Raw genomic sequence first — 70,735 nt, forward strand, 5'->3', positions numbered from 1 at the left:
AGAGTGATTCCTCTTACGTTTCTCTTGTATTCAAGATTGTTTTATAGGGACTGTGCCTTTCCATATAGATTTTAGAACAAGTTTAGTTATGTCTCCAAAATACCTTGCTGAGATTTTGATAGAAATTGCATTAAAACTACAGATACGTTTCTGGAGTATTGACATCTGTACTATGTTGTGTCTTCAAAAATATAAACATATCATGTACCTAGATCTTAACTGATTTCATGCATTAGTATTTTTTCTTTTTAACCATACATCCTATACATATTTTGATAAGTTTATATGGAAATATTTCATTTTATCTTTATGATTTTAAATGGTACTGTGTTCTTAATTTTGGTTTGTATATGTTAGTTGTTGGTATACATAAATATAACCAGATTCTGAGAATCCTACAACCTTGTTGAATTCAATTATCAGTTCTAGGAATTTCTTCTCGTAGATTCCTTAGGACTTTCTACATACACAATCATTTCATCTGCAAATAGGAACACATTTATTTACTTATTTCCAATTTTTAGGCCTTTTATTTATCTTTCCTTATTAAACTGGGTAGAAATTCTAATACTGTACTGGATTAAAGCGGTGAAACCAGAAACCCTTGCCTTGTTTCTTTTCTTAGAGGTAAAGCATCTAGCTTCTCACCTTTCAATAGGATGCTTGTTGTAGGTTTTTATAAATATTCTTTACTAAGTTGAAGAAGTTCTTTTCTATTCTGAGTTTGCTGAGAGTTTTTATCATGAATGGTGGTTGGATTTGGTCAACTGTTTTTCTGTCAGTTGATAAGATTATGTGGTTTTTTTTTTTCATTGTACTTTTGATACGTTAGTTTGCACAGGATTTCTGATGTCAAACCAGACTTGCATACCTGGAGTAAATCCAACTTGATCATGGAGTCGCTCTTGTTTGGCACTTACAAATTTAGGATTGTAATGCCTTCTTTGTGGATTGATCCTTCTAGCATTATATAATGACTCTCTTTGTCTTTAGTAATTTTCTCAACACTGAACTTCACTTTTTCTGATGTTAATATAGCTTGTATTTTTCATGACTAATGCTTGTATTATTTTTCTATCCTTTTATTTTCAATCTATTGATGTCATGTTTGAAGGGAGTTACTTATAGAAAACATATTTTTGAATCATGTTTTCTTTTTAATTCATTCTGCCAATCTTTGTCTTGTGATTAATGTATTTAGCATTACTATAAAGGCAGCTAGTGGAGGGGATGGAATTCCAGCTGAGCTGTGTAAAATCCTAACAGACAATGCTGTTTAAGTGTGGCACTTAATATGTCAGCAACTTTGGAAAACTCAGCAGTGGCCACAGGACTGGAAAAGGTCAGTTTTCATTTCAATCCCAAAGAAGCACAACGTCAAAGAATGTTCAAACTTCCACACAGTTGTGCTCACTTCGCATGCTAGCAAGGTAATGCTCAAAACTCTTCAAGCTAGGCTTCAGCAGTACACGAACCGAGAACTTCCAGATGTACAAGCTGGGTTTTGAAGATGCAGAGGAACCAGAGATCAAATTGCCAACATGTGTTGGATCATGGAGAAAGCAAAGGAGCTCCTACTACTGCTTTAGTGACTACACTAAAGCCTTTACTGCGTGGATCACAACAAATTGTAGAAAATTCTTAAAGAGATGGGAGTACCAGACCACTTTACCTGTCTCCTGAGAAACCTGTATGTAGGTCAAGAAGCAACAGTTAGAACTGGACATGGAACAATGGACTGGCACCAAATTGGAAAAGGAGTTATGACAAGGCTGTATATTGTCACCCTGTTTGTTTAACTTATATGCAGAGTAGATCATGCAAAATGCTGGGCTGGATAAATCACAAGCTGGAATCAAGGGAGGGAGGGAAGTGGGGAGATGGAGGGGGGAGGGAGGGAAGAAATACCAACAACCTCAGACATGCACATGATACCACTCTAATGGCAGACAGTGAAGAGGACTAAAGAGCCTCTTGATGAGAGTGAAAAGGCTGGTTTGAAACCCAGCATTCAAAAAACTAAGATCATGGCATCTGGTCCCATCACTTTATGGCAAACAGAAGGAGAAAAAGTAGAAACAGTAACAGATTTTATTTTCTTGGGCTCCAAATTCACTGCAGACGGTGACTGCAGCCATGAAATTAAAAGATGCTTGCTCCTTGGAAGGAAAGCTATGAGGAACCTAGATAGCATATTAAAAAGCAGAGACATTACTTTGCCAACAAAGGTCCTTCTAGTCAAAGCTATGTTTTTTCCAGTAGTCACATATGGATGTGAGAGTTGGCCCATAAAGAGAGCACTGAAGAATTGATGTTTTTGAACTGTGGTGCTAGAAAATACTCTTGAGAGTCTCTTGGACAGCAAGGAGATCAAACCAGTCAATCCTAAAGGAAATCAACCCTGAATATTCATTGGAAGGACTGAAACTGAGCTGAAGTTCTAGTACTCTTGCCACCTGCTATGAAGAGCTGACTCATTGGAAAAGGGCCTGATGCTGGGAAAGATTGAGGGCAGGAAGAGAAGGGGGCTGCAGAGGATGAGATGGTTAGACAGCAACACAGACTCAATGGATATGAACTTGAGCAAACTCTGGGAGACAGTGGAGGGCAGAGGAGCCTGGAGTGCTGCCGTCTACGGGATCGCAGAGTAGTACACAACTTAGGGACTGAAGAACAACAACGTGTATATTAATTAAGCTGCCTCTACCATTATTACATACACTAAAAGTTTGTGAACCTGTTCTCTACACTCTCTGTGCCATTTCACACATGGTTACTTCTTTCAGAAATGTTCTTTCCCCGCACCCACACCTGTAAATACAAAAATGCAGCTATCTCTATGAAGCAGTCCCTGCTCTCATTTTCACCACCACCAGCCCATGCAAGGGACATGTGTTGCTATGAGATGAATAATATGCGAGAAATAATCAGAACTGGGGTGTAGAGGAGTGTTGGGGAACACTGGAATGAAGCAGCTGGACTACAGTGGTGGAAAGGACCCATGGTTTGTACTTGGAACTTGCGCATTTCAGCTAACATTGCAAAAAAAAAAAAAAAGTGAGGGCAGCAGGGTGAAAAATAAACAGGGCAGGGGAAAGAAGAATGAAGCAGCAACAGAGTAGCTCCAATGGGCTCCCCTGATAAGTCAGAAAGGCAAATCCATCTCCCCGTGTATCCTCCCTCCCCACAAGCATCAGGCCTATAAATATTTCTGTTAGGAGGAGGGGTGTTTCTGCAAATGGCTACCAACCACCAGCCTGCTTCGGAGAAGGCGATGGCACCCCACTCCAGTACTCTTGTCTGGAAAATCCCAGGCTCCGCTGTTCATGGGGTTGGGAAGAGTCGGACACGACTGAGCGACTTCATTTTCACTTTTTACTTTCATGCACTGTAGAAGGAAATGGCCACCCACTCCAGTGTTCTTGGCTGGAGAATCCCAGGGACGGGGGAGCCTGGTGGGCTGCCGTCTATGGGGTCACAGAGAGTGGGACACGGCTGAAGTGACTTAGCACTTAGCATAGCACCAGCCTCCAGGCGCCATGTTTTTAACTGTGTAACTAAATGAGCCTGCCTCCGTAGGAGGCTGCCAGGGGGCTGGCTGCTCTGAGGAGGCCAAGAAAAGTATGGAACACCCACCTCCTAAGAATAAGCCTTCGCTCTGAACACTTATACTCTCATTTGTTCTTGTGGTCGCCTCCATCCCGAAAGCTCTTTATCTCCATGTTTGCTTGTGAAAATCTTGCCCATCCCGCAGGACCTCTCCCACGCACCAGCCCCCCAGCTGGCTCGTCCCCCCCGCTTCTGCACCCCTCCCACCCCCCCGCCACGTCGGGAATCCAGGAGCACTGGTTCCGGGTGAATTTCAACCCCTGCCCCGAGGCTCCATCCACCCCTCCTTCCTGCCCCCTTTTGACTCCTCCCAGCCCGCCGCGTGCTACCTGGCCTCCCACGTCCGGCCCTCCCGCCGCCTGCGCCCCCTTGCGCTCGGCCCCCGCGTCGTCCTCGTCCCAAGTCGACTTCGCTCCCGCAGCCCTCACCGCAGGCAGCATTTCCCACCTGGAACCGCGTCGCCGCCGCCCTCGCTGCCGCGCGCCGCCCATGCTCCGCTCGCCTGTCCGCGACTCCTCGCCCGGCTCGCCAGCCCTGTCTTCCCACGCCGCCCCCCGCCCGCCGCCCGGCATGGCCCCGGAGCAAACAGGTAACAAGAAGCGGGAAGAGCCCGCGCCCCAGAAGGCCGCAGAGGGCTCGTCGTCGCTGAGCTCGTCGTCGCCGGGCTCGTCGTCGCCGGGCTCGGCGGCGGTGCACGCAGACGGCCCGCAGCCTCCCAAGAAGCCCAAGCGGATGGTGGTGCGGCGCTCACTGGTGGACTACCTAAGGGGGCGCGAGGTGGGCGCGCCAGGCCGCGCCGGGCTCTCAGGCTTCGATAGCGAGCTGCATGGCTTCGCGGTGCGGAAGCTGCCAGAGCTGCTGCGGGAGCGCGAACTGTCCTTGGGCACCGTGGACAAGGTGTTCGCGTCGCAGTGGCTGAACGCCAGGCAGGTGGTGTGCGGTACCAAGTGCAACACGCTCTTCGTGGTGGACGTGCGGTCCAGCCAGGTAACACGCATCCCCCTCATACGGGATCGTCGGCACCCGCCGGCCCGCGCCCAGCCGGGCTGCGGCATCCATGCCGTCCAGCTGAATCCCTCCAAGACACTGATGGCCACCAGGGGTGAGAACCCCAACAGCCTGGCCGTCTACTGGTTGCCAACGCTGGATCCCTTGTGCCTGGGCGACCACGGCCACAAAGACTGGATCTTCGCCATCGCCTGGATGAGCGACACGGTGGTGGTGAGCGGCTCCCGCGATGGCACCTTGGGCATCTGGAAGATAGACCCCGACGTATTCCGGCGCAATGCTGCAGGGCTCTCCGTGTGTGCCCACATCCGTCCCGCGGAAGTGGAGGATGTCCCCAGGGCCGCCACCAACCGACGTAACTCCAAGGTGCGGGCTATGGCCTTCAGCGCCAAGAGGCAGGAGCTGGGAGCCGTGACCATGGATGGCTACTTCCACCTGTGGAAAGCCCAGAATACCCTGTCCAGGCTGTTGTCCATCAGGCTGCCTTACTGCAGAGAGAACGTGTGCCTGACCTTCTGCGGTGAGTTGTCCCTGTACGCGGTAGGCTCCCAGTCCCATGTCTCTTTCCTGGACCTGCGCCAGGGTCACCAGAGCATCCGGTACCTGTGCTCCCACGAGGGCAGCACGGGTGTGCGCTCCCTCAGCTTCTATGAGCACATGGTCACCGTGGGCACCGGCCACGGCTCTCTGCTCTTCTATGACATCCGCGCGCAGAAGTTCCTGGAGGAGAAGGTCTCGGACAGCCAGCACTCCTCTCCGCGGCCCACAGGGCGGAGGTTCAGGCTGATTTGTGGCAGAGGCTGGCTCAACCAAGATGACCTGCAGATGAACGACCTCAGTGCCTTGGGCGAGTTGCCCAATGCTCTCTACACCCATTGCTACAACTGGCCGGAGATGAAGCTCTTCGTTGCTGGCGGCCCTCTTCCTTCAATCCTCCGTGGGAACTATGCAGGCCTCTGGAGCTAGGGATGGCCGCCCTGTCCTCAAAGTGCCCAGATTTACCTTCCAGTCCCCTCCCACTTTTCTCCTATGCCCTGTGGTTGTGCTTTTGAGTCTGTGTGGCTTTTATCTTTCAGATTAAAAAACTCCAGTTTACCTCTGCTTAGGGTATTAGGCGAAGAGAGATGGCGACCTAGAGAGTGAGTTACCCTTCGGTCAGTCAAAATTTGGCTTTAACACTTTTATACACCTGGCCAATAGTGTCGTTTTAAATTATACAAAAAAATTTTGATGAATTCTTAGTTCTGTTTACTGTTTGAGTCATTTATGTATTCTCTCACTTTAATGCCTGGCAGTCACGGTTTTACAATTGTGTATATTTTCTTTTTCTGTTACCTGTATTATGATAATACTGTTTTGGTCGTTTTTCTTCACAGATAGATGGTATATTGAGAGTATTTTTTTTTTTTAAAGAGTTTGTACATGTGTTCTGGAAAGCTGGCTGTAGTATTATAGTGTTGTTCCAGTGGGAAGGTACATGCCAGTTTCTAGATTACCAGGTTTTGGAAGCATTCCATTTGCAAATTGTCATCTTCATGTTTGTAGTTTGTAAATTGTTGGTGCTAAACATGCTGTTTAAAAACGTCATTCATGGTGAAAACAAGATTGTCATACAATCTTGGGTTTTTTGGTACCAAAATCTCAATTGGTCAGAACACTTTAGGAATGCAAGGGTTCTGCTGATTGACTTTTCAGAAGTAATCTAAACACCCATTCTCTCTTTTAAGTTTTCCTGACCTGTTGTTAAATAGATAACGGAATATATATTTTCTCGCTTTTTGCCTTAGTAGTATTAACACTTGTGAGTATATGTGAATGTTTGTTGTTTAAGGTACTTGCACAGTTTCAGTGCCATCATTCAAAATGGGTTCCATGTATGAAAATGTAGAATGTATCACAGGCTAGGTAGAATGTATACTGGTCCTGATCCCGGGTATAGAACTGGATATTTTTGCTTTTGCTGTTGTCAATACCAAATACTATACTTGAACATGCTTTAAAATTTCTACTTCCGCTTAACAAAGTCATAGAAAAAAACCGCAAAGAAGGAAAATGAACCCAGTCCCTACTTCTGAAAAAGACTGTTAGCTTGTAAAGTTAAATTTGTTAAGATTTTATTTTGTCAAGTTCAAAGATTCTTATCTGAAGTAGAATAAACAGATTGTTAAAAAGTTGTTGTGATGTTACGACTCTCAATACAGTAATACGCGATTATCAAGGATACAGGATGTTTATTCTAAGAAGATGGGCCAGAAAGTAAAAGTAAATGCCATTAGGTTGAAGAAAAGTACTTTGGAGCATAGACCAATACAAAACATGGTTTGTTAGGAAAACAGATTGTACTTCTGCCTATGTGGGAATACTGGAAGTGAGAAGAGAGACTGGCCTTTCCTCACAACTGGCCAGGTTGTGCTGCTGATCGTGCATTAGTGTTGTGGCATGTCTGTTTTTCCTTAAATACTTCGGCACTCAGATGTTGCCTTGGTGTCCATTACATGCTGTTCAATTGAAAATCTGAGCCAATTGAGTAATGTAATGAGTGATCCTAAAAGTAAGTTAAGAAATACAGTGGGGAAAAGCAGTTTTTGTTTACAGAGATTATGTTAACAGGGTTGTATAGTTGTTATATTGGAGAAGGAAATGGCCACCCACTCCAGTGTTCTTGCCTGGAGAATCCCAGGGACGGGGGAGCCTGGTGGGCTGCCGTCTATGGGGTCACAGAGAGTGGGACACGGCTGAAGTGACTTAGCACTTAGCATAGCACCAGCCTCCAGGCGCCATGTTTTTAACTGTGTAACTAAATGAGCCTGCCTCCGTAGGAGGCTGCCAGGGGGCTGGCTGCTCTGAGGAGGCCAAGAAAAGTATGGAACACCCACCTCCTAAGAAAAAGCCTTCGCTCTGAACACTTATACTCTCCTTTGTCCTTGTGGTTGCCTCCATCCCGAAAGCTCTTTATCTCCATGTTTGCTTGTGAAAATCTTGCCCATCCCGCAGGACCTCTCCCAAAGCCCCAGGGGACTACGCCGAAGCACCTGCCTCTGGAACTGAGAGTTGAGAACAGCACCAAAGTGCAGGAAGGGAGCTGCCCCTCCCCTTGACTATTCCTCTCCACGTTTTCCGGGCTCTGAGTTACAATCACGCTGGCACCTCCGACCTAAACACACAGGCACATATATTTGGTTGAGTCTGTCTAGGTTCAACCAGAAGCTGATTGGCTGCTGTCTGATGGTTGGCCAAATACCCCGTATTATTTAGTGGGGATTCAGGACAGGCCCACTTGGCCAGTTTGGGGTCCTGGAGCCAGGCCCCCAGCACATCCCAGGCTCATCGCACACAACCCCACAGGCGAAGTGCCCTCCCACGCACCAGCCCCCCAGCTGGCTCGTCCCCCCCGCTTCTGCACCCCTCCCACCCCCCCGCCACGTCGGGAATCCAGGAGCACTGGTTCCGGGTGAATTTCAACCCCCGCCCCGAGGCTCCATCCACCCCTCCTTCCTGCCCCCTTTTGACTCCTCCCAGCCCGCCGCGTGCTACCTGGCCTCCCACGTCCGGCCCTCCCGCCGCCTGCGCCCCCTTGCGCTCGGCCCCCGCGTCGTCCTCGTCCCAAGTCGACTTCGCTCCCGCAGCCCTCGCCGCCGGCAGCATTTCCCACCTGGAACCGCATCGCCGCCGCCCTCGCTGCCGCGCGCCGCCCATGCTCCGCTCGCCTGTCCGCGACTCCTCGCCCGGCTCGCCAGCCCTGTCTTCCCACGCCGCCCCCCGCCCGCCGCCCGGCATGGCCCCGGAGCAAACAGGTAACAAGAAGCGGGAAGAGCCCGCGCCCCAGAAGGCCGCAGAGGGCTCGTCGTCGCTGAGCTCGTCGTCGCCGGGCTCGTCGTCGCCGGGCTCGGCGGCGGTGCACGCAGACGGCCCGCAGCCTCCCAAGAAGCCCAAGCGGATGGTGGTGCGGCGCTCACTGGTGGACTACCTAAGGGGGCGCGAGGTGGGCGCGCCAGGCCGCGCCGGGCTCTCAGGCTTCGATAGCGAGCTGCATGGCTTCGCGGTGCGGAAGCTGCCAGAGCTGCTGCGGGAGCGCGAACTGTCCTTGGGCACCGTGGACAAGGTGTTCGCGTCGCAGTGGCTGAACGCCAGGCAGGTGGTGTGCGGTACCAAGTGCAACACGCTCTTCGTGGTGGACGTGCGGTCCAGCCAGGTAACACGCATCCCCCTCATACGGGATCGTCGGCACCCGCCGGCCCGCGCCCAGCCGGGCTGCGGCATCCATGCCGTCCAGCTGAATCCCTCCAAGACACTGATGGCCACCAGGGGTGAGAACCCCAACAGCCTGGCCGTCTACTGGTTGCCAACGCTGGATCCCTTGTGCCTGGGCGACCACGGCCACAAAGACTGGATCTTCGCCATCGCCTGGATGAGCGACACGGTGGTGGTGAGCGGCTCCCGCGATGGCACCTTGGGCATCTGGAAGATAGACCCCGACGTATTCCGGCGCAATGCTGCAGGGCTCTCCGTGTGTGCCCACATCCGTCCCGCGGAAGTGGAGGATGTCCCCAGGGCCGCCACCAACCGACGTAACTCCAAGGTGCGGGCTATGGCCTTCAGCGCCAAGAGGCAGGAGCTGGGAGCCGTGACCATGGATGGCTACTTCCACCTGTGGAAAGCCCAGAATACCCTGTCCAGGCTGTTGTCCATCAGGCTGCCTTACTGCAGAGAGAACGTGTGCCTGACCTTCTGCGGTGAGTTGTCCCTGTACGCGGTAGGCTCCCAGTCCCATGTCTCTTTCCTGGACCTGCGCCAGGGTCACCAGAGCATCCGGTACCTGTGCTCCCACGAGGGCAGCACGGGTGTGCGCTCCCTCAGCTTCTATGAGCACATGGTCACCGTGGGCACCGGCCACGGCTCTCTGCTCTTCTATGACATCCGCGCGCAGAAGTTCCTGGAGGAGAAGGTCTCGGACAGCCAGCACTCCTCTCCGCGGCCCACAGGGCGGAGGTTCAGGCTGATTTGTGGCAGAGGCTGGCTCAACCAAGATGACCTGCAGATGAACGACCTCAGTGCCTTGGGCGAGTTGCCCAATGCTCTCTACACCCATTGCTACAACTGGCCGGAGATGAAGCTCTTCGTTGCTGGCGGCCCTCTTCCTTCAATCCTCCGTGGGAACTATGCAGGCCTCTGGAGCTAGGGATGGCCGCCCTGTCCTCAAAGTGCCCAGATTTACCTTCCAGTCCCCTCCCACTTTTCTCCTATGCCCTGTGGTTGTGCTTTTGAGTCTGTGTGGCTTTTATCTTTCAGATTAAAAAACTCCAGTTTACCTCTGCTTAGGGTATTAGGCGAAGAGAGATGGCGACCTAGAGAGTGAGTTACCCTTCGGTCAGTCAAAATTTGGCTTTAACACTTTTATACACCTGGCCAATAGTGTCGTTTTAAATTATACAAAAAAATTTTGATGAATTCTTAGTTCTGTTTACTGTTTGAGTCATTTATGTATTCTCTCACTTTAATGCCTGGCAGTCACGGTTTTACAATTGTGTATATTTTCTTTTTCTGTTACCTGTATTATGATAATACTGTTTTGGTCGTTTTTCTTCACAGATAGATGGTATATTGAGAGTATTTTTTTTTTTTAAAGAGTTTGTACATGTGTTCTGGAAAGCTGGCTGTAGTATTATAGTGTTGTTCCAGTGGGAAGGTACATGCCAGTTTCTAGATTACCAGGTTTTGGAAGCATTCCATTTGCAAATTGTCATCTTCATGTTTGTAGTTTGTAAATTGTTGGTGCTAAACATGCTGTTTAAAAACGTCATTCATGGTGAAAACAAGATTGTCATACAATCTTGGGTTTTTTGGTACCAAAATCTCAATTGGTCAGAACACTTTAGGAATGCAAGGGTTCTGCTGATTGACTTTTCAGAAGTAATCTAAACACCCATTCTCTCTTTTAAGTTTTCCTGACCTGTTGTTAAATAGATAACGGAATATATATTTTCTCGCTTTTTGCCTTAGTAGTATTAACACTTGTGAGTATATGTGAATGTTTGTTGTTTAAGGTACTTGCACAGTTTCAGTGCCATCATTCAAAATGGGTTCCATGTATGAAAATGTAGAATGTATCACAGGCTAGGTAGAATGTATACTGGTCCTGATCCCGGGTATAGAACTGGATATTTTTGCTTTTGCTGTTGTCAATACCAAATACTATACTTGAACATGCTTTAAAATTTCTACTTCCGCTTAACAAAGTCATAGAAAAAAACCGCAAAGAAGGAAAATGAACCCAGTCCCTACTTCTGAAAAAGACTGTTAGCTTGTAAAGTTAAATTTGTTAAGATTTTATTTTGTCAAGTTCAAAGATTCTTATCTGAAGTAGAATAAACAGATTGTTAAAAAGTTGTTGTGATGTTACGACTCTCAATACAGTAATACGCGATTATCAAGGATACAGGATGTTTATTCTAAGAAGATGGGCCAGAAAGTAAAAGTAAATGCCATTAGGTTGAAGAAAAGTACTTTGGAGCATAGACCAATACAAAACATGGTTTGTTAGGAAAACAGATTGTACTTCTGCCTATGTGGGAATACTGGAAGTGAGAAGAGAGACTGGCCTTTCCTCACAACTGGCCAGGTTGTGCTGCTGATCGTGCATTAGTGTTGTGGCATGTCTGTTTTTCCTTAAATACTTCGGCACTCAGATGTTGCCTTGGTGTCCATTACATGCTGTTCAATTGAAAATCTGAGCCAATTGAGTAATGTAATGAGTGATCCTAAAAGTAAGTTAAGAAATACAGTGGGGAAAAGCAGTTTTTGTTTACAGAGATTATGTTAACAGGGTTGTATAGTTGTTATATTGGAGAAGGAAATGGCCACCCACTCCAGTGTTCTTGCCTGGAGAATCCCAGGGACGGGGGAGCCTGGTGGGCTGCCGTCTATGGGGTCACAGAGAGTGGGACACGGCTGAAGTGACTTAGCACTTAGCATAGCACCAGCCTCCAGGCGCCATGTTTTTAACTGTGTAACTAAATGAGCCTGCCTCCGTAGGAGGCTGCCAGGGGGCTGGCTGCTCTGAGGAGGCCAAGAAAAGTATGGAACACCCACCTCCTAAGAAAAAGCCTTCGCTCTGAACACTTATACTCTCCTTTGTCCTTGTGGTTGCCTCCATCCCGAAAGCTCTTTATCTCCATGTTTGCTTGTGAAAATCTTGCCCATCCCGCAGGACCTCTCCCAAAGCCCCAGGGGACTACGCCGAAGCACCTGCCTCTGGAACTGAGAGTTGAGAACAGCACCAAAGTGCAGGAAGGGAGCTGCCCCTCCCCTTGACTATTCCTCTCCACGTTTTCCGGGCTCTGAGTTACAATCACGCTGGCACCTCCGACCTAAACACACAGGCACATATATTTGGTTGAGTCTGTCTAGGTTCAACCAGAAGCTGATTGGCTGCTGTCTGATGGTTGGCCAAATACCCCGTATTATTTAGTGGGGATTCAGGACAGGCCCACTTGGCCAGTTTGGGGTCCTGGAGCCAGGCCCCCAGCACATCCCAGGCTCATCGCACACAACCCCACAGGCGAAGTGCCCTCCCACGCACCAGCCCCCCAGCTGGCTCGTCCCCCCCGCTTCTGCACCCCTCCCACCCCCCCGCCACGTCGGGAATCCAGGAGCACTGGTTCCGGGTGAATTTCAACCCCCGCCCCGAGGCTCCATCCACCCCTCCTTCCTGCCCCCTTTTGACTCCTCCCAGCCCGCCGCGTGCTACCTGGCCTCCCACGTCCGGCCCTCCCGCCGCCTGCGCCCCCTTGCGCTCGGCCCCCGCGTCGTCCTCGTCCCAAGTCGACTTCGCTCCCGCAGCCCTCGCCGCCGGCAGCATTTCCCACCTGGAACCGCATCGCCGCCGCCCTCGCTGCCGCGCGCCGCCCATGCTCCGCTCGCCTGTCCGCGACTCCTCGCCCGGCTCGCCAGCCCTGTCTTCCCACGCCGCCCCCCGCCCGCCGCCCGGCATGGCCCCGGAGCAAACAGGTAACAAGAAGCGGGAAGAGCCCGCGCCCCAGAAGGCCGCAGAGGGCTCGTCGTCGCTGAGCTCGTCGTCGCCGGGCTCGTCGTCGCCGGGCTCGGCGGCGGTGCACGCAGACGGCCCGCAGCCTCCCAAGAAGCCCAAGCGGATGGTGGTGCGGCGCTCACTGGTGGACTACCTAAGGGGGCGCGAGGTGGGCGCGCCAGGCCGCGCCGGGCTCTCAGGCTTCGATAGCGAGCTGCATGGCTTCGCGGTGCGGAAGCTGCCAGAGCTGCTGCGGGAGCGCGAACTGTCCTTGGGCACCGTGGACAAGGTGTTCGCGTCGCAGTGGCTGAACGCCAGGCAGGTGGTGTGCGGTACCAAGTGCAACACGCTCTTCGTGGTGGACGTGCGGTCCAGCCAGGTAACACGCATCCCCCTCATACGGGATCGTCGGCACCCGCCGGCCCGCGCCCAGCCGGGCTGCGGCATCCATGCCGTCCAGCTGAATCCCTCCAAGACACTGATGGCCACCAGGGGTGAGAACCCCAACAGCCTGGCCGTCTACTGGTTGCCAACGCTGGATCCCTTGTGCCTGGGCGACCACGGCCACAAAGACTGGATCTTCGCCATCGCCTGGATGAGCGACACGGTGGTGGTGAGCGGCTCCCGCGATGGCACCTTGGGCATCTGGAAGATAGACCCCGACGTATTCCGGCGCAATGCTGCAGGGCTCTCCGTGTGTGCCCACATCCGTCCCGCGGAAGTGGAGGATGTCCCCAGGGCCGCCACCAACCGACGTAACTCCAAGGTGCGGGCTATGGCCTTCAGCGCCAAGAGGCAGGAGCTGGGAGCCGTGACCATGGATGGCTACTTCCACCTGTGGAAAGCCCAGAATACCCTGTCCAGGCTGTTGTCCATCAGGCTGCCTTACTGCAGAGAGAACGTGTGCCTGACCTTCTGCGGTGAGTTGTCCCTGTACGCGGTAGGCTCCCAGTCCCATGTCTCTTTCCTGGACCTGCGCCAGGGTCACCAGAGCATCCGGTACCTGTGCTCCCACGAGGGCAGCACGGGTGTGCGCTCCCTCAGCTTCTATGAGCACATGGTCACCGTGGGCACCGGCCACGGCTCTCTGCTCTTCTATGACATCCGCGCGCAGAAGTTCCTGGAGGAGAAGGTCTCGGACAGCCAGCACTCCTCTCCGCGGCCCACAGGGCGGAGGTTCAGGCTGATTTGTGGCAGAGGCTGGCTCAACCAAGATGACCTGCAGATGAACGACCTCAGTGCCTTGGGCGAGTTGCCCAATGCTCTCTACACCCATTGCTACAACTGGCCGGAGATGAAGCTCTTCGTTGCTGGCGGCCCTCTTCCTTCAATCCTCCGTGGGAACTATGCAGGCCTCTGGAGCTAGGGATGGCCGCCCTGTCCTCAAAGTGCCCAGATTTACCTTCCAGTCCCCTCCCACTTTTCTCCTATGCCCTGTGGTTGTGCTTTTGAGTCTGTGTGGCTTTTATCTTTCAGATTAAAAAACTCCAGTTTACCTCTGCTTAGGGTATTAGGCGAAGAGAGATGGCGACCTAGAGAGTGAGTTACCCTTCGGTCAGTCAAAATTTGGCTTTAACACTTTTATACACCTGGCCAATAGTGTCGTTTTAAATTATACAAAAAAATTTTGATGAATTCTTAGTTCTGTTTACTGTTTGAGTCATTTATGTATTCTCTCACTTTAATGCCTGGCAGTCACGGTTTTACAATTGTGTATATTTTCTTTTTCTGTTACCTGTATTATGATAATACTGTTTTGGTCGTTTTTCTTCACAGATAGATGGTATATTGAGAGTATTTTTTTTTTTTTTTAAAGAGTTTGTACATGTGTTCTGGAAAGCTGGCTGTAGTATTATAGTGTTGTTCCAGTGGGAAGGTACATGCCAGTTTCTAGATTACCAGGTTTTGGAAGCATTCCATTTGCAAATTGTCATCTTCATGTTTGTAGTTTGTAAATTGTTGGTGCTAAACATGCTGTTTAAAAACGTCATTCATGGTGAAAACAAGATTGTCATACAATCTTGGGTTTTTTGGTACCAAAATCTCAATTGGTCAGAACACTTTAGGAATGCAAGGGTTCTGCTGATTGACTTTTCAGAAGTAATCTAAACACCCATTCTCTCTTTTAAGTTTTCCTGACCTGTTGTTAAATAGATAACGGAGTATATATTTTCTCGCTTTTTGCCTTAGTAGTATTAACACTTGTGAGTATATGTGAATGTTTGTTGTTTAAGGTACTTGCACAGTTTCAGTGCCATCATTCAAAATGGGTTCCATGTATGAAAATGTAGAATGTATCACAGGCTAGGTAGAATGTATACTGGTCCTGATCCCGGGTATAGAACTGGATATTTTTGCTTTTGCTGTTGTCAATACCAAATACTATACTTGAACATGCTTTAAAATTTCTAATTCCGCTTAACAAAGTCATAGAAAAAAACCGCAAAGAAGGAAAATGAACCCAGTCCCTACTTCTGAAAAAGACTGTTAGCTTGTAAAGTTAAATTTGTTAAGATTTTATTTTGTCAAGTTCAAAGATTCTCATCTAAAGTAGAATAAACAGATTGTTAAAAAGTTGTTGTGATGTTACGACTCTCAATACAGTAATACGCGATTATCAAGGATACAGGATGTTTATTCTAAGAAGATGGGCCAGAAAGTAAAAGTAAATGCCATTAGGTTGAAGAAAAGTACTTTGGAGCATAGACCAATACAAAACATGGTTTGTTAGGAAAACAGATTGTACTTCTGCCTATGTGGGAATACTGGAAGTGAGAAGAGAGACTGGCCTTTCCTCACAACTGGCCAGGTTGTGCTGCTGATCGTGCATTAGTGTTGTGGCATGTCTGTTTTTCCTTAAATACTTCGGCACTCAGATGTTGCCTTGGTGTCCATTACATGCTGTTCAATTGAAAATCTGAGCCAATTGAGTAATGTAATGAGTGATCCTAAAAGTAAGTTAAGAAATACAGTGGGGAAAAGCAGTTTTTGTTTACAGAGATTATGTTAACAGGGTTGTATAGTTGTTATATTGGAGAAGGAAATGGCCACCCACTCCAGTGTTCTTGCCTGGAGAATCCCAGGGACGGGGGAGCCTGGTGGGCTGCCGTCTATGGGGTCACAGAGAGTGGGACACGGCTGAAGTGACTTAGCACTTAGCATAGCACCAGCCTCCAGGCGCCATGTTTTTAACTGTGTAACTAAATGAGCCTGCCTCCGTAGGAGGCTGCCAGGGGGCTGGCTGCTCTGAGGAGGCCAAGAAAAGTATGGAACACCCACCTCCTAAGAAAAAGCCTTCGCTCTGAACACTTATACTCTCCTTTGTCCTTGTGGTTGCCTCCATCCCGAAAGCTCTTTATCTCCATGTTTGCTTGTGAAAATCTTGCCCATCCCGCAGGACCTCTCCCAAAGCCCCAGGGGACTACGCCGAAGCACCTGCCTCTGGAACTGAGAGTTGAGAACAGCACCAAAGTGCAGGAAGGGAGCTGCCCCTCCCCTTGACTATTCCTCTCCACGTTTTCCGGGCTCTGAGTTACAATCACGCTGGCACCTCCGACCTAAACACACAGGCACATATATTTGGTTGAGTCTGTCTAGGTTCAACCAGAAGCTGATTGGCTGCTGTCTGATGGTTGGCCAAATACCCCGTATTATTTAGTGGGGATTCAGGACAGGCCCACTTGGCCAGTTTGGGGTCCTGGAGCCAGGCCCCCAGCACATCCCAGGCTCATCGCACACAACCCCACAGGCGAAGTGCCCTCCCACGCACCAGCCCCCCAGCTGGCTCGTCCCCCCCGCTTCTGCACCCCTCCCACCCCCCCGCCACGTCGGGAATCCAGGAGCACTGGTTCCGGGTGAATTTCAACCCCCGCCCCGAGGCTCCATCCACCCCTCCTTCCTGCCCCCTTTTGACTCCTCCCAGCCCGCCGCGTGCTACCTGGCCTCCCACGTCCGGCCCTCCCGCCGCCTGCGCCCCCTTGCGCTCGGCCCCCGCGTCGTCCTCGTCCCAAGTCGACTTCGCTCCCGCAGCCCTCGCCGCCGGCAGCATTTCCCACCTGGAACCGCATCGCCGCCGCCCTCGCTGCCGCGCGCCGCCCATGCTCCGCTCGCCTGTCCGCGACTCCTCGCCCGGCTCGCCAGCCCTGTCTTCCCACGCCGCCCCCCGCCCGCCGCCCGGCATGGCCCCGGAGCAAACAGGTAACAAGAAGCGGGAAGAGCCCGCGCCCCAGAAGGCCGCAGAGGGCTCGTCGTCGCTGAGCTCGTCGTCGCCGGGCTCGTCGTCGCCGGGCTCGGCGGCGGTGCACGCAGACGGCCCGCAGCCTCCCAAGAAGCCCAAGCGGATGGTGGTGCGGCGCTCACTGGTGGACTACCTAAGGGGGCGCGAGGTGGGCGCGCCAGGCCGCGCCGGGCTCTCAGGCTTCGATAGCGAGCTGCATGGCTTCGCGGTGCGGAAGCTGCCAGAGCTGCTGCGGGAGCGCGAACTGTCCTTGGGCACCGTGGACAAGGTGTTCGCGTCGCAGTGGCTGAACGCCAGGCAGGTGGTGTGCGGTACCAAGTGCAACACGCTCTTCGTGGTGGACGTGCGGTCCAGCCAGGTAACACGCATCCCCCTCATACGGGATCGTCGGCACCCGCCGGCCCGCGCCCAGCCGGGCTGCGGCATCCATGCCGTCCAGCTGAATCCCTCCAAGACACTGATGGCCACCAGGGGTGAGAACCCCAACAGCCTGGCCGTCTACTGGTTGCCAACGCTGGATCCCTTGTGCCTGGGCGACCACGGCCACAAAGACTGGATCTTCGCCATCGCCTGGATGAGCGACACGGTGGTGGTGAGCGGCTCCCGCGATGGCACCTTGGGCATCTGGAAGATAGACCCCGACGTATTCCGGCGCAATGCTGCAGGGCTCTCCGTGTGTGCCCACATCCGTCCCGCGGAAGTGGAGGATGTCCCCAGGGCCGCCACCAACCGACGTAACTCCAAGGTGCGGGCTATGGCCTTCAGCGCCAAGAGGCAGGAGCTGGGAGCCGTGACCATGGATGGCTACTTCCACCTGTGGAAAGCCCAGAATACCCTGTCCAGGCTGTTGTCCATCAGGCTGCCTTACTGCAGAGAGAACGTGTGCCTGACCTTCTGCGGTGAGTTGTCCCTGTACGCGGTAGGCTCCCAGTCCCATGTCTCTTTCCTGGACCTGCGCCAGGGTCACCAGAGCATCCGGTACCTGTGCTCCCACGAGGGCAGCACGGGTGTGCGCTCCCTCAGCTTCTATGAGCACATGGTCACCGTGGGCACCGGCCACGGCTCTCTGCTCTTCTATGACATCCGCGCGCAGAAGTTCCTGGAGGAGAAGGTCTCGGACAGCCAGCACTCCTCTCCGCGGCCCACAGGGCGGAGGTTCAGGCTGATTTGTGGCAGAGGCTGGCTCAACCAAGATGACCTGCAGATGAACGACCTCAGTGCCTTGGGCGAGTTGCCCAATGCTCTCTACACCCATTGCTACAACTGGCCGGAGATGAAGCTCTTCGTTGCTGGCGGCCCTCTTCCTTCAATCCTCCGTGGGAACTATGCAGGCCTCTGGAGCTAAGGATGGCCGCCCTGTCCTCAAAGTGCCCAGATTTACCTTCCAGTCCCCTCCCACTTTTCTCCTATGCCCTGTGGTTGTGCTTTTGAGTCTGTGTGGCTTTTATCTTTCAGATTAAAAAACTCCAGTTTACCTCTGCTTAGGGTATTAGGCGAAGAGAGATGGCGACCTAGAGAGTGAGTTACCCTTCGGTCAGTCAAAATTTGGCTTTAACACTTTTATACACCTGGCCAATAGTGTCGTTTTAAATTATACAAAAAAATTTTGATGAATTCTTAGTTCTGTTTACTGTTTGAGTCATTTATGTATTCTCTCACTTTAATGCCTGGCAGTCACGGTTTTACAATTGTGTATATTTTCTTTTTCTGTTACCTGTATTATGATAATACTGTTTTGGTCGTTTTTCTTCACAGATAGATGGTATATTGAGAGTATTTTTTTTTTTTTTAAAGAGTTTGTACATGTGTTCTGGAAAGCTGGCTGTAGTATTATAGTGTTGTTCCAGTGGGAAGGTACATGCCAGTTTCTAGATTACCAGGTTTTGGAAGCATTCCATTTGCAAATTGTCATCTTCATGTTTGTAGTTTGTAAATTGTTGGTGCTAAACATGCTGTTTAAAAACGTCATTCATGGTGAAAACAAGATTGTCATACAATCTTGGGTTTTTTGGTACCAAAATCTCAATTGGTCAGAACACTTTAGGAATGCAAGGGTTCTGCTGATTGACTTTTCAGAAGTAATCTAAACACCCATTCTCTCTTTTAAGTTTTCCTGACCTGTTGTTAAATAGATAACGGAGTATATATTTTCTCGCTTTTTGCCTTAGTAGTATTAACACTTGTGAGTATATGTGAATGTTTGTTGTTTAAGGTACTTGCACAGTTTCAGTGCCATCATTCAAAATGGGTTCCATGTATGAAAATGTAGAATGTATCACAGGCTAGGTAGAATGTATACTGGTCCTGATCCCGGGTATAGAACTGGATATTTTTGCTTTTGCTGTTGTCAATACCAAATACTATACTTGAACATGCTTTAAAATTTCTAATTCCGCTTAACAAAGTCATAGAAAAAAACCGCAAAGAAGGAAAATGAACCCAGTCCCTACTTCTGAAAAAGACTGTTAGCTTGTAAAGTTAAATTTGTTAAGATTTTATTTTGTCAAGTTCAAAGATTCTCATCTAAAGTAGAATAAACAGATTGTTAAAAAGTTGTTGTGATGTTACGACTCTCAATACAGTAATACACGATTATCAAGGATACAGGATGTTTATTCTAAGAAGATGGGCCAGAAAGTAAAAGTAAATGCCATTAGGTTGAAGAAAAGTACTTTGGAGCATAGACCAATACAAAACATGGTTTGTTAGGAAAACAGATTGTACTTCTCCCTATGTGGGAATACTGGAAGTGAGAAGAGAGACTGGCCTTTCCTCACAACTGGCCAGGTTGTGCTGCTGATCGTGCATTAGTGTTGTGGCATGTCTGTTTTTCCTTAAATACTTCGGCACTCAGATGTTGCCTTGGTGTCCATTACATGCTGTTCAATTGAAAATCTGAGCCAATTGAGTAATGTAATGAGTGATCCTAAAAGTAAGTTAAGAAATACAGTGGGGAAAAGCAGTTTTTGTTTACAGAGATTATGTTAACAGGGTTGTATAGTTGTTATATTGGAGAAGGAAATGGCCACCCACTCCAGTGTTCTTGCCTGGAGAATCCCAGGGACGGGGGAGCCTGGTGGGCTGCCGTCTATGGGGTCACAGAGAGTTGGACACGGCTGAAGTGACTTAGCACTTAGCATAGCACCAGCCTCCAGGCGCCATGTTTTTAACTGTGTAACTAAATGAGCCTGCCTCCGTAGGAGGCTGCCAGGGGGCTGGCTGCTCTGAGGAGGCCAAGAAAAGTATGGAACACCCACCTCCTAAGAAAAAGCCTTCGCTCTGAACACTTATACTCTCATTTGTCCTTGTGGTTGCCTCCATCCCGAAAGCTCTTTATCTCCATGTTTGCTTGTGAAAATCTTGCCCATCCCGCAGGACCTCTCCCAAAGCCCCAGGGGACTACGCCGAATCACCTGCCTCTGGAACTGAGAGTTGAGAACAGCACCAAAGTGCAGGAAGGGAGCTGCCCCTCCCCTTGACTATTCCTCTCCACGTTTTCCGGGCTCTGAGTTACAATGCACGCTGGCACCTCCAACCTAAACACACAGGCACATACATTTGGTTGAGTCTGTCTAGGTTCAAGCAGAAGCTGATTGGCTGCTGTCTGATGGTTGGCCAAATACCCCATATTATTTAGTGGGGATTCAGGACAGGCCCACTTGGCCAGCTTGGGGTCCTGGAGCCAGGCCCCCAGCACATCCCAGGCTCATCGCACACAACCCCACAGGCGAAGTGCCCTCCCACGCACCAGCCCCCCAGCTGGCTCTTCCCCCTGCTTCCCCACCCCTCGCCCCCCCCCTCGCCCCCCCCCGCCCCCGCCACGTCGGGAATCCAGGAGCACTGGTTCCGGGTGAATTTCAACCCCCGCCCCGAGGCTCCATCCACCCCTCCTTCCTGCCCCCTTTTGACTCCTCCCAGCCCGCCGCGTGCTACCTGGCCTCCCACGTCCGGCCCTCCCGCCGCCTGCGCCCCCTTGCGCTCGGCCCCCGCGTCGTCCTCGTCCCAAGTCGACTTCGCTCCTGCAGCCCTCGCCGCCGGCAGCATTTCCCACCTGGAACCGCATCGCCGCCGCCCTCGCTGCCGCGCGCCGCCCATGCTCCGCTCGCCTGTCCGCGACTCCTCGCCCGGCTCGCCAGCCCTGTCTTCCCACGCCGCCCCCCGCCCGCCGCCCGGCATGGCCCCGGAGCAAACAGGTAACAAGAAGCGGGAAGAGCCCGCGCCCCAGAAGGCCGCAGAGGGCTCGTCGTCGCTGAGCTCGTCGTCGCCGGGCTCGTCGTCGCCGGGCTCGTCGTCGCCGGGCTCGGCGGCGGTGCACGCAGACGGCCCGCAGCCTCCCAAGAAGCCCAAGCGGATGGTGGTGCGGCGCTCACTGGTGGACTACCTGAGGGGGCGCGAGGTGGGCACGCCGGGCCGCGCCGGGCTCTCAGGCTTCGATAGCGAGCTGCATGGCTTCGCGGTGCGGAAGCTGCCAGAGCTGCTGCGGGAGCGGGAACTGTCCTTGGGCACCGTGGACAAGGTGTTCGCGTCGCAGTGGCTGAACGCCAGGCAGGTGGTGTGCGGTACCAAGTGCAACACGCTCTTCGTGGTGGACGTGCGGTCCAGCCAGGTAACGCGCATCCCCCTCATACGGGATCGTCTGCACCCGCCGGCCCACGCCCAGCCGGGCTGCGGCATCCATGCGGTCCAGCTGAATCCCTCCAAGACGCTGCTGGCCACCGGGGGCGAGAACCCCAACAGCCTGGCCGTCTACTGGTTGCCAACGCTGGATCCCTTGTGCCTGGGCGACCACGGCCACAAAGACTGGATCTTCGCCATCGCCTGGATGAGCGATACAGTGGTGGTGAGCGGCTCCCGCGACGGCACCTTGGGCATCTGGAAGATAGAACCCGACGTATTCCGGAGCAGCATCGCCTGGCGCAATGCTGCAGGGCTCTCCGTGTATGCCCACATCCGTCCCGTGGAAGTGGAGGATGTCCCCAGGGCCGCCACCAACCCACGTAACTGCAAGGTGCGGGCTGTGGCCTTCGGCGCCAAGAGGCAGGAGCTGGGAGCCGTGACCATGGATGGCTACTTCCACCTGTGGAAAGCCCAGAATACCCTGTCCAGGCTGTTGTCCATCAGGCTGCCTTACTGCAGAGAGAACGTGTGCCTGACCTACTGCGATGAGTTGTCCCTGTACGCGGTAGCCTCCCAGTCCCATGTCTCTTTCCTGGACCTGCGCCAGGGTCACCAGAGCATCCGGTACCTGTGCTCCCGCGAGGGCGGCACGGGTGTGCGCTCTCTCAGCTTCTATGAGCACATCGTCACCATGGGCACCGGCCAGGGCTCTCTGCTCTTCTATGACATCCGCGCGCAGAAGTTCCTGGAGGAGAAGGTCTCGGACAGCCAGCACTCCTCTCCGCGGCCCACAGGGCGGAGGTTCAGGCTGATTTGTGGCAGAGGCTGGCTCAACCAAGATGACCTGCAGATGAACGACCTCAGTGCCTTGGGCGAGTTGCCCAATGCTCTCTACACCCATTGCTACAACTGGCCGGAGATGAAGCTCTTCGTCGCTGGCGGCCCTCTTCCTTCAAACCTCCGTGGGAACTATGCAGGCCTCTGGAGCTAAGGATGGCCGCCCTGTCCTCAAAGTGCCGAGATTTACCTTCCAGTCCCCTCCCACTTTTCTCCTTTGCCCTGTGTTTGTGCTTTTGAGTCTGTGTGGCTTTTATCTTTCAGATTAAAAACTCCAGTTTACCTCTGCTTAGGGTATTAGGCGAAGAGAGATGGCGACCTAGAGAGTGAGTTACCCTTCGGTCAGTCAAAATTTGGCTTTAACACTTTTATACACCTGACCAATAGTGTCGTTTTAAATTGTACAAAAATTTTGACGAATTCTTAGTTCTGTTTACTGTTTGAGTCATTTATGTATTCTCTCACTTTAATGCCTGGCAGTCACGGTTTTACAATTGTGTATATTTTCTTTTTCTGTTACCTGTATTATGATAATACTCTTTTGGTCGTTTTTCTTCACAGATAGATGGTATATTGAGAGTATTTTTTTAAAAAAAAAGAGTTTGTACATGTGTTCTGGAAAGCTGGCTGTAGTATTATAGTGTTGTTCCAGTGGGAAGGTACATGCCAGTTTCTAGATTACCAGGTTTTGGAAGCATTCCATTTGCAAATTGTCATCTTCATGTTTGTAGTTTGTAAATTGTTGGTGCTAAACATGCTGTTTAAAAACGTCATTCATGGTGAAAACAAGATTGTCATACAATCTTGGGTTTTTTGGTACCAAACTCTCAATTGGTCAGAACACTTTAGGAATGCAAGGGTTCTGCTGATTGACTTTTCAGAAGTAATCTAAACACCCATTCTCTCTTTTAAGTTTTCCTGACCTGTTGTTAAATAGATAACAGAATATATATTTTCTCGCTTTTTGCCTTAGTAGTATTAACACTTGTGAGTATATGTGAATGTTTGTTGTTTAAGGTACTTGCACAGTTTCAGTGCCATCATTCAAAATGGGTTCCATGTATGAAAATGTAGAATGTATCACAGGCTAGGTAGAATGTATACTGGTCCTGATCCCGGGTATAGAACTGGATATTTTTGCTTTTGCTGTTGTCAATACCAAATACTATACTTGAACATGCTGTAAAATTTCTACTTCCGCTTAACAAAGTCATAGAAAAAAACCGCAAAGAAGGAAAATGAACCCAGTCCCTACTTCTGAAAAAGACTGTTAGCTTGTAAAGTTAAATTTGTTAAGATTTTATTTTGTCAAGTTCAAAGATTCTTATCTAAAGTAGAATAAACAGATTGTTAAAAAGTTGTTGTGATGTTACGACTCTCAATACAGTAATACGCGATTATCAAGGATACAGGATGTTTATTCTAAGAAGATGGGCCAGAAAGTAAAAGTAAATGCCATTAGGTTGAAGAAAAGTACTTTGGAGCATAGACCAATACAAAACATGGTTTGTTAGGAAAACAGATTGTACTTCTCCCTATGTGGGAATACTGGAAGTGAGAAGAGAGACTGGCCTTTCCTCACAACTGGCCAGGTTGTGCTGCTGATCGTGCATTAGTGTTGTGGCATGTCTGTTTTTCCTTAAATACTTCGGCACTCAGATGTTGCCTTGGTGTCCATTACATGCTGTTCAATTGAAAATCTGAGCCAATTGAGTAATGTAATGAGTGATCCTAAAAGTAAGTTAAGAAATACAGTGGGGAAAAGCAGTTTTTGTTTACAGAGATTATGTTAACAGGGTTGTATAGTTGTTATATTGGAGAAGGAAATGGCCACCCACTCCAGTGTTCTTGCCTGGAGAATCCCAGGGACGGGGGAGCCTGGTAGGCTACAGTCCATGGGGTCGCAAAGAGTTGGACACAGCTGAGCAACTTCACCTTCTTTCTTTCTCTAGTTCCTTTTGGAGAAGGAAATGGCAACCTATTCCAGTGTTCTTTCCTGGAGAATCCTATGGACAGAGGGTCCTGGTGGGCTACAGTCTATGGGGTTGCAAAAGTCGGACACTACTAAGCAACTAACACACATATAGTTCTTATATGCGCTTCCCAGCTGACACTAGTGGTGAAGAACTAGCTTGTCATTGCAGGAGATGTAAGAGACGTGGGTTTGATCCCTGGGTTGGGAAGATCCCCTGGAGAAGGAAATGGCAACCCACTCCAATATTGTTGCCTGAAGAATCCCATGGACAGAGGAGCCTGGAAGGCTACAGTCCATGGGGTTGCAAAGAAGCGAATTAGCATAGTTGTTATATAGCAATAAAATGTATTTGTATGCATTTATGTGTCTCCAACTCAGTTGTAAATGTCTTAAGAGCAGAGAATATAACTGTCATTTTTATATTCTCAAATTTCTCCGCTAATGCCTAGTAAAATCATAGGCAATCAGTAAATATTTACCGAATGAATGTACTTGCCTCTAGAAATCTAAAGTTCAATGCATAAATACATAAAATTTTGGCTGTTAAATAATATGGAATCCTGTTGTATTTTCCTGTCTTTTTACCGTAAGTGAAAGTCACTCCATCGTGTCTGACTCTGTGGCCCCATGGAGTATACAGTCCATGGAATTCTCCAGGCCAGAATACTGGAGTGGGTAGGTGTTCCCTTCTGCAGGGGATCTTCCCAACTCAGGAATCGAACCAGGGTCTCCTGCATGGCAGGCGGATTCTGTACCAGCCGAGCTACCAGGGAAGCGTCCCCGTCCCCTGCTTTTTTTTTTTTTTTTTTTTTTTTTTTACCATAACATTTACCCTAATTCATTTCTGGTGAGACCATGGTGCTTATCCATTCATAAGCTTTCCATATGTGATACCAGAAGATAAAGGAAAATGTATACGTTTTAGATGCCATTGGAATTATGTATTTTCACCTGCAGATACTTATATTTGAAGATTTCTTTAAAATACTTTGCTTTTTACAAAGCTAAGTTTTGAAAGATCTTTTTTTGTAGGCAGTTTCTGTTTTTCCTTTGTGTGTGTATATTTACTAAAAACTTCTTTAGATATTACCCAAAAACTTCACCTAAGTACTCACTGCCTGTCTTCTTGTAGGTTATAGGGTATTTTTATGGTTCTTCATCATTGTTTGGGGACATTGGGCGAACATTTTCGGAGGAAATGACACTTTCTATGTGAGGTGATATTTTAAACAAATAGAAGGAACGTCTCCCAATTTTTTCCTGTTGCTTAGCCCTTAACTTCATCACTGACTCCCTCAGTGTTCTCATGATTTAGGGTGTTATCTCCTTCATGTCAGATCACATGGCTGGCCCTTAAAAAACTAGATAGCCTAACTCTGTATTTATATTAGTAGAAGTTTAATTATTTTAAATATTTTCTAGTTCCGGGTAAATGCGATTTACTGGAGTACAATTAACTGTGTAACCTACAAGGGTGAAATAATTAAAAAAGTAACCATGCCAGCATTTCAAGAAACACATACATACAGTTTGCTTAAAACAAGGGAGTACATGGCTGTAAGTACAAACTACCTATCACTGTTGCCTGGAAAAATTAGTTAACTTATAACAATACATAAAAAAGTTTAATTCCATTTATCCCTAACTACATATTCCTCCCCAAGCTTGTTGCCGACTCAAAAAATATGTGTTCCTCCCCTTTACTCTCTAGATGAGATAATTTCTAAATTTTCTTTAAAAAGGAGAGAGAATTTACTAATCAAGGATATCCACTGAAATAAACTGAGATGACTACTCTGGAAAAAATTCATCTGTTAAATACACTGTAGCTTAAATGATAAACAAAATCGAATTCTCTGGAGTTTGATTTTTTATCTGACTGTACTGCATGTTGAACAAGTTGTCAAAATTTTTCCATTAATTGCCAGTTTATAGTCATATTAGAAAGCAATTCATAAAGCCCCCCTGCCTCCCAGATGTTTTACTGACAGCTTCCTCATCTCTGCTTGGGTAACCCAACTATATTAAACATGTCACTATATGAGCTGCTCAGGAATGCAGTTCAGTGAGAACAACATGTACTTAAGTGAAAGCTGCTGCTGCTGCTGCTGCTAAGTCGCTTCAGTCCTGTCCAACTCTGTGCGACCCCATAGACAGCAGCCCACCAGGCTCTTCCATCCCTGGGATTCTTCAGGCAAGAACACTAGAGTGGGTTGCCATTTCCTTCTCCAATGCATGCATGAATGCTAAGTCGCTTCAGTTGTGTCCGACTCTATGCGACCCTATGGACAGCAGCCCACCAGGCTCCTCTGTCCACAGGATTCTCTAGGCAAGAATACTGGAGTGGGTTGCCATTTCCTTCTCCATTTAAGTGAAAGAAAGGCTGCAGAGTCCATAGGTGTTTAAGGGATGCTATTTTAAGAGCTGCTGAAAAGGGTTGCCTGAAAGTATTTCCCCTTCTTGGCCGGCTGCAAACCCAGAAACATTGAGCATTGGAAGGTGGCATCATTAAAGGACAGTGTGTTTACAGGAAGTTGCCATGACCCTCAAGTCTCAACTCAGACCTACCGAAACAATTTACTTCCAAAAACACCATTTTATCTGAGTGTTTTCAAATTAATCCATTCAGACACAAAAATGAGAGCAACAACAAAACAGGACATCTGCCATAAAGGTTGATGATACAGCTGAGGTGAAAGATACCTGATTCACTAGTTGTAAAAATTCGCTAATGAAAAGAAAAGGTAAATAGAGTATTAAGGATATTTACTAAGTACTATGAGAAAATGGGAAAAATAAGAATGAATTCTGCTAGAAAGGACATGAGGAGCTCCCAGAAGATAGAATACTAGAGCTGGGTCTGGAAAATAAAATAACGGTGGAGAGGGAATATTGGTTTGAAAGTATATTGTGAGTGCCTGGAATGTACATACATACTAGAATGTTACAGTTGGACCTGGTACAATTTGAAATGTGTGTGGAGTTTCTAGATAGGAATGGCTGGTTGGTAGTTAGAAATACAGTTCTGAAGCTCGTAAAAGAAGTTAAGGCTAGAGATACAGATATAGACAGAAATGGTACTTGAAAGAGACTGAGGGGTGTAGGATCTCAGAAGTTAGGTCTTCTGATTCTCATTCCAAAACTCACCCATATATATAGATGTGCAGACCTATATGCATTACTACATGTCTGGTGGGCTTCCCAGCTGGCTTAGTGGTAAGGAATCCACCTGCCAGTGCAAGAGATGTGGGTTCTATCCCTTACTCAGGAAGATACCCTGGAGTAGGAAATGGAAACCCACTCTAGGATTCTTGCCTGGAAAATCCCATGGACAGAGGAGCCTAGCAGGCTACAGTCCATGGGGTCACAGAGTCAAACACGACTGATTGTGCACACATGCACATGCACACACACACACACACACACACACACACACACACACACACAGGTATCTGGCACATACTAGGCAATTAATGACTTGTACATGGATGGCCAATGAATGTTTGTTTTGTGGATATTAAACACTACGTCGTCCCCCCCCCTCCAAAATAACATTTCATCATTTCTCTTGGTAATGATCAATTTTTAAATTTCCCCAGTGCAATCATATTGACCAAAGATGATCGGGGAAGTCTACCAAAGGTTGCTGTTTTAAGTAAAGAAAAATCTATATTTTGGTTAGATGTTTTTACATCCTTTCTAGAATGTAGGTCATTCTACAGCTGGGCAAGAAGAAAAATAAATATTGATGATACTTTCCGTACAAATGACTTTTTTGTTTTTCCATTTTGGAGGTACAGTTCACTGAAGCAAACACATTGATGATGTCAATGAGAGTTATGGTGCTATTTTCACCTTTTCTAATGCCATTATTGTGCCATTCTCTGTTTCAACCTAAGGCATTCATGTTTCATGTTGATTAAATTTTAACATCTAAATTGCCCTTTTATGTCACGCACAAATGATAAACTTGAATATTCCAGTCAGAGGGCAGCAACTTTAGTTTCCTCTAAGCTCCTAGTAAATTCATCAAATAATATCCCCCAGCACCTTAGATATGGTTCATTGTTTTTCCTGCTTCCTTACTAACCCAGAGGTACAGGATTGAGTGTGACTTTTGTTTTTGAATTATGCCATGTATGACTAGAAGTAGACCCTGTTTTACACAATAGATGACATTCCTGGACTTATGTACATGAAGCACATTCTTAAAAATGGAATCACATATTTCCTCACTGATTAACATTATAATTTTAGAAGTGTCATCTTGATTATGGATTGATTTCCAATTGACAGTGGTTTCTAACATGTTGCCACTGCCTCCACCTCTGAGACAAGTACTTCAAGTCCTCAAATAAATGCTAAGTGATGTAATGGAACCCCCTATTTCAAAGAATATGAAGGCATACTTTCAGAATGTGATAAATTAAGTCTTATTTCATTTGCATAGAAAATAGGGTTTCTTAAAATAGGACATCCTGTAATTTGATTTGCTCTGTATACATTTATCACCAGCCAGAGAAAATTCTACATCTTTATATGTTATGCCTAACAGCTTCCTTCTTTTTCTCTGGCCTTTCTTTATGACTATTACCCTAAGAAAAGGTGTTTGGCTTATTGCAACTCCCAGGGGATGATAAATAATGCTTTGTTTTTCCTTACTACTTTAAACTTTTAAAAACTTTGGATATTTAAGTCAGTTTTTTAAAAGATGGCTTCAGCAGCATCATGTGAAGTCTGACTGTCCCTCCAGAAATAATAATATAAAATGTTTCCTTGGTTGCCTTCTTAATGATCAGGGATTTTCTTAATTTTTTTTTCCACTCTGGTAAAACACACACAACATACAATTTATCATCTTACACATTTTTAAGTGTACACTTCAGTACTGTTAAGTATATTTGCATTGTGCAACTAATCTCCAGGACTTTGACATCTTGCAAAACTGAAACTCTATACATACTAAACAAAATTTTTCCATTCCTACCTCCCCACTAACTCCTGGCAACTGCCATTCCACTTTCTCTCTGAGTTTGACTATTCTAGCTAGCTCATATAAGTAGAATCAATCAATATTTACCTTTTTTGTAAGCTAATTTATTTCACTTAATAAAATTTCCTTAAGGGTCATCCGTGTTGTATCATGTCAACACTTTCTTCCTCTTAAACACTAAATGGTATTCCATTGTCTGTATATACTACATTGTACTTATCCATCCATTTGTTGATGGACACTGGATGGACTCTTGGCTGTTGTGAATAATGCTGCTATGAACCTAAGAGTCTTCTAGACTCTGCTTTCAGCTATTTTGGATAGATACCAAAAATGCAAATGCTGAATCTTATGGTAATTCTGTTTTTGATTTCTGTTTTCCATAGTAGCTATACCATTTTACATTCCTACTAACAGTGCACAAGTGTTCCAATTTCTCCATAGCTTCAACAACATTTATTTTCTGTTTTTCTTTTTCTTAAACAGTGACATCTTCATGGGGTGTGAGGTGTCAGGGGCTGTTTTTAAACTCATTTCAATTTATAACTGATTATACAAACATCCCAGCCCAACCCTTAAGTATTAATAGTATGCTACATGTGGAACAGAATATAAACCTATGATTATTTTGGGGAGGAATCATGAGTTAGGGGCAAGGGAGTTTTGAAATATATCAAACATATAGAAAATCTGTTTTCTTTATATATTTTTTCTTTAAAAGGTCTACTAGGTTGGATAATTTGAAATTTAGAGTTTGAATTACCACTTGAAAAAATTCTCAATACATTTAATCGCTAATTTATTTATTTGAACACATCTAATATTCCTAACTAGATGTAAGGGAAAAGTTATACCTTAATTGTTATCATTGGTGTTATCATTTCAAGGGAAATACCTATAGTAAAATTTAGTTTCAGAAGTAACTGGTAATTATATTCTGCCCAAGGATATAAGTTTCTTACAATTGACCTTAGCCTAAAGTTTCTTAGGCGTGTCTTGGGAAACAAAGTAAGTTATAAATAGAGGAAATGTCACTTTCAGTGGCAGTTGATGGAGCAAAACATCATAGAAAGTTTCAACACCTGAAACGAATTTTAAACTCAGAGTGTACTGCTAGAAAATCTGTTTTAAATAATGGATGAAACAAACTACCTCTTGCTATCCAGTCTGTTCTACAGGTCAGATTACATAACCAACAAGAAGCTATTGAACCTCTCAGTATATAACTGAATATTTTCAGCAAGTAACTATTCTAAAATGGCCATCTTAAAATATTGTGTATTTGGAAAGATCTAGTCTCCTTCTAGACCCTTAAAATTTTGCTGCTTTTATTATCAGAAAAGTATATTGGAATATATAAAGGTGGAATGCCAAGAAATTTTTAATCTCTTCGATTGGCCATCTATATTTACAAATCTTGCAGCGTTTCAAAATGGCTAGCAGCTTTTCCTGTTCTAAAGATCTCTTTAAAGCCAATCCCCAAATTTTATATTTTATCACACTTCACTCTCACTACTGATTTACTCATATATTTCTAATATTGCAAGCATTTTGCAAAACCATGTTTTAAATGTTGAATCTTTACTCCTCAATAAAGTGCATGGCATAATAAATGCCTGATATATTTTGAACAAATTGATTTGTAAATGAGATTTATTTGGCTTTCTTGATGGGTAGGAGCATCTCACTTCGTTATAAATGAGAACTGTAACATCTGTGTGTGTGTGTGTATACATATATATATACATATATATATATATATATATATATATATATATAAAATGAAGTTTGATATTTTTCATATACACTCTTCTAGATATTCTTGCTAAGATTCTTTTTACCTTCAAGACTCGGTATATTGGATTAAGAGATGGGATTCTCCTTAGTATATTCTAATTAGTGGGTGCTAGACATTCTTTTGAACTCACTGTAATGGACCACGCACAATCACGCCGGCTGCTGCGACAGACCGCTCAGAAGCATGGCCTAGAGGAGCTACCCCTCGACCAAGGTCAGGGGCAGCGACCGAGAGTGCCAGGCTGCGTCTGCAGAGGAGGGGCCGAGAGGAGCTACCCCACGCCCGATGTCAGGGTGGTGGCTGAGAGGAGCGAGGTCAGGGCAGCAGCTGAGAGGAGCTACCCCAGGTCCAAGGAGCGGCAGCTGCGTGGGTGCACAAGGGCCAAAAGGAGCTACTCCACGTTCAAGGTCAGGAGGGGTGGCCGTGAGGAGATGCCCCTCGTCCAAGGTAAGAGAAACCCAAGTAAGACAATAGGTGTTGCAAGAGGGCATCAGAGGGCAGACACACTGAAACCATAATCACAGAAAACTAACCAATCTGATCACACGGGCCACAGCCTTGTCTAACTCAATGAAACTAAGCCATGTCGTGTGGGGCCACCAAAGACGGGAGGGCTGTGGTGGAGAGGTCTGACAGAATGTGGTCCACTGGAGAAGGGAATGGCAAACCACTTCAGTATTCTTGCCTTGGGAACCCCATTAACAGTATGAAAAGGAAAAATGACAGGATACTGAAAGGGGAACTCCCTGGGATGGTAGGTGCCCAATATGCTACTGGAGATCAGTGGAGAAATAATTGCAGAAAGAATGAAGGCATGGAGCCAAAGCAAAAACAATACCCAGTTGTGGATGTGAATGGTGATAGAACCAAGGTCCATTGCTGTAAAGAGGAATAATGCATAGGAACCTGGAATGTCAGGTCCATGAATCAAGGCAAATTAGAAGTGGTCAAACAGGAGATGACAAGAGTGAATGTTGACATTCTAGGAATCAGTGAACTAAAATGGACTGCTGCTGCTGCTGCTGCTAAGTCGCTTCGGTCGTGCCCAACCCTGCACGACCCCATAGATGGCAGCCCACCAGGCTCCCCCGTCCCTGGGATTCTCCAGGCAAGAACACTGGAGTGGGCTGCCATTTCCTTCTCCAATGCATGAAAGTGAAAAGTCAAAGTGAAGTCACTCAGTCGTGTCCAACTCGTAGCGACCCTATGGACCGCAGCCTACCAGGCTCCTCCATCCATGGGATTTTCCAGGCAGGAGTACTGGAGTGGAGTGCCATTGCCTTGGGTGAATTTAACTCAGATGACCATTATATCTACTACTGTGGGCAGGAATCCCTTAGAAGAAATGGAGTAGCCATCACGGTCAACAAAAGAGTCCGAAATGCAGTACTTGGATGCTATCTCAAAAACGACAGAATGATCTCTGTTCGTTTCCAAGGCAAACCATTCAATATCACAATGATCCAAGCCTATGCCCCAAACAGTAACGCTGAAAAAGCTGAAGTGGAACGGTTGTATGAAGAACTACAAGACCTTTTAGAAGTAACACCCAAAAAAGATGTCCTTTTCATTATAGGGGACTGGAATGCAAAAGTAGGAAGTCAAGAAATACCTGGAGTAACAGGTAAATTTGGCCTTGGAGTACAGAATGAAGCAGGGCAAAGCTAATAGAGTTCTGCCAAGAGAATGCACTGGTCATAGCAAACATCCTCTTCCAACAGCACAAGAGAAGACTCTACACATGGACATCACCAGATGGTCAACACCGAAATCAGAGTGATTATATTCTTTGCAGCCAAACATGGAGAAGCTCTATACAGTCAGCAAAAACAACACTGGGAGCTGACTGTGGCTCAGATCATGAGCTCCTTATTGCCAAATTCAGACTTAAATTGAAGAAAGTACGGAAAACCACTAGATCATTCAGGTATGACCTAAATCAAATTACTAATGATTATACAGTGGAAGTGAGAAATAGATTTAAGGGACTAGATCTAATAGATAGACTGCCTGATGAACTATGGACAGAGGGTTGTGACATTCTACAGAGACAGGGATCAAGACAGTTCCCATGGAAAAGAAATGCAAAAAAGCAAAATGGCTGTCTGGGGAGACCTTACAAATAGCTTTGAAAAAAAGAGAAGGGAAAAGCAAAGGAGAAAAGGAAAGATATAAACATCTGAATGCAGAGTTCCAAAGAATAGCAAGAAGAGATAAGAAAGCCTTCCTCAGCGATCAATGCAAAGAAGTAGAGGAAAACAACAGAATGGGTAAGACTAGCGATCTCTTCAAGAAAATTAGAGATACCCAGGGAACATTTCATGCAACGATGGGGTCGATAAAGGACAGAAATGGTATGGACCTAACAGAAGCAGAAGATATTAAGAAAAGGTGGCAAGAATACACAGAAGAAGTATACAAAAAAGATCTGCATGACCCAGATAATCACGATGGTGTGATCACTCACCTAGAGCCAGACATCCTGGAATGTGAAGTCAAGTGGGCCTTAGAAAGCATCACTACAAACAAAGCTAGTGGAGGTGATAGAATTCCAGTTGAGCTATTTCAAATCCTGAAAGATGATGCTGTGAAAGTGCTGCCCTCAATATGCCAGCAAATTTGGAAAACTCAGCAGTGGCCACAGGACTGGAAAAGGTCAGTTTTCATTCCAATCCCAAAGAAAGGCAATGCCAAAGAATGCTCAAACTACCGCACAATTGCACTCATCTCACAGGCTAGTAAAGTAATGCTCAAAATTCTCCAAGCCAGGCTTCAGCGATATGTGAACTGTGAACTTCCAGATGTTCAAGCTAGTTTTAGAAAAGGCAGAGGAACCAGAGATCAAATTGCCTACATCTGCTGGATCATGGAAAAAGCAAGAGAGTTCCAGAAAAGCATCTATTTCTGCTTTTTTGACTATGCCAAAGCCTTTGACTGTGTGGATCACAATAAACTGTGGAAAATTCTGAAAGAGATGGGAATACCAGACCTCCTGACTTGCCTCCTGAGAAATCTGTATGCAGATCAGGAAGCAACAGTTAGAACTGGACATGGAACAACAGATTGGTTCCAAATAGGAAAAGGAGTACACTGAGGCTGTATATTGTCACCCTACTTATTTAACTTATATGCAGTACATCATGAGAAACGCTGGGCTGGAGGAAACACAGGCCAGAATCAAGATTGCCAGGAGAAATATCAATAACCTCAGATACGCAAATGACACCACCCTTATGGCAGAAAGTGAAGAGGAACTAAAGAGCCTCTTGATGAAAGAGAAAGAGGAGAGTGAAACTTTGGCTTAAAGCTCAACATTCAGAAAATGAAGATCATGGCATCCACTCCCATCACTTCATGGCGAACAGATGGGGAAACAGTGGCTGACTTTATTTTTCTAGGCTCGAAAATCACTGTGGATGGTGATTGCAGCCATGAAATTAAAAGACACTTACTCATTGGAAGGAAAGTTATGACCAACCTAGACAGCATAATAAAAAGCAAAAACATTGCTTTGCCAACAAAGGTCCGTCTAGGTAAGGCTATGATTTTTCCAGTGGTCATGTATGGATATGAGAGTTGGACTATAAAGAAAGCTGAGTGCAGAAGAATTGATACTTTTGAAGTATGGTGCTGGAGAAGACTCTTGAGAGTCCCTTGGACTGCAAGGAGATCCAGCCAGTCCATCCTAAAGGAGATCAGTCCTGGGTGTTCATTGGAAGGACTGATGCTGAAGCTGAAACTCCAATAATTTGGCCACCTCATGCAAAGAACTGACTCATTGGAAAAGACCCTGATGCTGGGAAAGATTGAGGTCAGGAGGAGTAGGGGACAACAGAAGATGAGACAGTTGGATGGCATCACTGACTCGATGGCCATGGGTTTGTGTGGACTCTGGGAGTTGGTGATGGACAGGGAGGCCTGGCATGCTGCAGTTCATGGGGTCGCAAAGAGTCGGACACGACTGAGCGACTGAACTGAACTGAACTGAACATCCCTAATATGTTCAATGGGAGAGATAATCCAGGGCTCCAGTTGTTGTGGTAGGTATTAAATGAAATAATTTATGTAAAGCACTTAGCATAGTACCTGTCTTACTAATACATTCAGTAAATAACAGTCCACTAGACGACATCTCTAAGCAGTGAGTACAAGACTATAAATTGAGGTACCAAAGGAAATATAAAACAGTAAATTTGTCTATTATTTAAAAATTATGTTTATACACACTGATATGCAATTTTAAATAAATGTAAATATGTAATCATATCATATATGTTGTGTTTGGAGGGTATTTATGTCTTTCCTTTTTGCTTGCCCCATCCCTATCTCTTTCTCTCTCCTTCCCCCATATCATCTCCCTTTCATATTATTATCATCATATCATCATCCACCACACACAAGTAAACTCCAGGTACCTCATGCTAAAATACTAGTATACATCTGCATTGCATTAATCCATTAAATCTCTTTTACGTCTCCTCAAGAAAGTATAAAATATATGGGCATAGTATTTTGTGTATATCATATTTAAGTAAGCAGACAAATATCAAGGATGCCTTCTTGGATTTTGTTTTTAATTGTGGGAAGTCCTTTGCCTACTACTGGAAGTCCTGGGAGGGGGTGAAAGCACTCTTTTAAACACTTCATTTGGACCTACTAAAGAAGCAGCTGGTCAGTATATTAACCTCAATCATCTAACCTGCACAGTTAGAAGGAAGACTGACCATTCTCAGAAAGAATCCTGATTCCAGGACCTCACTGAGGTTGTTAGGTTGCAGCCTCCTTAGGTACATTTATGGGGGGAGGGGGGGTCTGCAATGCTAAATGTTTTCTTTCTGCTCAATTCTATTAGGTGCCTGACAGTTGTGCACAGTGAGGTGAGAGCTGCCCAGGAGAAAGAGTGGCACTTGACTAGGTTTTCCCCTGCCCTAGCCCCCACATGTTCTAAAGGCCTCTGTCAAGTCAAGAGGCCAGGCTGCACAGTTGTAAGCAGAGTCCAATGTGTCAGTGTTAGTTGTTGTTCAGTTGGTCAGTTGTGTTTGGCTCTTTGTGACCCCATGGACTGCAGCACACCAGGCTGCCCTGTCCTTCACTATCTCCTGAAGTTTGTTCACACCCATGTCCATTGAGTCAGTGATGCTGTCCAACCATCTCATCCTCTGTTGTCCCTTCTCTTCCTGCCCTCAGTCTTCCCCAGCATCAGGGTCTTTTCCAGTGATTTGGCTCTTCGCATCACATAGCCAAAATATTGGAGCTTCAGCTTCACCATCAGTCCTACCAATGACTATTCAGGGTTGATTTCTTTAGGATTGACTGCTTTGATCTCCTTGCTGACCAAGGGCCTCTAAAGAGCCTTTTCCAGAACCACAGTTCAAGAGCATCAGTTCTTTGGCACTCAGCCTTCTTTATGGTCCAACTCTCACATCTGTACATGACTACTGGAAAAACCATAGCTTTGACTATAGGTCAGTGTTAGACCTATTGACAAAGGAGTGCTGATAGTTTCTTTTAAAATTTTTCTATCTTAACAAATTTTATTTGTTCCATGATTTATTTTCTCATGATTTTTAAATTTTTATTTTGAGATAATTTTAGATTCACATGTAATGGTAAGAAATAACACAGAGATTCAGTCTATACTTTACCCAGTTTGCTCCCATGAGAAACTCTAGTAGCATATCGGTACCAGAATACTGGCATTGACAGCGATGATTTAGAACATTTCCATCACTACAGAGATACCTACTGCAGCCCTGTTATGGACACAGCCACTTCACTCCCAACTCCCACTTCATTTAACGCTTGGTAACTAATTTGTCTATTTCTATAAATTGGTCATTTCAAAAATGTTATGTAAATGGAGCCATACAGTTTTTAACCTTTTGACATTTGTTTTCTTCATTCAACATAATTTCCTCAAGATTCTTCCTTTACATGTATATGTATGGCTGAGTTCTTCACTGTCTGGCTGAAACTATCAGAACACTGCTAATCAGCTATACTCCAATACAAAATAAAAAGTTAAAAAACTAAACCTTTTCCACCAAAACATTGTTCATTGTTCCCTTATTCTGAACCACATAAAAATATCTAAAATTTTTTTCAATATAAAATTCAACTTCAAAAAATGATTCATTCAAGTTAGAGCATGTATCAGTAGTCTATTCTTTCTGTACTGCTGAGTCATTATCGATGATATAGATGGACTACAGTTTGTTTAACCATCCGTCTCATGAAGGGCAATATCTAATCCATGTTGTTTCCAGACTTTGGCTATTATAACTAGAGCCAAAGTCTGGAAACAACATGGATTAAAATGTTTGGTGTGTGTATTTCTATGTTCTTTGTTCTGTTTGCTATGTCTATAGCTCTGCTAATATCATACTATCTTAATTACTGTAAATATGTAGAGTGATTCCTCTTACGTTTCTCTTGTATTCAAGATTGTTTTATAGGGACTGTGCCTTTCCATATAGATTTTAGAACAAGTTTAGTTATGTCTCCAAAATACCTTGCTGAGATTTTGATAGAAATTGCATTAAAACTACAGATACGTTTCTGGAGTATTGACATCTGTACTATGTTGTGTCTTCAAAAATATAAACATATCATGTACCTAGATCTTAACTGATTTCATGCATTAGTATTTTTTCTTTTTAACCATACATCCTATACATATTTTGATAAGTTTATATGGAAATATTTCATTTTATCTTTATGATTTTAAATGGTACTGTGTTCTTAATTTTGGTTTGTATATGTTAGTTGTTGGTATACATAAATATAACCAGATTCTGAGAATCCTACAACCTTGTTGAATTCAATTATCAGTTCTAGGAATTTCTTCTCGTAGATTCCTTAGGACTTTCTACATACACAATCATTTCATCTGCAAATAGGAACACATTTATTTACTTATTTCCAATTTTTAGGCCTTTTATTTATCTTTCCTTATTAAACTGGGTAGAAATTCTAATACTGTACTGGATTAAAGCGGTGAAACCAGAAACCCTTGCCTTGTTTCTTTTCTTAGAGGTAAAGCATCTAGCTTCTCACCTTTCAATAGGATGCTTGTTGTAGGTTTTTATAAATATTCTTTACTAAGTTGAAGAAGTTCTTTTCTATTCTGAGTTTGCTGAGAGTTTTTATCATGAATGGTGGTTGGATTTGGTCAACTGTTTTTCTGTCAGTTGATAAGATTATGTGGTTTTTTTTTTTTCATTGTACTTTTGATACGTTAGTTTGCACAGGATTTCTGATGTCAAACCAGACTTGCATACCTGGAGTAAATCCAACTTGATCATGGAGTCGCTCTTGTTTGGCACTTACAAATTTAGGATTGTAATGCCTTCTTTGTGGATTGATCCTTCTAGCATTATATAATGACTCTCTTTGTCTTTAGTAATTTTCTCAACACTGAACTTCACTTTTTCTGATGTTAATATAGCTTGTATTTTTCATGACTAATGCTTGTATTATTTTTCTATCCTTTTATTTTCAGTCTATTGATGTCATGTTTGAAGGGAGTTACTTATAGAAAACATATTTTTGAATCATGTTTTCTTTTTAATTCATTCTGCCAATCTTTGTCTTGTGATTAATGTATTTAGCATTACTATAAAGGCAGCTAGTGGAGGGGATGGAATTCCAGCTGAGCTGTGTAAAATCCTAACAGACAATGCTGTTTAAGTGTGGCACTTAATATGTCAGCAACTTTGGAAAACTCAGCAGTGGCCACAGGACTGGAAAAGGTCAGTTTTCATTTCAATCCCAAAGAAGCACAACGTCAAAGAATGTTCAAACTTCCACACAGTTGTGCTCACTTCGCATGCTAGCAAGGTAATGCTCAAAACTCTTCAAGCTAGGCTTCAGCAGTACACGAACCGAGAACTTCCAGATGTACAAGCTGGGTTTTGAAGATGCAGAGGAACCAGAGATCAAATTGCCAACATGTGTTGGATCATGGAGAAAGCAAAGGAGCTCCTACTACTGCTTTAGTGACTACACTAAAGCCTTTACTGCGTGGATCACAACAAATTGTAGAAAATTCTTAAAGAGATGGGAGTACCAGACCACTTTACCTGTCTCCTGAGAAACCTGTATGTAGGTCAAGAAGCAACAGTTAGAACTGGACATGGAACAATGGACTGGCACCAAATTGGAAAAGGAGTTATGACAAGGCTGTATATTGTCACCCTGTTTGTTTAACTTATATGCAGAGTAGATCATGCAAAATGCTGGGCTGGATAAATCACAAGCTGGAATCAAGGGAGGGAGGGAAGTGGGGAGATGGAGGGGGGAGGGAGGGAAGAAATACCAACAACCTCAGACATGCACATGATACCACTCTAATGGCAGACAGTGAAGAGGACTAAAGAGCCTCTTGATGAGAGTGAAAAGGCTGGTTTGAAACCCAGCATTCAAAAAACTAAGATCATGGCATCTGGTCCCATCACTTTATGGCAAACAGAAGGAGAAAAAGTAGAAACAGTAACAGATTTTATTTTCTTGGGCTCCAAATTCACTGCAGACGGTGACTGCAGCCATGAAATTAAAAGATGCTTGCTCCTTGGAAGGAAAGCTATGAGGAACCTAGATAGCATATTAAAAAGCAGAGACATTACTTTGCCAACAAAGGTCCTTCTAGTCAAAGCTATGTTTTTTCCAGTAGTCACATATGGATGTGAGAGTTGGCCCATAAAGAGAGCACTGAAGAATTGATGTTTTTGAACTGTGGTGCTAGAAAATACTCTTGAGAGTCTCTTGGACAGCAAGGAGATCAAACCAGTCAATCCTAAAGGAAATCAACCCTGAATATTCATTGGAAGGACTGAAACTGAGCTGAAGTTCTAGTACTCTTGCCACCTGCTATGAAGAGCTGACTCATTGGAAAAGGGCCTGATGCTGGGAAAGATTGAGGGCAGGAAGAGAAGGGGGCTGCAGAGGATGAGATGGTTAGACAGCAACACAGACTCAATGGATATGAACTTGAGCAAACTCTGGGAGACAGTGGAGGGCAGAGGAGCCTGGAGTGCTGCCGTCTACGGGATCGCAGAGTAGTACACAACTTAGGGACTGAAGAACAACAACGTGTATATTAATTAAGCTGCCTCTACCATTATTACATACACTAAAAGTTTGTGAACCTGTTCTCTACACTCTCTGTGCCATTTCACACATGGTTACTTCTTTCAGAAATGTTCTTTCCCCGCACCCACACCTGTAAATACAAAAATGCAGCTATCTCTATGAAGCAGTCCCTGCTCTCATTTTCACCACCACCAGCCCATGCAAGGGACATGTGTTGCTATGAGATGAATAATATGCGAGAAATAATCAGAACTGGGGTGTAGAGGAGTGTTGGGGAACACTGGAATGAAGCAGCTGGACTACAGTGGTGGAAAGGTCCCATGGTTTGTACTTGGAACTTGCGCATTTGAGCTAACATTGCAAAAAAAAAAAAAAGTGAGGGCAGCAGGGTGAAAAATAAACAGGGCAGGGGAAAGAAGAATGAAGCAGCAACAGAGTAGCTCCAATGGGCTCCCCTGATAAGTCAGAAAGGCAAATCCATCTCCCCGTGTATCCTCCCTCCCCCCAAGCATCAGGCATATTAATATTTCTGTTAGGAGGAGGGGTGTTTCTGCAGAATGGCTACCAACCACCAGCCTGCTTCGGAGAAGGCGATGGCACCCCACTCCAGTACTCTTGTCTGGAAAATCCCAGGCTCCGCTGTTCATGGGGTTGGGAAGAGTCGGACACGACTGAGCGACTTCATTTTCATTTTTTACTTTCATGCACTGGAGAAGGAAATGGCCACCCACTCCAGTGTTCTTGCCTGGAGAATCCCAGGGACGGGGGAGCCTGGTGGGCTGCCGTCTATGGGGTCACAGAGAGTTGGACACGGCTGAAGTGACTTAGCACTTAGCATAGCACCAGCCTCCAGGCGCCATGTTTTTAACTGTGTAACTAAATGAGCCTGCCTCCGTAGGAGGCTGCCAGGGGGCTGGCTGCTCTGAGGAGGCCAAGAAAAGTATGGAACACCCACCTCCTAAGAATAAGCCTTCGCTCTGAACACTTATACTCTCATTTGTCCTTGTGGTCGCCTCCATCCCGAAAGCTCTTTATCTCCATGTTTGCTTGTGAAAATCTTGCCCATCCCGCAGGACCTCTCCCAAAGCCCCAGGGGACTACGCCGAAGCACCTGCCTCTGGAACTGAGAGTTGAGAACAGCACCAAAGTGCAGGAAGGGAGCTGCCCCTCCCCTTGACTATTCCTCTCCACGTTTTCCGGGCTCTGAGTTACAATGCACGCTGGCACCTCCAACCTAAACACACAGGCACATATATTTGGTTGAGTCTGTCTAGGTTCAAGCAGAAGCTGATTGGCTGCTGTCCGATGGTTGGCCAAATACCCCGTATTATTTAGTGGGGATTCAGGACAGGCCCACTTGGCCAGCTTGGGGTCCTGGAGCCAGGCCCCCAGCACATCCCAGGCTCATCGCACACAACCCCACAGGCGAAGTGCCCTCCCACGCACCAGCCCCCCAGCTGGCTCTTCCCCCTGCTTCCCCAACCCCCGCCCCCCCCCCCCCCCCCCAACGTCGGGAATCCAGGAGCACTGGTTCCGGGTGAATTTCAACCCCCGCCCCGAGGCTCCATCCACCCCTCCTTCCTGCCCCCTTTTGACTCCTCCCAGCCCGCCGCGTGCTACCTGGCCTCCCGCGTCCGGCCCTCCCGCCGCCTGCGCCCCCTTGCGCTCGGCCCCCGCGTGTCCTCGTCCCAAGTCGACTTCGCTCCCGCAGCCCTCGCCGCCGGCAGCATTTCCCACCTGGAACCGCGTCGCCGCCGCCCTCGCTGCCGCGCGCCACCCATGCTCCGCTCGCCTGTCCGCGACTCCTCGCCCGGCTCGCCAGCCCTGTCTTCCCACGCCGCCCCCCGCCCGCCGCCCGGCATGGCCCCGGAGCAAACAGGTAACAAGAAGCGGGAAGAGCCCGCGCCCCAGAAGGCCGCAGAGGGCTCGTCGTCGCTGAGCTCATCGTCGCCGAGCTCGTCGTCGCCGGGCTCGTCGTCGCCGGGCTCGTTGTCGCCGGGCTCGTCGTCGCCGGGCTCGGCGGCGGTGCACGCAGACGGCCCGCAGCCTCCCAAGAAGCCCAAGCGGATGGTGGTGCGGCGCTCACTGGTGGACTACCTAAGGGGGCGCGAGGTGGGCGCGCCAGGCCGCGCCGGGCTCTCAGGCTTCGATAGCGAGCTGCATGGCTTCGCGGTGCGGAAGCTGCCAGAGCTGCTGCGGGAGCGCGAACTGTCCTTGGGCACCGTGGACAAGGTGTTCGCGTCGCAGTGGCTGAACGCCAGGCAGGTGGTGTGCGGTACCAAGTGCAACACGCTCTTCGTGGTGGACGTGCGGTCCAGCCAGGTAACGCGCATCCCCCTCATACGGGATCGTCGGCACCTGCCGGCCCACGCCCAGCCGGGCTGCGGCATCCATGCGGTCCAGCTGAATCCCTCCAAGACGCTGCTGGCCACCGGGGGCGAGAACCCCAACAGCCTGGCCGTCTACTGGTTGCCAACGCTGGATCCCTTGTGCCTGGGCGACCATGGCCACAAAGACTGGATCTTCGCCATCGCCTGGATGAGCGACACGGTGGTGGTGAGCGGCTCCCGTGACGGCACCTTGGGCATCTGGAAGATAGACCCCGAAGTATTCCGGAGCAGCATCGCCTGGCACAATCCTGCAGAGCTCTCCGTGTATGCCCATATCTGTCCCGCGGAAGTGGAGGATGTCCCCAGGGCCGCCACCAACCCACGTAACTGCAAGGTCGGTGCTGTGGCCTTCAGCGCCAAGAGGCAGGAGCTGGGAGCCGTGACCATGGATGGCTACTTCCACCTGTGGAAAGCCCAGAATACCCTGTCCAGGCTGTTGTCCATCAGGCTGCCTTACTGCAGAGAGAACGTGTGCCTGACCTACTGCGATGAGTTGTCCCTGTACGCGGTAGGCTCCCAGTCCCATGTCTCTTTCCTGGACCTGCGCCAGGGTCACCAGAGCATCCGGTACCTGTGCTCTCGCGAGGGCGGCACGGGTGTGCGCTCCCTCAGCTTCTATGAGCACATCGTCACTGTGGGCACCGGCCACGGCTCTCTGCTCTTCTATGACATCCGCGCGCAGAAGTTCCTGGAGGAGAAGGTCTCGGACAGCCAGCACTCTTCTCCGCGGCCCACAGGGCGGAGGTTCAGGCTGATTTGTGGCAGAGGCTGGCTCAACCAAGATGACCTGCAGATGAACGACCTCAGTGCCTTGGGCGAGTTGCCCAATGCTCTCTACACCCATTGCTACAACTGGCCGGAGATGAAGCTCTTCGTCGCTGGCGGCCCTCTTCCTTCAAACCTCCGTGGGAACTATGCAGGCCTCTGGAGCTAAGGATGGCCACCCTGTCCTCAGAGTGCCTAGATTTACCTTCCAGTCCCCTCCCACTTTTCTCCTATGCCCTGTGTTTGTGCTTTTGAGTCTGTGTGGCTTTTATCTTTCAGATTAAAAAACTCCAGTTTACCTCTGCTTAGGGTATTAGGCGAAGAGAGATGGCGACCTAGAGAGTGAGTTACCCTTCGGTCAGTCAAAATTTGGCTTTAACACTTTTATACACCTGGCCAATAGTGTCGTTTTAAATTATACAAAAAAATTTTGACGAATTCTTAGTTCTGTTTACTGTTTGAGTCATTTATGTATTCTCTCACTTTAATGCCTGGCAGTCACGGTTTTACAATTCTGTATATTTTCTTTTTCTGTTACCTGTATTATGATAATACTCTTTTGGTCGTTTTTCTTCACAGATAGATGGTATATTGAGAGTATTTTTTTTTTTTTTTAAAGAGTTTGTACATGTGTTCTGGAAAGCTGGCTGTAGTATTATAGTGTTGTTCCAGTGGGAAGGTACATGCCAGTTTCTAGATTACCAGGTTTTGGAAGCATTCCATTTGCAAATTGTCATCTTCATGTTTGTAGTTTGTAAATTGTTGGTGCTAAACATGCTGTTTAAAAACGTCATTCATGGTGAAAACAAGATTGTCATACAATCTTGGGTTTTTTGGTACCAAACTCTCAATTGGTCAGAACACTTTAGGAATGCAAGGGTTCTGCTGATTGACTTTTCAGAAGTAATCTAAACACCCATTCTCTCTTTTAAGTTTTCCTGACCTGTTGTTAAATAGATAACAGAATATATATTTTCTCGCTTTTTGCCTTAGTAGTATTAACACTTGTGAGTATATGTGAATGTTTGTTGTTTAAGGTACTTGCACAGTTTCAGTGCCATCATTCAAAATGGGTTCCATGTATGAAAATGTAGAATGTATCACAGGCTAGGTAGAATGTATACTGGTCCTGATCCCGGGTATAGAACTGGATATTTTTGCTTTTGCTGTTGTCAATACCAAATACTATACTTGAACATGCTGTAAAATTTCTACTTCCGCTTAACAAAGTCATAGAAAAAAACCGCAAAGAAGGAAAATGAACCCAGTCCCTACTTCTGAAAAAGACTGTTAGCTTGTAAAGTTAAATTTGTTAAGATTTTATTTTGTCAAGTTCAAAGATTCTTATCTAAAGTAGAATAAACAGATTGTTAAAAAGTTGTTGTGATGTTACGACTCTCAATACAGTAATACGCGATTATCAAGGATACAGGATGTTTATTCTAAGAAGATGGGCCAGAAAGTAAAAGTAAATGCCATTAGGTTGAAGAAAAGTACTTTGGAGCATAGACCAATACAAAACATGGTTTGTTAGGAAAACAGATTGTACTTCTGCCTATGTGGGAATACTGGAAGTGAGAAGAGAGACTGGCCTTTCCTCACAACTGGCCAGGTTGTGCTGCTGATCGTGCATTAGTGTTGTGGCATGTCTGTTTTTCCTTAAATACTTCGGCACTCAGATGTTGCCTTGGTGTCCATTACATGCTGTTCAATTGAAAATCTGAGCCAATTGAGTAATGTAATGAGTGATCCTAAAAGTAAGTTAAGAAATACAGTGGGGAAAAGCAGTTTTTGTTTACAGAGATTATGTTAACAGGGTTGTATAGTTGTTATATTGGAGAATAAAATGGCCACCCACTCCAGTGTTCTTGCCTGGAGAATCCCAGGGACGGGGGAGCCTGGTGGGCTGCCGTCTATGGGGTCACAGAGAGTTGGACACGGCTGAAGTGACTTAGCACTTAGCATAGCACCAGCCTCCAGGCGCCATGTTTTTAACTGTGTAACTAAATGAGCCTGCCTCCGTAGGAGGCTGCCAGGGGGCTGGCTGCTCTGAGGAGGCCAAGAAAAGTATGGAACACCCACCTCCTAAGAATAAGCCTTCGCTCTGAACACTTATACTCTCATTTGTCCTTGTGGTCGCCTCCATCCCGAAAGCTCTTTATCTCCATGTTTGCTTGTGAAAATCTTGCCCATCCCGCAGGACCTCTCCCAAAGCCCCAGGGGACTACGCCGAAGCACCTGCCTCTGGAACTGAGAGTTGAGAACAGCACCAAAGTGCAGGAAGGGAGCTGCCCCTCCCCTTGACTATTCCTCTCCACGTTTTCCGGGCTCTGAGTTACAATGCACGCTGGCACCTCCAACCTAAACACACAGGCACATATATTTGGTTGAGTCTGTCTAGGTTCAAGCAGAAGCTGATTGGCTGCTGTCCGATGGTTGGCCAAATACCCCATATTATTTAGTGGGGATTCAGGACAGGCCCACTTGGCCAGCTTGGGGTCCTGGAGCCAGGCCCCCAGCACATCCCAGGCTCATCGCACACAACCCCACAGGCGAAGTGCCCTCCCACGCACCAGCCCCCCAGCTGGCTCGTCCCCCCCCCGCTTCTGCACCCCTCCCCCCCCTGCCACGTCGGGAATCCAGGAGCACTGGTTCCGGGTGAATTTCAACCCCCGCCCCGAGGCTCCATCCACCCCTCCTTCCTGCCCCCTTTTGACTCCTCCCAGCCCGCCGCGTGCTACCTGGCCTCCCACGTCCGGCCCTCCCGCCGCCTGCGCCCCCTTGCGCTCGGCCCCCTCGTCGTCCTCGTCCCAAGTCGACTTCGCTCCCGCAGCCCTCGCTGCCGGCAGCATTTCCCACCTGGAACCGCGTCGCCGCCGCCCTCGCTGCCGCGCGCCGCCCATGCTCCGCTCGCCTGTCCGCGACTCCTCGCCCGGCTCGCCAGCCCTGTCTTCCCACGCCGCCCCCCGCCCGCCGCCCGGCATGGCCCCGGAGCAAACAGGTAACAAGAAGCGGGAAGAGCCCGCGCCCCAGAAGGCCGCAGAGGGCTCGTCGTCGCTGAGCTCGTCGTCGCCGGGCTCGTCGTCGCCGGGCTCGTCGTCGCCGGGCTCGGCGGCGGTGCACGCAGACGGCCCGCAGCCTCCCAAGAAGCCCAAGCGGATGGTGGTGCGGCGCTCACTGGTGGACTACCTGAGGGGGCGCGAGGTGGGCGCGCCGGGCCGCGCCGGGCTCTCAGGCTTCGATAGCGAGCTGCATGGCTTCGCGGTGCGGAAGCTGCCAGAGCTGCTGCGGGAGCGCGAACTGTCCTTGGGCACCGTGGACAAGGTGTTCGCGTCGCAGTGGCTGAACGCCAGGCAGGTGGTGTGCGGTACCAAGTGCAACACGCTCTTCGTGGTGGACGTGCGGTCCAGCCAGGTAACGCGCATCCCCCTCATACGGGATCGTCTGCACCCGCCGGCCCACGCCCAGCCGGGCTGCGGCATCCATGCGGTCCAGCTGAATCCCTCCAAGACGCTGCTGGCCACCGGGGGCGAGAACCCCAACAGCCTGGCCGTCTACTGGTTGCCAACGCTGGATCCCTTGTGCCTGGGCGACCACGGCCACAAAGACTGGATCTTCGCCATCGCCTGGATGAGCGACACAGTGGTGGTGAGCGGCTCCCGCGACGGCACCTTGGGCATCTGGAAGATAGACCCCGACGTATTCCGGAGCAGCATCGCCTGGCGCAATGCTGCAGGGCTCTCCGTGTATGCCCACATCCGTCCCGTGGAAGTGGAGGATGTCCCCAGGGCCGCCACCAACCCACGTAACTGCAAGGTGCGGGCTGTGGCCTTCGGCGCCAAGAGGCAGGAGCTGGGAGCCGTGACCATGGATGGCTACTTCCACCTGTGGAAAGCCCAGAATACCCTGTCCAGGCTGTTGTCCATCAGGCTGCCTTACTGCAGAGAGAACGTGTGCCTGACCTACTGCGATGAGTTGTCCCTGTACGCGGTAGCCTCCCAGTCCCATGTCTCTTTCCTGGACCTGCGCCAGGGTCACCAGAGCATCCGGTACCTGTGCTCCCGCGAGGGCGGCACGGGTGTGCGCTCTCTCAGCTTCTATGAGCACATCGTCACCATGGGCACCGGCCAGGGCTCTCTGCTCTTCTATGACATCCGCGCGCAGAAGTTCCTGGAGGAGAAGGTCTCGGACAGCCAGCACTCCTCTCCGCGGCCCACAGGGCGGAGGTTCAGGCTGATTTGTGGCAGAGGCTGGCTCAACCAAGATGACCTGCAGATGAACGACCTCAGTGCCTTGGGCGAGTTGCCCAATGCTCTCTACACCCATTGCTACAACTGGCCGGAGATGAAGCTCTTCGTCGCTGGCGGCCCTCTTCCTTCAAACCTCCGTGGGAACTATGCAGGCCTCTGGAGCTAAGGATGGCCGCCCTGTCCTCAAAGTGCCGAGATTTACCTTCCAGTCCCCTCCCACTTTTCTCCTTTGCCCTGTGTTTGTGCTTTTGAGTCTGTGTGGCTTTTATCTTTCAGATTAAAAACTCCAGTTTACCTCTGCTTAGGGTATTAGGCGAAGAGAGATGGCGACCTAGAGAGTGAGTTACCCTTCGGTCAGTCAAAATTTGGCTTTAACACTTTTATACACCTGACCAATAGTGTCGTTTTAAATTGTACAAAAATTTTGACGAATTCTTAGTTCTGTTTACTGTTTGAGTCATTTATGTATTCTCTCACTTTAATGCCTGGCAGTCACGGTTTTACAATTCTGTATATTTTCTTTTTCTGTTACCTGTATTATGATAATACTCTTTTGGTCGTTTTTCTTCACAGATAGATGGTATATTGAGAGTATTTTTTTAAAAAAAAAGAGTTTGTACATGTGTTCTGGAAAGCTGGCTGTAGTATTATAGTGTTGTTCCAGTGGGAAGGTACATGCCAGTTTCTAGATTACCAGGTTTTGGAAGCATTCCATTTGCAAATTGTCATCTTCATGTTTGTAGTTTGTAAATTGTTGGTGCTAAACATGCTGTTTAAAAACGTCATTCATGGTGAAAACAAGATTGTCATACAATCTTGGGTTTTTTGGTACCAAACTCTCAATTGGTCAGAACACTTTAGGAATGCAAGGGTTCTGCTGATTGACTTTTCAGAAGTAATCTAAACACCCATTCTCTCTTTTAAGTTTTCCTGACCTGTTGTTAAATAGATAACAGAATATATATTTTCTCGCTTTTTGCCTTAGTAGTATTAACACTTGTGAGTATATGTGAATGTTTGTTGTTTAAGGTACTTGCACAGTTTCAGTGCCATCATTCAAAATGGGTTCCATGTATGAAAATGTAGAATGTATCACAGGCTAGGTAGAATGTATACTGGTCCTGATCCCGGGTATAGAACTGGATATTTTTGCTTTTGCTGTTGTCAATACCAAATACTATACTTGAACATGCTGTAAAATTTCTACTTCCGCTTAACAAAGTCATAGAAAAAAACCGCAAAGAAGGAAAATGAACCCAGTCCCTACTTCTGAAAAAGACTGTTAGCTTGTAAAGTTAAATTTGTTAAGATTTTATTTTGTCAAGTTCAAAGATTCTCATCTAAAGTAGAATAAACAGATTGTTAAAAAGTTGTTGTGATGTTACGACTCTCAATACAGTAATACGCGATTATCAAGGATACAGGATGTTTATTCTAAGAAGATGGGCCAGAAAGTAAAAGTAAATGCCATTAGGTTGAAGAAAAGTACTTTGGAGCATAGACCAATACAAAACATGGTTTGTTAGGAAAACAGATTGTACTTCTCCCTATGTGGGAATACTGGAAGTGAGAAGAGAGACTGGCCTTTCCTCACAACTGGCCAGGTTGTGCTGCTGATCGTGCATTAGTGTTGTGGCATGTCTGTTTTTCCTTAAATACTTCGGCACTCAGATGTTGCCTTGGTGTCCATTACATGCTGTTCAATTGAAAATCTGAGCCAATTGAGTAACGTAATGAGTGATCCTAAAAGTAAGTTAAGAAATACAGTGGGGAAAAGCAGTTTTTGTTTACAGAGATTATGTTAACAGGGTTGTATAGTTGTTATATTGGAGAAGGAAATGGCCACCCACTCCAGTGTTCTTGCCTGGAGAATCCCAGGGACGGGGGAGCCTGGTAGGCTACAGTCCATGGGGTCGCAAAGAGTTGGACACAGCTGAGCAACTTCACCTTCTTTCTTTCTCTAGTTCCTTTTGGAGAAGGAAATGGCAACCTATTCCAGTGTTCTTTCCTGGAGAATCCTATGGACAGAGGGTCCTGGTGGGCTACAGTCTATGGGGTTGCAAAAGTCGGACACTACTAAGCAACTAACACACATATAGTTCTTATATGCGCTTCCCAGCTGACACTAGTGGTGAAGAACTAGCTTGTCATTGCAGGAGATGTAAGAGACGTGGGTTTGATCCCTGGGTTGGGAAGATCCCCTGGAGAAGGAAATGGCAACCCACTCCAATATTGTTGCCTGAAGAATCCCATGGACAGAGGAGCCTGGAAGGCTACAGTCCATGGGGTTGCAAAGAAGCGAATTAGCATAGTTGTTATATAGCAATAAAATGTATTTGTATGCATTTATGTGTCTCCAACTCAGTTGTAAATGTCTTAAGAGCAGAGAATATAACTGTCATTTTTATATTCTCAAATTTCTCCACTAATGCCTAGTAAAATCATAGGCAATCAGTAAATATTTACCGAATGAATGTACTTGCCTCTAGAAATCTAAAGTTCAATGCATAAATACATAAAATTTTGGCTGTTAAATAATATGGAATCCTGTTGTATTTTCCTGTCTTTTTACCGTAAGTGAAAGTCACTCCATCGTGTCTGACTCTGTGGCCCCATGGAGTATACAGTCCATGAAATTCTCCAGGCCAGAATACTGGAGTGGGTAGGTGTTCCCTTCTGCAGGGGATCTTCCCAACTCAGGAATCGAACCAGGGTCTCCTGCATGGCAGGCGGATTCTGTACCAGCCGAGCTACCAGGGAAGTGTCCCCGTCCCCTGCTTTTTTTTTTTTTTTTTTTTTTTTTTTTACCATAACATTTACCCTAATTCATTTCTGGTGAGACCATGGTGCTTATCCATTCATAAGCTTTCCATATGTGATACCAGAAGATAAAGGAAAATGTATACGTTTTAGATGCCATTGGAATTATGTATTTTCACCTGCAGATACTTATATTTGAAGATTTCTTTAAAATACTTTGCTTTTTACAAAGCTAAGTTTTGAAAGATCTTTTTTTGTAGGCAGTTTCTGTTTTTCCTTTGTGTGTGTATATTTACTAAAAACTTCTTTAGATATTACCCAAAAACTTCACCTAAGTACTCACTGCCTGTCTTCTTGTAGGTTATAGGGTATTTTTATGGTTCTTCATCATTGTTTGGGGACATTGGGCGAACATTTTCGGAGGAAATGACACTTTCTATGTGAGGTGATATTTTAAACAAATAGAAGGAACGTCTCCCAATTTTTTCCTGTTGCTTAGCCCTTAACTTCATCACTGACTCCCTCAGTGTTCTCATGATTTAGGGTGTTATCTCCTTCATGTCAGATCACATGGCTGGCCCTTAAAAAACTAGATAGCCTAACTCTGTATTTATATTAGTAGAAGTTTAATTATTTTAAATATTTTCTAGTTCCGGGTAAATGCGATTTACTGGAGTACAATTAACTGTGTAACCTACAAGGGTGAAATAATTAAAAAAGTAACCATGCCAGCATTTCAAGAAACACATACATACAGTTTGCTTAAAACAAGGGAGTACATGGCTGTAAGTACAAACTACCTATCACTGTTGCCTGGAAAAATTAGTTAACTTATAACAATACATAAAAAAGTTTAATTCCATTTATCCCTAACTACATATTCCTCCCCAAGCTTGTTGCCGACTCAAAAAATATGTGTTCCTCCCCTTTACTCTCTAGATGAGATAATTTCTAAATTTTCTTTAAAAAGGAGAGAGAATTTACTAATCAAGGATATCCACTGAAATAAACTGAGATGACTACTCTGGAAAAAATTCATCTGTTAAATACACTGTAGCTTAAATGATAAACAAAATCGAATTCTCTGGAGTTTGATTTTTTATCTGACTGTACTGCATGTTGAACAAGTTGTCAAAATTTTTCCATTAATTGCCAGTTTATAGTCATATTAGAAAGCAATTCATAAAGCCCCCCTGCCTCCCGGATGTTTTACTGACAGCTTCCTCATCTCTGCTTGGGTAACCCAACTATATTAAACATGTCACTATATGAGCTGCTCAGGAATGCAGTTCAGTGAGAACAACATGTACTTAAGTGAAAGCTGCTGCTGCTGCTGCTAAGTCGCTTCAGTCCTGTCCAACTCTGTGCGACCCCATAGACAGCAGCCCACCAGGCTCTTCCATCCCTGGGATTCTTCAGGCAAGAACACTAGAGTGGGTTGCCATTTCCTTCTCCAATGCATGCATGAATGCTAAGTCGCTTCAGTTGTGTCCGACTCTATGCGACCCTATGGACAGCAGCCCACCAGGCTCCTCTGTCCACAGGATTCTCTAGGCAAGAATACTGGAGTGGGTTGCCATTTCCTTCTCCATTTAAGTGAAAGAAAGGCTGCAGAGTCCATAGGTGTTTAAGGGATGCTATTTTAAGAGCTGCTGAAAAGGGTTGCCTGAAAGTATTTCCCCTTCTTGGCCGGCTGCAAACCCAGAAACATTGAGCATTGGAAGGTGGCATCATTAAAGGACAGTGTGTTTACAGGAAGTTGCCATGACCCTCAAGTCTCAACTCAGACCTACCGAAACAATTTACTTCCAAAAACACCATTTTATCTGAGTGTTTTCAAATTAATCCATTCAGACACAAAAATGAGAGCAACAACAAAACAGGACATCTGCCATAAAGGTTGATGATACAGCTGAGGTGAAAGATACCTGATTCACTAGTTGTAAAAATTCGCTAATGAAAAGAAAAGGTAAATAGAGTATTAAGGATATTTACTAAGTACTATGAGAAAATGGGAAAAATAAGAATGAATTCTGCTAGAAAGGACATGAGGAGCTCCCAGAAGATAGAATACTAGAGCTGGGTCTGGAAAATAAAATAACGGTGGAGAGGGAATATTGGTTTGAAAGTATATTGTGAGTGCCTGGAATGTACATACATACTAGAATGTTACAGTTGGACCTGGTACAATTTGAAATGTGTGTGGAGTTTCTAGATAGGAATGGCTGGTTGGTAGTTAGAAATACAGTTCTGAAGCTCGTAAAAGAAGTTAAGGCTAGAGATACAGATATAGACAGAAATGGTACTTGAAAGAGACTGAGGGGTGTAGGATCTCAGAAGTTAGGTCTTCTGATTCTCATTCCAAAACTCACCCATATATATAGATGTGCAGACCTATATGCATTACTACATGTCTGGTGGGCTTCCCAGCTGGCTTAGTGGTAAGGAATCCACCTGCCAGTGCAAGAGATGTGGGTTCTATCCCTTGCTCAGGAAGATACCCTGGAGTAGGAAATGGAAACCCACTCTAGGATTCTTGCCTGGAAAATCCCATGGACAGAGGAGCCTAGCAGGCTACAGTCCATGGGGTCACAGAGTCAAACACGACTGATTGTGCACACATGCACATGCACACACACACACACACACACACACACACACACAGGTATCTGGCACATACTAGGCAATTAATGACTTGTACATGGATGGCCAATGAATGTTTGTTTTGTGGATATTAAACACTACTTCGTCCCCCCCCCTCCAAAATAACATTTCATCATTTCTCTTGGTAATGATCAATTTTTAAATTTCCCCAGTGCAATCATATTGACCAAAGATGATCGGGGAAGTCTACCAAAGGTTGCTGTTTTAAGTAAAGAAAAATCTATATTTTGGTTAGATGTTTTTACATCCTTTCTAGAATGTAGGTCATTCTACAGCTGGGCAAGAAGAAAAATAAATATTGATGATACTTTCCGTACAAATGACTTTTTTGTTTTTCCATTTTGGAGGTACAGTTCACTGAAGCAAACACATTGATGATGTCAATGAGAGTTATGGTGCTATTTTCACCTTTTCTAATGCCATTATTGTGCCATTCTCTGTTTCAACCTAAGGCATTCATGTTTCATGTTGATTAAATTTTAACATCTAAATTGCCCTTTTATGTCACGCACAAATGATAAACTTGAATATTCCAGTCAGAGGGCAGCAACTTTAGTTTCCTCTAAGCTCCTAGTAAATTCATCAAATAATATCCCCCAGCACCTTAGATATGGTTCATTGTTTTTCCTGCTTCCTTACTAACCCAGAGGTACAGGATTGAGTGTGACTTTTGTTTTTGAATTATGCCATGTATGACTAGAAGTAGACCCTGTTTTACACAATAGATGACATTCCTGGACTTATGTACATGAAGCACATTCTTAAAAATGGAATCACATATTTCCTCACTGATTAACATTATAATTTTAGAAGTGTCATCTTGATTATGGATTGATTTCCAATTGACAGTGGTTTCTAACATGTTGCCACTGCCTCCACCTCTGAGACAAGTACTTCAAGTCCTCAAATAAATGCTAAGTGATGTAATGGAACCCCCTATTTCAAAGAATATGAAGGCATACTTTCAGAATGTGATAAATTAAGTCTTATTTCATTTGTGTAGAAAATAGGGTTTCTTAAAATAGGACATCCTGTAATTTGATTTGCTCTGTATACATTTATCACCAGCCAGAGAAAATTCTACATCTTTATATGTTATGCCTAACAGCTTCCTTCTTTTTCTCTGGCCTTTCTTTATGACTATTACCCTAAGAAAAGGTGTTTGGCTTATTGCAACTCCCAGGGGATGATAAATAATGCTTTGTTTTTCCTTACTACTTTAAACTTTTAAAAACTTTGGATATTTAAGTCAGTTTTTTAAAAGATGGCTTCAGCAGCATCATGTGAAGTCTGACTGTCCCTCCAGAAATAATAATATAAAATGTTTCCTTGGTTGCCTTCTTAATGATCAGGGATTTTCTTAATTTTTTTTTTCCACTCTGGTAAAACACACACAACATACAATTTATCATCTTACACATTTTTAAGTGTACACTTCAGTACTGTTAAGTATATTTGCATTGTGCAACTAATCTCCAGGACTTTGACATCTTGCAAAACTGAAACTCTATACATACTAAACAAAATTTTTCCATTCCTACCTCCCCACTAACTCCTGGCAACTGCCATTCCACTTTCTCTCTGAGTTTGACTATTCTAGCTAGCTCATATAAGTAGAATCAATCAATATTTACCTTTTTTGTAAGCTAATTTATTTCACTTAATAAAATTTCCTTAAGGGTCATCCGTGTTGTATCATGTCAACACTTTCTTCCTCTTAAACACTAAATGGTATTCCATTGTCTGTATATACTACATTGTACTTATCCATCCATTTGTTGATGGACACTGGATGGACTCTTGGCTGTTGTGAATAATGCTGCTATGAACCTAAGAGTCTTCTAGACTCTGCTTTCAGCTATTTTGGATAGATACCAAAAATGCAAATGCTGAATCTTATGGTAATTCTGTTTTTGATTTCTGTTTTCCATAGTAGCTATACCATTTTACATTCCTACTAACAGTGCACAAGTGTTCCAATTTCTCCATAGCTTCAACAACATTTATTTTCTGTTTTTCTTTTTCTTAGACAGTGACATCTTCATGGGGTGTGAGGTGTCAGGGGCTGTTTTTAAACTCATTTCAATTTATAACTGATTATACAAACATCCCAGCCCAACCCTTAAGTATTAATAGTATGCTACATGTGGAACAGAATATAAACCTATGATTATTTTGGGGAGGAATCATGAGTTAGGGGCAAGGGAGTTTTGAAATATATCAAACATATAGAAAATCTGTTTTCTTTATATATTTTTTTCTTTAAAAGGTCTACTAGGTTGGATAATTTGAAATTTAGAGTTTGAATTACCACTTGAAAAAATTCTCAATACATTTAATCGCTAATTTATTTATTTGAACACATCTAATATTCCTAACTAGATGTAAGGGAAAAGTTATACCTTAATTGTTATCATTGGTGTTATCATTTCAAGGGAAATACCTATAGTAAAATTTAGTTTCAGAAGTAACTGGTAATTATATTCTGCCCAAGGATATAAGTTTCTTACAATTGACCTTAGCCTAAAGTTTCTTAGGCGTGTCTTGGGAAACAAAGTAAGTTATAAATAGAGGAAATGTCACTTTCAGTGGCAGTTGATGGAGCAAAACATCATAGAAAGTTTCAACACCTGAAACGAATTTTAAACTCAGAGTGTACTGCTAGAAAATCTGTTTTAAATAATGGATGAAACAAACTACCTCTTGCTATCCAGTCTGTTCTACAGGTCAGATTACATAACCAACAAGAAGCTATTGAACCTCTCAGTATATAACTGAATATTTTCAGCAAGTAACTATTCTAAAATGGCCATCTTAAAATATTGTGTATTTGGAAAGATCTAGTCTCCTTCTAGACCCTTAAAATTTTGCTGCTTTTATTATCAGAAAAGTATATTGGAATATATAAAGGTGGAATGCCAAGAAATTTTTAATCTCTTCGATTGGCCATCTATATTTACAAATCTTGCAGCGTTTCAAAATGGCTAGCAGCTTTTCCTGTTCTAAAGATCTCTTTAAAGCCAATCCCCAAATTTTATATTTTATCACACTTCACTCTCACTACTGATTTACTCATATATTTCTAATATTGCAAGCATTTTGCAAAACCATGTTTTAAATGTTGAATCTTTACTCCTCAATAAAGTGCATGGCATAATAAATGCCTGATATATTTTGAACAAATTGATTTGTAAATGAGATTTATTTGGCTTTCTTGATGGGTAGGAGCATCTCACTTCGTTATAAATGAGAACTGTAACATCTGTGTGTGTGTGTGTATACATATATATATACATATATATATATATATATATATATATATATATAAAATGAAGTTTGATATTTTTCATATACACTCTTCTAGATATTCTTGCTAAGATTCTTTTTACCTTCAAGACTCGGTATATTGGATTAAGAGATGGGATTCTCCTTAGTATATTCTAATTAGTGGGTGCTAGACATTCTTTTGAACTCACTGTAATGGACCACGCACAATCACGCCGGCTGCTGCGACAGACCGCTCAGAAGCATGGCCTAGAGGAGCTACCCCTCGACCAAGGTCAGGGGCAGCGACCGAGAGTGCCAGGCTGCGTCTGCAGAGGAGGGGCCGAGAGGAGCTACCCCACGCCCGATGTCAGGGTGGTGGCTGAGAGGAGCGAGGTCAGGGCAGCAGCTGAGAGGAGCTACCCCAGGTCCAAGGAGCGGCAGCTGCGTGGGTGCACAAGGGCCAAAAGGAGCTACTCCACGTTCAAGGTCAGGAGGGGTGGCCGTGAGGAGATGCCCCTCGTCCAAGGTAAGAGAAACCCAAGTAAGACCCAAGATGCAAGAGGGCATCAGAGGGCAGACACACTGAAACCATAATCACAGAAAACTAACCAATCTGATCACACGGGCCACAGCCTTGTCTAACTCAATGAAACTAAGCCATGTCGTGTGGGGCCACCAAAGACGGGAGGGCTGTGGTGGAGAGGTCTGACAGAATGTGGTCCACTGGAGAAGGGAATGGCAAACCACTTCAGTATTCTTGCCTTGGGAACCCCATTAACAGTATGAAAAGGAAAAATGACAGGATACTGAAAGGGGAACTCCCTGGGATGGTAGGTGCCCAATATGCTACTGGAGATCAGTGGAGAAATAATTGCAGAAAGAATGAAGGCATGGAGCCAAAGCAAAAACAATACCCAGTTGTGGATGTGAATGGTGATAGAACCAAGGTCCATTGCTGTAAAGAGGAATAATGCATAGGAACCTGGAATGTCAGGTCCATGAATCAAGGCAAATTAGAAGTGGTCAAACAGGAGATGACAAGAGTGAATGTTGACATTCTAGGAATCAGTGAACTAAAATGGACTGCTGCTGCTGCTGCTGCTAAGTCGCTTCGGTCGTGCCCAACCCTGCACGACCCCATAGATGGCAGCCCACCAGGCTCCCCCGTCCCTGGGATTCTCCAGGCAAGAACACTGGAGTGGGCTGCCATTTCCTTCTCCAATGCATGAAAGTGAAAAGTCAAAGTGAAGTCACTCAGTCGTGTCCAACTCGTAGCGACCCTATGGACCGCAGCCTACCAGGCTCCTCCATCCATGGGATTTTCCAGGCAGGAGTACTGGAGTGGAGTGCCATTGCCTTGGGTGAATTTAACTCAGATGACCATTATATCTACTACTGTGGGCAGGAATCCCTTAGAAGAAATGGAGTAGCCATCACGGTCAACAAAAGAGTCCGAAATGCAGTACTTGGATGCTATCTCAAAAACGACAGAATGATCTCTGTTCGTTTCCAAGGCAAACCATTCAATATCACAATGATCCAAGCCTATGCCCCAAACAGTAACGCTGAAAAAGCTGAAGTGGAACGGTTGTATGAAGAACTACAAGACCTTTTAGAAGTAACACCCAAAAAAGATGTCCTTTTCATTATAGGGGACTGGAATGCAAAAGTAGGAAGTCAAGAAATACCTGGAGTAACAGGTAAATTTGGCCTTGGAGTACAGAATGAAGCAGGGCAAAGCTAATAGAGTTCTGCCAAGAGAATGCACTGGTCATAGCAAACATCCTCTTCCAACAGCACAAGAGAAGACTCTACACATGGACATCACCAGATGGTCAACACCGAAATCAGAGTGATTATATTCTTTGCAGCCAAACATGGAGAAGCTCTATACAGTCAGCAAAAACAACACTGGGAGCTGACTGTGGCTCAGATCATGAGCTCCTTATTGCCAAATTCAGACTTAAATTGAAGAAAGTACGGAAAACCACTAGATCATTCAGGTATGACCTAAATCAAATTACTAATGATTATACAGTGGAAGTGAGAAATAGATTTAAGGGACTAGATCTAATAGATAGACTGCCTGATGAACTATGGACAGAGGGTTGTGACATTCTACAGAGACAGGGATCAAGACAGTTCCCATGGAAAAGAAATGCAAAAAAGCAAAATGGCTGTCTGGGGAGACCTTACAAATAGCTTTGAAAAAAAGAGAAGGGAAAAGCAAAGGAGAAAAGGAAAGATATAAACATCTGAATGCAGAGTTCCAAAGAATAGCAAGAAGAGATAAGAAAGCCTTCCTCAGCGATCAATGCAAAGAAGTAGAGGAAAACAACAGAATGGGTAAGACTAGCGATCTCTTCAAGAAAATTAGAGATACCCAGGGAACATTTCATGCAACGATGGGGTCGATAAAGGACAGAAGTGGTATGGACCTAACAGAAGCAGAAGATATTAAGAAAAGGTGGCAAGAATACACAGAAGAAGTATACAAAAAAGATCTGCATGACCCAGATAATCACGATGGTGTGATCACTCACCTAGAGCCAGACATCCTGGAATGTGAAGTCAAGTGGGCCTTAGAAAGCATGACTAGGAACAAAGCTAGTGGAGGTGATAGAATTCCAGTTGAGCTGTTTCAAATCCTGAAAGATGATGCTGTGAAAGTGCTGCCCTCAATATGCCAGCAAATTTGGAAAACTCAGCAGTGGCCACAGGACTGGAAAAGGTCAGTTTTCATTCCAATCCCAAAGAAAGGCAATGCCAAAGAATGCTCAAACTACCGCACAATTGCACCCATCTCACATGCTAGCAAAGTAATGCTCAAAATTCTCCAAGCCAGGCTTCAGCAATATGTGAACCGTGAACTTCCAGATGTTCAAGCTGGTTTTAGAAAAGGCAGAGGAACCAGAGATCAAATTGCCAACATCTGCTGGATCATGGAAAAAGCAAGAGAGTTCCAGAAAAGCATCTATTTCTGCTTTATTGACTATGCCAAAGCCTTTGACTGTGTGGATCACAATAAACTGTGGAAAATTCTGAAAGAGATGGGAATACCAGACCACCTGACCTGCCTCTTGAGAAACCTATATGCAGGTCAGGAAGCAACAGTTAGAACTGGACATGGGACAACAGACTGGTTCCAAATAGGCAAAGGAGTATGTCAAGGCTGTATATTGTCATCCTGCTTATTTAACTTATATGCAGAGTACATCATGAGTAACACTGGGCTGGAAGAAGCACAAGCTAGAATCAAGACTCCCAGGAGAAATATCAATAACCTCAGATATGCAGATGACACCACCCTTATGGCAGAAAGTGAAGAGGAACTAAAGAGCCTCTTGATGAAAGTGAAAGAGGAGAGTGAAAAAGTTGTCTTAAAGCTCAACATTCAGAAAACTAAGATCATGGCAGCCGTTCCCATCACTTCATGGCAAATAGATGGGAAAACAGTGGAGACAGTGGCTGACTTTATTTTTGGGGGCTCTAAAATCTCTGCAGATGGTGATTGCAGCCATGAAATTAAAAGACGCTTTCTCCTTGGAAGGAAAGTTATGACCAACCTGGACAGCATATTAAAAAGCAGAGACATTACTTTGCCAACAAAAATCCATTTAGTCAAGGCTATGATTTTTCCAGTAGTCATGTATGGATGTGAGAGTTGTAGTATAAAGAAAGCTGAGTGCTGAAGAATTGATGCTTTTGAACTGTAGTCTTGGAGAAGACTCTTGAGAGTCCCTTGGACTGCAAGGCGATCCAACCAGTCCATCCTAAAGGAGATCAGTCCTGGGTGTTCATTGGAAGGACTTATGCTGAAGCTGAAACTCCAATAGTTTTGCCACCTCATGTGAAGATTTGACTCATTGGCAAAGTGTTGACTCCCTGATGCTGGGAGGGATTGGGGGCAGGAGGATAAGGGGACGACAGAGGATGAGATGGCTGGATGGCATCCCCAACTTGATGGACATGAGTTTGAGTGAACTATGGGAGTTCGTGATGGACAGGTAGGCCTGGTGTGCTGTGCTTCATGGGGTTGCAAAGAGTCGGACTCAACTGAGCTACTGAACTGAACTGAGTAACATGTTTTTTGCTCCAAAAAATTCCAAGAAAGTCAGACACATCTCCACTCACTTTCAGTAATATTATTGCAGTGAAATTAGGTATTCACCATATTAATTTACAAATTTGTTGTTCAGCATCATATTGTGTATAGTACTTTGTGTGTATGTGTTCTCAGTCACTCAGTCATGTGCAACTCTTTGTGACCCCATGGACTCCAGGTTTCTCTGTCCATCCAATTCTCCAGGCAAGAATAATGTAGCAGGTTGTTATTTCCTACTCCAGGGGATCTTCTCCATCCAGGGATTGAACTGGCATCTCTTGTGTCTCCTGAATTGGCAGGTGGATTCTTTAGCCCTACAAATAGGAATGACACACTGGCATATAAAAGCTTTGTCTTTTTCACTTTTATTGACCCGTTTTTGAGAAAATTTTGATTAGGAGTAACACTGGGAGCAAACATTCCATTGAGTTTGACCCTTTATAAATGTATGTTTCCATTCTGCATGAAGTAATTGCAATGTTTTTGTTTTTGTTTTTTGCGGGGAGGGGGTGGTGTTTCAATACAGGACAAGCATGAAGTGACTGAATCCATAGAAGAAAAACTTCCTTCAAACCCAAACTATTATGGCAATTGGAAAAGTGGTATTTTCACTTTTGTCACTTGGTTTTGTTATTTCTACAAATTTAACAACATTATGGGTAATTCCTTGGCTGCAGAGTAGTTTGGACTCTCTGCTTTCAATGCCCAGTGCCCAGGTTCAATCTCTGGTCCAGGAACTAAGATCCCACAAGCCACATGGCTCTGTGAATAAAAAATAAACAAAAACATGAATCATTGTATCAAATCCTACCAGGTGATCAGTTTATTCCTTGAGTATTAGTTGTAATTTCTTTGAAATAAATTTTGATTCAAGGCACTGAATAGTATCTCCAACAACAAGTTTGGGAAATGTTGGCTTAGATTATCTTCAAGACTCTTTTATGTCATGCAGCCATTACTAACCCATTTACAAATGCCTGTAAGCTCATATAGCATCATCTCATCTCTCAAATTTCTATCATTACTCACTGTGACATCACTCAGGCTTTGAGACACAGCTTTGTGTAGGAATTCCCTAGGTATTTCTGTCCATTATGCTAAAATGCCTCACCAAGCATCTGACATCTAAGAGTGGTTTACTCCCTCAAGTGAATTGAAAAACATTGTTTCAGATCCCACAGCTCAGCATTAAATAGCCCCCATTGTGTAACAACTGTCTACTAGATTTGTTTTATATTAGATATTAAATAAAGGTATTATTTACTGTTCTATGTCAGTTGTACTTTCAACATCTTCCTGGAATCATAATTTTCTAAAAATAAGATGACATATTTTAATGAGATATAGAGTTATTAAAATTGTAAAGTCCATTTGTGAATAGGAGCCAGAAGTTAGTGAAAAAAATAGGAATGCTTATGTATGTAGGGCTTCCCAGGTGGCACTAGTGGTAAAGAATCTGCCTGCCAATGCAGGAGACACGGTTCGATCCCTGGGTCAAGAAGATCCCCTGGAGAAGGAAATGGCATCCCACTCCAGTAATCTTGCCTGGATGATCCCATGGACAGAGGAGCCCGGTTGTGGGTGGGGGGTGGTGGTACTTAAATACTACATTGCTTCTATTTAGTTACTATTTTGGTTTTGAACTTGCCTTCCCTTTTCTAAGCTGGTTGAGATCTTCCAAAACTGTGTTTCCATTACTCATTAATTAGCTACCATTTTTTGATTCTTGAATGAAGTGTTTGGGATTAAGAAAATGTTTATAGATGTGTTTTTCTGGTAAGCGAGAGAGGAGTCAAAGAACCAAGAAATTTTTGCAGCATTCTTATGTTATTGAACTTGTATCTTCATTCCAGAGCACACATGGTGTGTTGTGAATATTGTTTCAAATAGTGATTTCTTTACCATTATTACCACTTAGACGTTTCCTTTATTATTTCTACCCAGTTCTGTTTATTGGACGTATATAACGATAATGAATTTTCCTTCCATCAGCATCGTCGTCATCACTATTTTAAAATATATACTCCATTTCCCCATGGTAGTAACAGAATTGAAGGAAATACTTTTAACAGTTCTTATTGCGCTGATGAAACCAGTAACAGTTCAGTCAGTTCCTTAGCAGCAGAAAGACATCTACTCAACCGAGGTGAGCCTCTTGTTAAGTATGCAGAACTACAACTTTAGAGTGTAAGCTTTATTTGGTAGCTGTACCGGAGATTTGTGAGGAGTTAGTGATGGCCGGAGGAGCCTGGTAGGCTGCAGTCCATGGGGTCGTGAAGAGTCGGACACGATTTCACTTTCACTTTCACTTTTCACTTTCATGCGTTAGAGAAGGAAATGGCAACCCACTCCAGAGTTTTTGCCTGGAGAATCCCAGGGACGGTGGAGCCTGTTGGGCTGCCGTCCGTGGGGTCGCACAGAGTCGGACACGATTGAAGCGACTTAGCAGCAGCAGCAGCAGCAAAGGTATGAGTTAATCCATATAGAAAAGGTTTATGTACTCAGCAGGGCAACAAAAAATGATACAGGACTTTATGCAGTTAAATTGGTTTTCATCTCAACAACCTCAAAATTAAAAAGAAAAGGACCGTAGCAAGAAAATAACTTGCAAAGGAAGGATCATTCAAAGAACAAATATTATGATCATATCTAAGTTAAAAAATTATTAAAATGATTTATGGAATTATGCTTTTAAAACATAAAAGTAGTCATGGTCTAATGGATTTGGAGATATAGAAAATGGCTAAAACATGGTAGTAATTAAAAATGTTTATCATTTTCCAACAGGTCATTGCTAGTCATGGCTTCTTTCCCAGACATTCCTTCTTTGTATGTGTCTTTAGTTTCTCTTAAGAGGGTAAATGAGGATGATTTTTTAAGTATCTTAAAAAAAAAAAAAAAAAACATGCCTCAGGCAAATATACAAACTACATTTTATTTCTCTATGGTTTATTTTTTTCAAATATCTTTAAAATATTGTCTGTGATCCTATCAGATGAGCAGCTTATTAGTTTCCTTTGTGTTTTTAACTGCAAATAGAAATAAAAGCCACAATAAATTTTGAATCATTTATATTTTCCTACAAGTTAGAAGTAAAAATGGATGCAAGAAAAAATGGAGTTTAAGTTTAGTGAATCTTTGACACTAGCTTCCTTTGTGGAGGTCAGTGTTTCTTCAAACATATTCCTGAAACTAGCTGCACTAAAGTTACCCAGGATTTTACCAAATCAAACCGAAGAAAAGAGAATGCAGATTCCTGGCTGGGCCCAGAAGTTCTCATTTAAACTATGGATGTCAGAGATTTGGACGCCTTTTAAAATTTGGGAATAATTGCTTTTAGCAGTTGAGCTTTCAATTATCTGGTCTTTGAGTCATTTTGCTCATTACTTTTTTTTTCCAGTATTTACACTGAAGTTTCATTACACATATCAATTAGTTGTCTATTGGAGTAAATGTATAGCATCTATAGTTAAAGAAAAAGATTGAGAATTATGTTTATAAACATTACATACAATAATAAGGATTGAGCTTAACCTCTAAACATAATCAACTAGAAAACAATTGTTTTCAGACATTAATCAGGTAATTCAGATTGTTAATGAGAAAAAGGAAATAAAATGAAGCTTATGTTTACCCTGTGTTTCTGCATTGAGGAAATTTCTGGACCATGGCACAGGGAAGGGGAGCATAAATGGAAACTGATTTGTTTGCTCATTACTTTTTAACCTGAGCAAACTGCATGGAAGAGAGCCAGCTATGATTTAAATGCTTAAATTCATTTTAGACTCAAGCTTTGGCTGTCATGTTCTTATTCCTCCTTGCTAGTGAACAGACTAGAGAATTTATCTCAGCTAATGTTGCTTATGCATCCTCAGAACCTGGAAAAGTACCTGGAACATAGTATGCTGTGCTGTGCTGTGGTTAGTCACTCACTCATGTCTGACTCTGTGACCCCATGAACTGTAGCCCACAAGACTCCTCTGTCCTTGGGAATTCTCCAGGCAAGAATACTGGACTGGGTTGCCATGACCTCCTCCAGGGGATCTTCCCAAGATAGGGATCAAATCCAGGTCTCCCATATTGCAGGCAGATTCTTTACTATCTGAGCCACCAGGGAAGCCCAGAACATAGTATATGTTCAATTAATTTTAACTCTAAGAATAAGAAAGCTCAAAATTTAAATAGTACATTTCATTCTTCTAAAATACAACATAATGTGGCTCCATCACTCTGTATATTTGACTTCACTGACAAATGTTATTTGATTTGATGAGTATCCATTTTTTCTCAATAATGTAAATCTTAGCATCTCACATAGATTTATATGTGTATCAGGATTGATTTACATAATAAAATGCTCTGCTATACATTTACACTTATGGAGATTTTTAAAGACATTTGCTTTATTTCCTTTGGATTTAAATTTCTTAAGACAATTATACTTCATATAAAAGCCAGTTTTACATTTTAAAAGCTGTATAAAATTTTCTACACTTATTTCTATCATCCCATGATACTCATTTTAAAATGTGTGTCTCCAGAAACATAATAGGCCCCTTACAAATAGAAAAGCATCTGAACTTTGAAGAATGCTTTAGAAAAACTCTCCATCTCCTTTATACCTAGCAGTGGAGTAAGAGTATGTTCCCATAAGTAGTACTTTATGATTGACAAAATTTCTATGCAGTGAACTTTAATTTTCTAATATTCATCATAGTCTATAGCTGGGTTGTATGACAATAGAAGGATTGTTTTGAATATAGGGTACCTGTTTTATCCTGCTTAAAAAAAACTCACAAATTTGTATTTTTGTTAAGCAATATAAGCTACTTAAAAATGTTTATTGAAATATAATGCAAAAAAATTTCACAAATCACAAGTCATAGCTCAAAGAGTTCTTGCAAATTCAATGTATCCTTGTAAATCAACCAACAACCAGTTCATCAAGCAGAACAATATGAGCACATCAATACCCCCATGCCTTCTCCCAGTCACTCCCACCTTCCTATTATCAAAAGGGACTGCCCTGATTGATTTATAATGCCACCAGTTTTGCCTATATTCGAATTTGATAAAAATGGAATAGTGTGTGCTCTTTTGTGTCTGGCTTCCTTCACTCATTGTTATGTCCTTGCTGCTGCTGCTGCTGCTGCTGCTGCTAAGTCACTTCAGTCGTGTCCGACTCTGTGTGACACCATAGACGGCAGGCCACCAGGCTCCCCCATCCCTGGGATTCTCCAGGCAAGAACACTGGAGTGGGCTGCCATTTCCTTCTCCAATGCATGCATGCATGCTAAGTTGCTTCAGTCATGTCCAAGTCTGTGCGACCCTATGGACAGCAGCCCACCAGGCTCCTCTATCCACAGGATTCTTTAGGCAAGAATACTGGAGTGGGCTGCCATTTCCTTCTCTATTATGTCCTTGAGGTCTTGAATTTTGTCAGATGTATCTATTTATAAATAATCATATAATTCTTTCCTTTATTCTGTTAGTATCATGTTCAGTCAGTTCAATTCAGTTCAGTTGTGTCTGACTCTGTGACCCTATGGACTGCAGCACGCCAGGCCTCCCTGTCCATCACCAACTTCTGGAGTTTACTCAAACTCATGTCCATTGAGTCGGTGATGCCATCCAACCTTCTCATCCTCTGTCGTCCCCTTCTCCTCCCACCTTCAATCTTTCCCAGCATCGTGTTACAAGCAATTGTTTATTTTTTAGTATTAAATCAATTTTCCTTTCCTGAAATAATCTCCTCTTGATCCTTTTGTATTATCTATCCATACGTTACAGGGTATGAATTTATTACTATTTTATATATATTTATATTATTAAGAGATAGAAGTCAGTAATATTTCTGTTCTTACCAGTTTGTGTATCAAGCCACGTTGGCTTTATAAGATGAGGGAGTGGTTCTTTTTTTTCCTATTTTCTGGGATATATGGGATACGTTTGCTTAAATACTGATAGACTTCATCAGTACAGCTCTCTAGCATAGTATTTTTGTAGGAAGTTTTACAGATTCAGTTTATTTATGAAATCTAAATGTTTTAAGATTTTCTAGTTCTTCTTATGTCAATTTTATGTTATTGCAGCTTCCAAGTATAGTTTGTCCATTTCATCTAAATTTAGAAATATATAAAATTACTTATAATAGTCTCATATCTTTTAATTTGTATTCAAGGTTTAAGTTATATAAAGTACTCCAATAACAGTATATTAACAGTACATACAAAGGGCTGACTCATTGAAAAAGACCCTGATGCTGAGAAAGATTGAGGAAGAGAAAGGGACAACAGAGGATACGATGGTTGGGGTAGCATCACTGACTCAATGGACATGAGTTTGCACAAACTCTGGGAGATAGTGAAGGACAGGGAAGCCTGGTGTTCTGCAGTCCATGAGGTCACAAAGAGTTGGACACTACTTAGAGAATGAACTGAACTAAATCAAACAGTACATCCATACAGACATACACAAACATGTGTGTGCATATTTATGTGTTGTGCATATATACACACATACACATGCACACAATTTATTATAATACAGATTGTTTCCAACTCTCATGCCACAATGCTCCTTTTCCCTGATATTTGATTTTTATCACCACATGTTAATTTTGCCTATTTTTAAGCTTCATGATTGAGTCATATGGAATGGATTTTTTTGTCTCATTTTTCTCACTCAACATTATATCTTTGAGTTCCATCCATACAGTTGCATGCATCACTAGGTTTTTTTTTTAATTTCTGTGGTAATATTTCATTGTAGTAATATAGCACATTATACTTGTGATGGACAGGGAAGCCTGGCATGCTGCAGTCCGTGGGATTGCAGAGAGTCGGACACGACTGAGGGACGGAACTGAACTGATTTACCCATTTACTGTTGATGGATATTTTTTCTAGTTATTCACTACTTTGTATAAAGTACTATGACATCTTTGTACATATTTTATGGTGGGCATCAACTCTTATTTATGCTGAATGTATACTCATGAGTGGAATTGCTGTATTGTAAAGTAGGCTTATGATTAGCTGCAATAGGTATTAACCTTTTTGTTTTTTTAAGTCGTACTATTTTATAGTTCCATCAGTGAATTCAGAAGAGAGTTCTAGTTGATCCAAATTCTTGCCAAGTGTTGGTAGTCTTGGCCTTCTGTTCTGATCTGTGTGCAATGAAACTTCATTGTGGTTTTCATTAGCAGTACTCTGAGCAGTAAGAATGTTTATTACCATGTCACCTGCTTGTTTTTCATTTTTTCCTCTTTTGTCAACTATCTCTTTGATTCTTAACCTATTTTTTAAAGTAGGGTTTCCCTTTTTCTCATTTATAGAAGCACTTTTTTCTAGATATGAAAGTGAAAGTGAAGTAGCTCAGTCGTGTCCGACTCTTTGCCACCCCATAGACTGTAGCCTACCAGGCTACTCTGTCCATGGGATTTTCCAGGCAATAGTACTGGAGTGGATTGCCATTTCCTTCTCCAGGGGATCTTCCCACCCCAGGGCTTGAACCCAGGTCTCCTGCATTGTAGACAGACGCTTTACCATCTGAGCCACCAGGGAAGTGCAAATATGTGTATTCTGAAAAATCTCTTAATTCATAGGTTGCCTTTTCTTTATTTTCTTATCAGGATTTTATGATAAACAGAAGTTCTGACTTTCAATGAAGTGAAATTTAGCAACTAAAAAATTCTATAACTAGTGATCTGGTGTGCTGACAAGGAATTCTTTCCTTATTCCAAGTTCAATAAGATATTCTTCTGTTTTCCTCTTTAAGTTTTCTTCTTTTAGCTCTCATATTTAGATATATGATCAAATTCCAATTATGGTATTGAGTTTATTTTCATCGATATAGATATCCAATTAACCAAGTACATTTTATTTCTTTTATGAATTGCAGTGGAGTCTATGATGAAAGTCATCTGTAGGGATCAGTTTGTGGATTTCATTCCATAATTTATTTGCTGCCTTTGCACTAGTACCAAACTGTCTGAATTACTTTTATTCATAGTAAATCTTGAAATTTGGCAGTGTAAATCCTCCAGGTTTATTCTTTTCTGCAATATAACTTTGGATATTCTTGAAGCTTTTCATATCTATATTTTGAGAAACAATTTAAAAAGAAATCTGGGTATTAATTCAAGTTGTATTAAATCTATGAAATATTTGGGGAGATTTCACACATTTATAAGTGTGAGCTTTTTATTCCAGGAGCATAATATGTTTCTTTCTTTATTTAAAATCTTAGTAATATTTTATAGTTTTTAGTACAATGGCACAACTTCCCTTAAATTTCTTCTTAGGTAATTTACATTTTAATACTATTATAAAGGACACTTAAAAACTTTAATTTTCCATTTCTTTAATGCTAGTATTTAGAAATACAATTGAAAGTTGTATACTGGCCTTGTATCCAAAGAAATTGCCAAACTCTCTTCTCATTTCTAATACTTTTTATATAGGAACTTGTGGATTATCTTTGTACTCAGTGATATCATCTGAGAATAAAGACAAATTTCATTTTTCTTTTCCAATCTCAATCAATACCTTTTATTTCTTTGTCTGGTTAATTGCATTAGGTAGTACCTTCAATACAATGTAGACTAGCATGGTGATAGTAAATACACACCTCTAGTTCTGAAATTCAGGGGAAAGTTTATAATACTTCATCATTAAGTATGATTCTTACTGTATTTTTGAAGATAATGCTTTTCTAATTAAGAAAGTTCCCTTATATTTCTAGTTTGCTATGATTTTTAAAGACTCTTGGCTGAGTATTGAATTTTGTCAGTATATATTATGCATCTCTCTAGAATTATCATATGATTTTTTGCAGTGAATTTTATTGGTTTTCAAACATTAAACTTTACATTGCATTTCTGAAATAAATCATTGGATATGATTTGCTAATGTTTATTAGGGTTTTTATTTTTCTGATACATACTTCAATTACTTAATTTTGTTGTTCACATTGTTCATATCCTTACTGATTTACTGTCTGTTCATACTGTTGATTATTGTGAAAGTTGTGTTCCTATTTTACAGCATGGTAGTAGACATATCTGTTTTCCTTTTGAGCATTATCAATTTTTTCTTTTTATAAATACTTTAATTTATGTTATCTAAAGAATATACATTTGAATTTTTATATTTTTCTGATGAATTGACTATTTCACTATTTTTGAAATTTCCTTTTTATCCAGTTTTACTGATAAATAATTGACAAAGTTGTCAACATGATGTTTGATTTAAATAAATTATGAAAGGATTATCACAATCGATTTAGTTAACATCCATCATCCTATATAGGTACCATAAAAATAATAGAAAAAAAAATTCTTGTCATGATGAGAACCCTTAAGGATCTACTCTCTTAACATTTTTCCTATATATCATACAGCTATGTTAACTATAATCATATTATACTCTATGTCCCTAGTACTTATTTACCTTATTACTGAGAATTTGTAAGTTTTTACCACTTTTATCCAATTCTCTACATCCCTCTCCCCCACCTCTGGTGACCATAAATCTGATCTTTTTCTATGAGTTTGGTGTTTTTGATGTTTATTGTGTTTTGTCTTGCTTTCAGATTCCACATATAAGTGAGATCACATAGTATTTGTCTTTCTCTGTCTTACTTCACTTAGCATAATATTGCCTTCAAAATCCATTCTTATTGAGACAAATGGTAGGATTTCTTCATTCTTTATGGGTGAGTGATACATATACACATACACATGCACATATGTGTGTGTGTGTGTGTGTGACAGCTTATTTATCCATTTAGCTATCAATGGATGCTTAAACCTAAGTGTCTATATCTTGGTTACTAATGATGCAATGAACATAGGGGTACAGATATCTTTTGAGTCAGTGTTTTTGTTTCCTTTAGATACAGTCCTCAAAGTGGAATTGTTGGATCATATGGCAGTTCAATTTTTAATTTTTTGAGAAACCTCCATACTGTTTTCCATTATGGCTGTACCAATTTACATTCCCATCAACAGTGTACAAGGGTTCCCTTTTCTCCACAGCCAGGCTAGCAGTTGTTATCTCTTGTCTTTTTGATAATAGTCATTCTAACAGGTATGAGGTGATATGTCATTGTAGTTTAGATTTGCATTTCCCTGATGATTAGTGATTTAGAACACTTTTTCATGTACCTGTTGGCCTTTGGAATATCTTTGGAAAAATGTCTATTCAGGTGCTTTGTTTATTTTTAAGTGGATTATTTATGTTTTTATGCTTTGTTTGCTATTGAGTTGTATGTTGTTGTTCAGTTGCTAAGAGATGTCTGACTCTCTGCAACTCAATGGACTGCAGCACGCTAGGATTCCCT

The 70,735-nt window shown here is 44.3% G+C and overlaps 7 protein-coding genes across 7 annotated transcripts; all 7 read left to right on the top strand.

The window, feature by feature from the left end:
• Nucleotides 1–4,098: 4,098 nt before the first annotated feature.
• On the top strand, nucleotides 4,099–6,791 carry LOC147341460 (DDB1- and CUL4-associated factor 12-like protein 2). The gene has a single exon (XM_086388016.1). It carries the CDS (start codon nucleotides 4,099–4,101, stop codon nucleotides 5,581–5,583), a length of 1,485 nt encoding a protein of 494 aa, XP_086244142.1. The 3' UTR covers nucleotides 5,584–6,791.
• Nucleotides 6,792–8,151: 1,360 nt separating this feature from the next.
• Nucleotides 8,152–11,004, top strand: LOC147341461 (DDB1- and CUL4-associated factor 12-like protein 2). The gene has a single exon (XM_086388825.1). It carries the CDS (start codon nucleotides 8,312–8,314, stop codon nucleotides 9,794–9,796), a length of 1,485 nt encoding a protein of 494 aa, XP_086244951.1. The 5' UTR covers nucleotides 8,152–8,311; the 3' UTR covers nucleotides 9,797–11,004.
• Nucleotides 11,005–12,372: 1,368 nt separating this feature from the next.
• Nucleotides 12,373–15,217, top strand: LOC147341462 (DDB1- and CUL4-associated factor 12-like protein 2). The gene has a single exon (XM_086388122.1). The coding sequence runs from the start codon at nucleotides 12,525–12,527 to the stop codon at nucleotides 14,007–14,009; it is 1,485 nt and encodes a 494-aa protein (XP_086244248.1). The 5' UTR covers nucleotides 12,373–12,524; the 3' UTR covers nucleotides 14,010–15,217.
• A 1,438-nt stretch (nucleotides 15,218–16,655) lies between these two features.
• LOC147341463 (DDB1- and CUL4-associated factor 12-like protein 2) lies at nucleotides 16,656–19,432 on the top strand. The gene has a single exon (XM_086388817.1). It carries the CDS (start codon nucleotides 16,741–16,743, stop codon nucleotides 18,223–18,225), a length of 1,485 nt encoding a protein of 494 aa, XP_086244943.1. The 5' UTR covers nucleotides 16,656–16,740; the 3' UTR covers nucleotides 18,226–19,432.
• Nucleotides 19,433–20,824: 1,392 nt separating this feature from the next.
• Nucleotides 20,825–23,692, top strand: LOC147341464 (DDB1- and CUL4-associated factor 12-like protein 2). Its single transcript, XM_086388818.1, has one exon. The coding sequence runs from the start codon at nucleotides 20,974–20,976 to the stop codon at nucleotides 22,486–22,488; it is 1,515 nt and encodes a 504-aa protein (XP_086244944.1). The 5' UTR covers nucleotides 20,825–20,973; the 3' UTR covers nucleotides 22,489–23,692.
• Nucleotides 23,693–41,813: 18,121 nt separating this feature from the next.
• Nucleotides 41,814–44,722, top strand: LOC147341465 (DDB1- and CUL4-associated factor 12-like protein 2). Its single transcript, XM_086388788.1, has one exon. It carries the CDS (start codon nucleotides 41,970–41,972, stop codon nucleotides 43,512–43,514), a length of 1,545 nt encoding a protein of 514 aa, XP_086244914.1. The 5' UTR covers nucleotides 41,814–41,969; the 3' UTR covers nucleotides 43,515–44,722.
• Nucleotides 44,723–46,148: 1,426 nt separating this feature from the next.
• On the top strand, nucleotides 46,149–48,967 carry LOC147341466 (DDB1- and CUL4-associated factor 12-like protein 2). Its single transcript, XM_086388789.1, has one exon. The coding sequence runs from the start codon at nucleotides 46,247–46,249 to the stop codon at nucleotides 47,759–47,761; it is 1,515 nt and encodes a 504-aa protein (XP_086244915.1). The 5' UTR covers nucleotides 46,149–46,246; the 3' UTR covers nucleotides 47,762–48,967.
• The last annotated feature ends 21,768 nt before the right edge of the window (nucleotides 48,968–70,735 follow it).

The sequence above is a fragment of the Bos grunniens genome, chromosome X (assembly GCF_055505025.1).
Source record: "Bos grunniens cultivar Pamir isolate PY7600 chromosome X, Bosgru_T2T1.0, whole genome shotgun sequence".
NCBI classification, from domain to species: Eukaryota; Metazoa; Chordata; class Mammalia; order Artiodactyla; family Bovidae; genus Bos; species Bos grunniens.

Bases quoted from the DNA above. Each gene is read 5' to 3' on its own strand.
- LOC147341466 (XM_086388789.1), top strand. From the start codon at position 46,247: ATGCTCCGCTCGCCTGTCCGCGACTCCTCGCCCGGCTCGCCAGCCCTG.
- LOC147341465 (XM_086388788.1), top strand. From the start codon at position 41,970: ATGCTCCGCTCGCCTGTCCGCGACTCCTCGCCCGGCTCGCCAGCCCTG.
- LOC147341460 (XM_086388016.1), top strand. From the start codon at position 4,099: ATGCTCCGCTCGCCTGTCCGCGACTCCTCGCCCGGCTCGCCAGCCCTG.
- LOC147341461 (XM_086388825.1), top strand. From the start codon at position 8,312: ATGCTCCGCTCGCCTGTCCGCGACTCCTCGCCCGGCTCGCCAGCCCTG.
- LOC147341463 (XM_086388817.1), top strand. From the start codon at position 16,741: ATGCTCCGCTCGCCTGTCCGCGACTCCTCGCCCGGCTCGCCAGCCCTG.
- LOC147341462 (XM_086388122.1), top strand. From the start codon at position 12,525: ATGCTCCGCTCGCCTGTCCGCGACTCCTCGCCCGGCTCGCCAGCCCTG.
- LOC147341464 (XM_086388818.1), top strand. From the start codon at position 20,974: ATGCTCCGCTCGCCTGTCCGCGACTCCTCGCCCGGCTCGCCAGCCCTG.